Below are 72089 nucleotides of genomic sequence, written 5' to 3'. Positions count from 1 at the left end.
CTTTTACCAGTAACAATCATATACTAGTGTTAACTATAATATTCAAGCTTACAGTAATGACAACAGAGTGTAATGCATCCAAAACATAAGGAGAATGAGCAATGGGGTAGTTATAACAACCACTTCATGTCTTAAGGAGCTGAGCTACCAGACCCAAAAAAAAAAATATAACACAGCAATTTTTAAACAGGACAGTCCAAGCACTTCTTGACCGTGTGAGACTTTAGGAGACCTCCATATAGTCTAGCCCACAACTCAAGCCTTTAACATCCAGGGTCAGCCGTTTTTCACCGGCAACTGGTGCTAAATGTTAACCTGCCAGCACCCCCAGCCAGCTGGTGCTTCTTACAGCAACTGTGCCAGAGAGAAAGATTTATAGAGGAAGAAATAACGGGGCTCCTTTCTCATCAGCTCCAAAGTCCGTGTAGCCTCTCTGTATAGAGAAAATTAGGCAAGATTCTCCCGAGATTAACCAGCAACTGCTTATATACTGGCACCGTACAGAGCTGCCCCTTGGGAAGCAACCGAGTATTGTGGATCAGAGTCCCGGCGGCAACCCCAGCCTCAAACCAGCAGCCTGGATCCTTGTAATAAGAGTCTGCTTTGCGCCCTCCTCCGCTGCTATTTTTACTCAATGAAGCGTACCTCCAATTCTAAGGCCAGGTTCCAAGGAAAGAACGTATAGAGACAGAATCACAATTATTCTGTGCTTGGCAACCGCCTATTTTGCAAGATATTACTCCCATCATCTATTGCCCCTTCTGATAGCTGTTTATTCAGCTCACGGCAAAAAAGTTCACTTACAACCAGACAGCACTGTAGTAACTGGCGGACCCCCAGCCTCCAACCAGGCTCCTTATAACAGTTCTTTTAAAGATTGAGACCCAGACAGGGCATCTTACCTAAATGGCAAGTTCCAAATAGCTCAGCTACTCTCCAGGGAGCGCCAAGGATGCAGCCTGTTTGCTGCTGCGGGATCCCTGGATAACTCTGCTGATCACCAGGCAAGCCCAAAGTCGGCTTGTTGCTTCAGTAACACTGGATCACTCTGCGGCTCTCCAGGGAGCACCCAAGCAGCCAGACAACCTGTTACTGTATAGTCCGGCTCTGACTTTACCGCTCACCAGGGAGCAACCAAGAAAGTAAACCGGCTTACTGCCGAGCGTATGCCTCTGCTGCTCACCAGGGAGCGTCCAAGGATGAAGTCGGGCTTGCTGCTGTAATACCGCTGCTGGAGCTGTAAAGGCCCAATCACCGGGCCCTGGAACTTCGACAATCCCCTCAAGGTAAGCTTGTGAAATTAAAAAGAAAAGCTGACTGGCGTGCAGTCGCTGCCAAAAGGCTCGATAGACTCTATCTCCCGCGCGGGTCACAATCCCGCAGAGCGCCACACTCGAACCCTAGGCAAGCATCCTAGGTAAGTGGCGGAGAGCGGGGATCTGATGCAGACGGCGTCCTCTCACCACACTGGCCAGCAGGTGAACTGCAGGCTCCTCCCCTACCAGAGTCCAGTTTAGCGTGGTCATTCTAGATAAAGAACATTATATGGAAGAAGCTAACAGAATCCTAGGAGACTCAAATACATATATTATCTTAACAAAGAATCCTAAGAAAGAATACACCTCCACTCTTCAAAAACTACTTATAGAAGCATTTAACCAAAATATAATAACAGAAGAGGAATTTGATTTTCTTTATAAAACAGATTCCAAGACCGCAATCTTTTATTTTTTACCCAAATTACATAAGCATGCAACAAGGCCACCAGGGAGGCCGATTATTAGTAGGATAGATTCTTTAAGTTCAAACTTGTCAGCATTCATAGATTTTTTTTCTCCAGCCCTATGCACAGAAGGCAAAATCTCATTTAAAAGATACTAAACATGTTTTACAAATCATACAAAATATACCCTGGCAAGAAAATTACTTTTGGGTCACCATGGACGTGACTTCTCTGTATACCATAATTGATCACAAAAAAGGGATTGAGGCAGTAAAATGGAAACTATCAGAAGATAAAGATTTATCACCAAAATTACTAGATTTCATACTTAGAGCCATAGAATTTATTCTATATCACAACTTTTTTTGGTTCAATGGGAACTACTATTTACAGATTTGTGGGACTGCCATGGGCACCAGGTTTGCACCAAGTTATGCCAATATTTACATGGACTATTTTGAGACGACTCATATATGGCATAATCAAGAATTTGGTGCAGACCTGGTGTCCTGACATAGATATATAGATGACATTCTGTGCATATGGAAGGGGGGTGAGTCCAAACTCATGGAATTTGTACAAATACTTAACAACAACAATCAGCAAGTCACATTATCAGTAGAATATGACAAAAAAGAAATACAATTTTTAGATTTAACTCTTTACACTATAGATGAAAAAATCCACAGCAAAACATACTTTAAGAAGTGTGACACTAACACTTACATTAGACATGATAGCTGCCACCATCCTAACTGGCTAAAGTCAGTACCAAAAAGCCAATTCCTACGAATACGCAGGAACTGCAGCAATATAGATGATTACGAACAACAATCAAGAATACTTAAAGAAAGATTCATACAAAAGGGATATGACCAAAGAGCGTTAGAACAAGAAAGAAAAGAAGTTGGAAATAAAATAAGATCAACTCTGTTAGAAAACAAATATAAAAATCAGACCTCATTTAATAATAATTTCCCTAAATTTGTGACCACATTTAATGTAGAACATCATACAATCAAAAAAATTATAAAAAAGCACTGGCACATTATAAAGGAAGATGAATATCTAGGACCTATAATTCCAGCTAAGCCCACAGTTATCTTCAGAAAAGGACAACATTTGAAACAGAAATTAGCTCCCTCACTGATAAAAGGCATAGCCCCCAAAAAACCTTTACAAATAAGTAACATGACAGGCTTCTTCACTTGCGGCAAATGCAAAGGTTGTAACTACACCAGAAGAACACACAAAACATTTGACACAGTTACGGGAACATTTTTTGAAATAAAAGAATTCATTACTTGCAAAAGTAAAAATGTGATATCCTTATTGCAATGTGGCTGCAAAATCCAGTATTTAGGACAAACGTCCAGATTTTTAAAAACAAGAATCATGGAACATCAAAATAAAATAGAAAAGAATCATGATGACCACGGAGTGCCGCTACACTGCAACAATTGTGAACATTTCACAAAAGAATCCTTTCTATGGATAGGAATTGAGAAGGTTGAACTTCATTGGAGGGGTGGTAATCTGGCGAAACAACTAGATCAAAGAGAATTAAAATGGATGCATACACTTAGAACATATGCCCAATCGGGTCTAAATAAGGACACAAAAATTGCTGCCTTTGTCTAAATAACTCTTGACATATGAAAGGGGGCAAAATAAATGATAAATTCAAAATGTGAAAATATGGGGCCTAAATAAATCAGTAAAATTTTTTGCTCTTGTTGAGGTGAATACTTATATTCGTGAAAGGAATCTAATTTCACTCCGTTCACGAGTATAAGGACACAAAAAAATTTGCTGTTTTTGTCTTAAAAACCTTCAACATATGAAAGGGGGGCAAAACAGATGACAATTTATAATGTGTTCCTAAAAAAAATGGGGCCCAAATAAACCAGTAAAATTTTGGTAAAGTGAATATTGAAAAACATTAGTACATGAAAGGGGGCAAAATAAATATGTATTTATACAGACAGTTCATGTTATATCATCACACTTAATGCATATATATACACATATTGTACAAAAGAATATAATTCTCACACTTAATTTCAAGAAATTATACGCAACACACAAGTCGCTGTGTCAATATTTAACATTCAATAAGTATAGAAGTCTCTTTATAATATGGATGTTTAAATATACAAAGTATCTATTCTAACTTGTAACAAACTTCTAAGTGGCAATTTATTCTACCTTCTCTAAATATTTGGATAAGTAGAATTCATAAAAGAAACTTTGTATCTGTGAATAACACTTATGTCTCTTTATTTTGAAAAAAAAGGCAATCAACATCACTATATCAGAAACTGTTTTTCATTGGACATTCTATAACATGTGATCCTCACTGATATATCAGACCTGAATGGGAACTTAAAATAGAGAACTACCTGAAAGGGAACTACAAAACATCACTATACCAGAAACTGAATTTCATTGGATAACCTATAACATGTGATCTTCACCGGACCTGAAAGAGAACTTAAAACAGAGATCTACCTGAAAGGGAACTACAAAACCGGCGAACATGATGATATCTACAGAAATTTTATATTGTAAAACAAACCTATAGTTTCTAATATAATTAATATTGTTTTTTATGTTCTTTTAGATGTTTATTTTAAACTTACAATTGAAATTTTGAATCGGGTGTAAACCTGCTCTCCTCCAATGGGGAAGCAGGTAGCGTTACTGATATGTTTTTAAAGGCCGCCTGTGCAGCGGAAAGGTATGCTTTGGTTTGTAAAGCACTTTTATTGCTCTTGAGAAAGAAGGCTGGGACCGTTGAAACTCGTTGAGCCAAATAAAGACACACTTTTTTACTGTATCTGTGATATTGTCTTTTCATATTGGGAAGGAGCCGGTAACCTACAATATACACTGTGAGTAGATATTCACCTTTGTATGGTGTATTGCCCGATATTTCAGCACCACTATTTTGCACCTAGAGTTATACAACCGAGGAAGGAAAGGAAGACACCAACGACTGATACAAGTTTGCACTAAGCTGAACCAGCGCCTCCAGCTAGAATATCCTCTATCCTGTAGTCTTTTCTTTAGGGTTGTACTTTCCCTATCGCAAACCTCAGGGCTCGAGCAGTTTCTTTTAACCCTCATAAGTTGTCCCTTGGCTATTCCGCCAAAGACATGCTTCGGGTGATTACTTGCTGCATGCAATATAGTATTGCCTGAGATAGGCTTGCGATAAAGGAAAGTACTAACCTTTTCTTCTCCTTCATTACCTCTGTTACGGTACCAACTGTGTACCAAGGGTTAACCCCAGATGAACAATGTCCTGCATAGACAATCAGCAATTCACAACCCAGCCAGTTTCAGGTTTAAAACAGAATGACAACTTTATTTGAAGGCAGCACACAGATTTATACAGGTTTTTGACCCCCCCTCAGATGGGGGTTGAAAGAATGTTGTACATTAGATAAAAGGGAGAAGCGCCCTTGACATGATACAATAGAATTATATTACTTAAATACTTTACTTAGGCAGATAACAACTTAAACACATTTGGCTTGTCTTATCACCTAGCGTCTGTTCTCTGAGGGTGATTAAACAATGGCCTGTTTATTACTTAAATGTAATTATAGCACACAATAGCTGAGGCCAGAAAACCTGTCTTTAGAAATTAGATTCTTAAAGCTAAACACAGTTAACTCTTTCAGTCCTGACAGAAGGGTCTGTCACATAGCTCCCCCCTTGTGGAACACTCCGGCAGACCCGGCTTGACCCTTTTGCGGGTCAACCTGGGGATGACCGGACTAAGGGGTGGTAGGCATGTCAGTTTGCTGGGACAATCCATCTGTATTCCCGTTATGAGAGAGAATCCCTGTCTGTATAAATAAGGGTTCAACCTCTTCAGTGCCCCGACTAGGGCTAAACAGTCCTTCAAAATATCATCGGCTTCTTTACGTGGTTTTTGTACCTGCTCTTTATAGGTATCCACAATCCCTTCATACTGACATAGGGTGCCCTTGAGTTGCTGCACCTCACTATGAGCCAGCGTCAGCTTCTCCTCCAGTGTCACTAAGTTTGTCCTTAATGTTTCATGTTCCACTCTCAAGCTGGTGTTTTCTGCAGTCTGTCGGTGCAGCTTGTCTAGCAGAGATTCCTGTTCTAAACGTGCTTTTTCCTCTGCACTCCTCTTCTCTCCCGCTAGCACTGTTACATGATTATTTAACGTGACCATTTTATCCTCTACGTGACTCTTCTCCTTCATCAGCTCATTGTAACGTGACTCCCACATATCAATAGCGGATAGAGATTTACTGAGCTCAGCGTCCTGGGGCTTAGCAGCAGGGGGGTCAGTCTCTGCTGCACGGATCTGAGCACGGGTAGTCACAGGGTTAACATCAGCGGGACCCATGGGAGCATAGGCAGAAACAAGGGGGACCAAGGTATTTCCAAGGAGAACATCAGCTGGTAAATCCTTCATGACCCCCACATTCACAGGTCTAGCGCCCCCTCCCCAATCCAAATGCACCCTGGCAACAGGCAGGCGGAACACAGTGCCCCCTGCTACCCTCACAGCCACAGTGTCTCCTGTGTGCTGTTTCTCAGACACCAAGTTCTTTCGAAGCAAGGTCATGGTAGCACCAGTATCCCGTAGACCACTGACCTCCTTCCCATTCACTTTAACCAGTTGCCGGTTATTCCGGTGGGCAGCTTGCACAAGGTCTGCCTCATGTAGGATGCCCCAGCATTCTTGCGCCTCTACGTAGCGGGCCGCAGGCTGAGGGTTACGTGGGATTCTGCTGGCGGGTCTTCTCCAGGACTGTGCTTGGTTCGCTGCATTTAGGGGACACTCTGGTCTTTTGTGCCCTAGTTGCTTACATCTAAAGCACCGAATCGGTTGTGAGTAGCCCCGCAAATTGAACCGGGCTCTCTGAGGGTAGTTCGTGGCCGGAGGCCGTGTGGTATAGCGGTGCGCTGGGGGTTGGTAACTGGCAGCTGCTGGGGTGACTGGGGGTCTGTACTCCACTCTAGCAGGGGGCTTAGTGGTAGCAGTGTCCAGTTTGCGGGCATCCGTATACTCATCTGCCAAGCGAGCCGCTTCATGCAGGGTGGAGGGTTTACGGTCCCGAACCCACTCTCGAACTCCTGCGGGTAACTTGTCGAAGCAATGTTCCAACAGGAATAGCTGCAGCACCTCTTCCCCAGATACGGCTTGGCACCCCGCTATCCAGTGAGCTGCTGTGCGGTGCACCTTACATGCCCACTCAAGGTAGGAATCACCAGCTAATTTAACAGTGTCTCTGAACCGCCTCCGGTATGCCTCCGGTGTAACCGCATACCTGGAGAGCAGAGCCTCTTTTACAGTATTATAATCCCCGACTTCCTCATCTGGAATGGCCCGAAAAGCCTCACTGGCCCGGCCGGATAATTTTCCGGATAATATCGTGACCCAGTCCTCTGCGGGTACCTTGTGTAGTGCACATTGCCTCTCAAAATCCGCAAGGTACCCATCAATCTCTCCTTCTGTTTCCAGGAAGTTTTTAAAAGCTGCAAAATTCACTTTTCTCTTTTCCACTGGGTTTGCTGCAGCGCCGCTTTGGCGAAGTAGGTTGGCTTCCACAGCTGCTATGACCCGGTCGATAATTTCCGCAGATGGGTTGGGGCCATAATGTGCCAGTCTTATTTTGACAGCCCGGTCAAAACTTGCTTCTTCAGGGGTTCTGTCTGCTATGCTGGGCCCATTGGTTCCTTCTGTCCCTGGTACTCTTTCCATCTTAGTCAGTATTGTAATAATCCCCCTCTTCCTGAGGTTACTGGCTTGTGTAGTTGCTCTTCTGGGCGATAAGGATTCTCCCGTCGCTTGCCACCAATGTTACGGTACCAACTGTGTACCAAGGGTTAACCCCAGATGAACAATGTCCTGCATAGACAATCAGCAATTCACAACCCAGCCAGTTTCAGGTTTAAAACAGAATGACAACTTTATTTGAAGGCAGCACACAGATTTATACAGGTTTTTGACCCCCCCTCAGATGGGGGTTGAAAGAATGTTGTACATTAGATAAAAGGGAGAAGCGCCCTTGACATGATACAATAGAATTATATTACTTAAATACTTTACTTAGGCAGATAACAACTTAAACACATTTGGCTTGTCTTATCACCTAGCGTCTGTTCTCTGAGGGTGATTAAACAATGGCCTGTTTATTACTTAAATGTAATTATAGCACACAATAGCTGAGGCCAGAAAACCTGTCTTTAGAAATTAGATTCTTAAAGCTAAACACAGTTAACTCTTTCAGTCCTGACAGAAGGGTCTGTCACAACCTCTAAGAGTAATATCCAGAAAATTGATCTCTTTTTTGTTCCATTCATGTGTAAAAGTAATGCCACAGTCTGATTCATTTAAGTATTTTACAAACTCTTTAGCATCATTCTCAGTTGTGTTCCAAATTATAACCAGGTCGTCTATGAATCTTTTATATAGACTGATACCCTGTAGATAGGGGTTATTATCTCCATAGATTATAGCTCTTTCCCACCAACCTAAAAATAGGTTGGCGTATGATGGGGCAAAGCGTGCACCCATCGCCGTACCCAATCTTTGGAGATAATACTCTCCTTCGAACATAAAAAAGTTATGTTCTAGCAGAAATTTCGTTATTTCGAGGCTATACTCTATCATGCCTCCATCATAATCTGTATTATTTTCCAAGAAATATTTTACTGCTTTTAAGCCCAAATGATGGGGTATGGTAGAGTATAAAGACACCACGTCCACTGTAAGCCAACTATGGGTGTTGTTCCATTCAAAGTTATTCAACAATTTAATAATGTGTGTAGTATCTCTAACAAAGCTAGAAAGCCTACTCACAATGGGCTGTAATATATCATCTAACCATTCACATAGGGGTTCAAGAAGGGAGCCATTTCCAGACACTATGGGTCGACCTTTTATATTATCTAACCCTTTATGGGTCTTGGGCAAATGGTAGAATATAGGTGTATGTGGATATTCCACCATGAGATAGTCAAAAGTATTTCTATCAATATAATCATATTCTAAGCCAGTATCTAAAATATGTGATAACTTTTTCTTAAAGATCTGGGTTGGATTGCTTCTTAAATGTATGCATGTATTCGTGTCCAATATTTGACGTTTTGCTTCTGCTACGTACCAATCCCTATTACAGACCACAATATTCCCACCTTTATCTGATCTTTTTATGATCAGATCATCCTTCTTTTGTAGTTGAATAAGTGCTTCTCTTTCTTTGTATGTTAAATTGTGTCTTTTCTGTTCACATTTATATTATAATACTTCCAAATCTTCTACTACTCTCTTGTGGAATAATTCAAGGGATTTACCCCTGGTCTGCAATGGATAAAATTCAGACTTGCACTTTTACCCTACATGTTGTGTAATGCCTATATCTGTAGTGCTTGGATTGCTTTCTTGTTCTAAATTTTCTAAGAGGGTTAAAGTTTTTGCCTGTTCAAAATGTATTGTGTCGTTACTGCTTGTATTATGTTTATTTTCCTTCTCACTATATATAAAGTTGCTTTGAGAAGAATGTTTTTTACGAGTGAGCCCTCTAACAAATTTATTGAGGTCGAGGATGGTATGAAACATGTTAAAATTACTAGAGGGACAGAAGTTTAAACCATAGCTCAAGACCTTAATTTCAGTTTATGTTAGGGGATATGTAGATATATTAATGACTGTATGATCCGTCACTAATGAATTACTTTTCTCTTCCCTATTTTCTATAGTGTTTTTGCTGTTTTTGTTTCCCTTAATAGGTATCTGCTTTGCCTTCCTCCCCTCTGAGTAGTGCCCTTTTCGACTGATATTTCTTGTTGTTGCCCCCCTCCCTTCAGTTGCTGTGTGGCCTCTTGAAAAAAATGATGTTGATCTATTTCTGCTGCTTTCCTTGCATCTATTCTATTGGCTGTTATATAAGATTACTGTGATAACAAACATACAAAAATCACAGGAAAAGAGTCCAGCTTTCCAATAAGTTAAAACAAAGTCTTTATTAGATCCATTAAAAGTTGTGGAAAAACAGCAACAGCAAAATACTGAAGGTGTAGAAGGCGCAGCACTGTATGGCTTACATGTTTCGGATAAACTATGTAGTCATAGCCTACAGTGATGTGCCACACACCTGTTAAAAAAACCCTAAGAACAAATGTGATTGGCTTAAAAATAATAAACCCGCCCTCATACTTGAACAAATCAGTGTTTGGGTCAGCATTTCTCACCTGTGCAGAGAAAACACGTACAAACTATAGCATGATAAGATCTGTTGCAATTACAACCAATGAAATTGAAAATATATAGTAAACATATATATTGGAGAACTGTGGAACCTATAGACACCTGGGATAATAACATTATGTTAGATTAACAAAATCAAAAGAATTGATTTTATTAGAGACGCCAGATAGGACATGAAGACTGAGTATTGGACATAATAAAAAAGGGAATCTTAATAAGAAACTATTCATTACATCATCCAAGATAACTTATTGTGGGGATAAAAGTATAAAACCCTACTAGAAATAAACTAGTCTGATGGCAAGTAAATGGGCACATATTAATAAATGTCTATTAAGAGAAAAACAATATGGCACACATGAGTAAGTATTAGCTAAACCTGCTAAGTCTATAAACCTATTGGAAAATTAAATTAAAGATGCACCAATGGTTGGAAAAGCTAATGTGAACAATGTGATTACTATGTTTAATCTAAAGATACTTGGATATGGAAGATGAACTGTAGTAAGGGGATGGTGTTAGTACTGAATTGTTTACCCTATTGCAGAAATTGGAGTATTACTCCCATAAATTCATGACATCATATCTGGAATTCAGACCATTTGACAAACGTGTGCCCATGGTGAAGATCCAGTAAGCTTGACGCCTGGCAAGAAGTTGATTGACGTCACCTCCCCTAGTGGGTGTGATGACTTTCTCAATACCACACCATTTGAAACCTCTCAGATCATTATAATGATATGTTCCAAAATGTTGGACAATGGGTGTGGATGCCCTTTTAGTAGAAAAGGAAGATAAATGTTCCCTGATGCGGGAATTGAGATCACAGGAAGTGAGTCCTATATATTGAATTTTACATAAAGTACATTCAATTAAATATATAACTGACTCCGTTCTACAATTAATGCAAGCATTTATCATGTAAGTCTTTTTGGTCACTTCACTGGTGTAATCCTTTGTGATTCTTGCGTATTCACGTGGCTTACATTTGCGGTGCCCGCATTTATACATGCCAGTGTGTTTAAGCCAAGAACCTTCCTGCTTCTTTGCTGGTCTAAGTAAGGTAGGGGAGAGCATGGAGCCCAGTGTTGGACTTTTGCGATATGAACACCTAAGCCCCTTTTGAACAGTATCTACTAATTTGTCTTCTGCCAATAGTATCTTAAAGTGTTTACGCACTATATTACAAATTTGTGGGTACTGTGCGCTATGTGTTGTCACAAAGGTGACACTCTGTTGTGTACTTTTCTCCATTGTTTTGGTGGCCAGAAGATTTTGTCTGGGGATTTTCTGAACCTGATGTCTAGCTTTCTTGATAGCCTTTATAGGATACTGTCTATCTAAAAGTCTTTTCTCCAAGTATTGGGACTCTTTATCAAAATCAGATTGATCTGTGCAATTTCTCTTCAACCTAATATATTCCCCTTTGACAATGGCAAAGAGAACATGCATAGGATGACAACTTGTTCCCAATAAAAGAGAATTACCAGAGATAGGTTTCCTATATATTGTAGACTTGATCAACAAAAGGCAAAACAGTCTCAGGGTCACCGGTCCAAATGAAGAGAAGATCATCTATGTATCTCCTATAAAAGGAGATACATCGCAAAAATGGATTACTATCTCCAAAGATGTGGTAAAACTCCCACCATCCCAGGAACAGGTTCGTAAAGGATGGTTTGAATTTAGCTCCCATAACAAACATACATGCAGACAACTAAGCAAATTAAACTGAACAATCCAGGAGTCATTATTTAAGACGGGCTGAAATATCTGGAGAAGAGTAGCAATGCATTATCAACCCCCCAGGGCTTATCTGCTGACAGGGTAAGGTCTCTCTGGATATGTAAATGTCTCCTTGCAGTAGTTTAGCTAGCCTAATCAATAAAAGTGTGTCTCAGCTTTGCACAAAAAAGTGGGATCTTTGGGAAGTTCAAGAGCTGTATCATACTGTATGGAGGAATGAGACATTAATCTGTGAGCCAAAGTCATCATAAAAGCTGTATTGAGCTTTGTTGTCGTATAGAAAGCTCAATCTCACTGTGTTCTCTGTTATCCTTGGCTCCCCCAAGACCCCTCAGAAATATCAACAGCATCGAGTTCTGTCCTGCCCACAAGGACATGTTCGATGTTCTTGTAGTTACGGTAAGAGAGATGGACATCGTTCGTCCTGATGTAGTTGTGTGACGGGTGGGTTTGAAATGTCCGCTGGTATGGTGCTTGACATAGCAGGAGACCTCACTTTAAAACAAGGCTATCGTGGTAGAGAATCAAAAATACATTTTAAAGTATACTTACACTCATAATAACACTATCTAATAAAAATTATTTAAAGGGATATGGAACCCAAACTTTTTCTTTCATGATTCAGATGAGATTTTAAATTACTTTCTAATTTACTTCTATCATCAATTTGTCTTTGTTCTCTTGGTAAAAGGGAATGCAGTATTTAGGTAGAGTCTTGGGGGCTGATTTATCAAGTCCCGTATGCATTTAAATGCATCTGTTTCCGCGCAAGCCTTCAGGCTCGCCGGAAACAGGAGATAAGACCGCTGCTCCTTAACTCGTCCGCCACCTCTGAGGCGGCGGACAGCTATCAGTGCGATCGGATACGATCAGGTTGATTGACACCTCCTGCTAGATTGGCCGCAAATCTGCAGGTGGCGGCATTGCACAAGCATTTCACTAGAAATGCTTGTGCATTTATCTATGTGCGACAGACATTGTTAAACCGGCCCCTTACAGGGAATTTCATAATAATCAACACAAATTAAAATTGAATGTAATGTGTCCCTTCAACCCTGTTACAGTCTTCATCCCTGTCACACTATTCTCAACCATATCACGTTAATGTTTTTGGAAAGTAAAATAAGGAAGACAATAAAAGATGAAAGCATTTCTTGCTGAGTACCACCTGACATGTTAAGGGCTAACACAATAAAGTTGTGGTTTTAGTTAAACATCTAAAGTTATATTAAAAAAAATCAAACATAAGGAGACCACAGACACAAAATTTGTCTATTTGTAACTTTGATTACATAAAAAAAATATCAGAAATGTTACATTTGTAGTCATTCAATTGTTATGAGAGACACATGAGCAGTAGGTAGATGTTTTATCACAAGCTTTGTCCCTTTTTAAACAACATTCCAATTTACTTTTTTATGTTGTTATTTGAAAAATGTACAGGTTCATACATAAGACACCATTTTTGAATGTGCTTAAATACCTGGTTACCTATTCAATAATATTGAAATAACAAACATTTAACTTCAAAACTAATTTTTGTTCGCTCATTTGTTTGTATTCTTGTAAGTCCTTATTGCTTGTTGCTGGTCCATATAGTTCCAGTCCTCACGTTATCCATATAAAGGAATACAGCCAACAACATATGAATGTGATAAACCATATTTAGTTACAACAATAATGTATACGACTGTCATCTTGTCGAGATATTACATAAAAACATACTAATAAATCATAGGAGAAATGTTCTAAATGTTTTCTCCACATACTCTTTCCAAGTGGCTTTCATCAGGATATAAATGTCAACACATTTAGATCTCATAAAATGATACTCTTCCAGCCTAATCAGATGATTACATTCTTGTAACTAGTGTGTAAGTGAAGGTGCGGAAGAACTTTGTGAGCTAGTGACATTAGCATATGTGGATAGATTATCGTACATGGTGCTAAGAGAGTCCTGTGAATCTTCTACATATTCCATGCGATGTCCTAAATCCTTTATGTCTTTTTTCATATTAACAAGTTCAGATGTGATTAACGTTTTGAGGGCGTCAAAGTCAGCCTTTGTAGGTAGATTTGCTATATTGTCTCTGAGTTCCCTGACACACTCTTCTGACATAGTGGTGGCTATAGATGACTCTTCTGTAAGGGTCTTTGTTATTTGAGACTGAGGTGTTAGCGCCATCTGAGGAGATGTGGATTCCTGAAAGTAACTGCTGACAGGTTTAATGCCAGCCGTTTGAGCTTTCTGTGTCTTATCAGGCCTAGTAGACCTCCTGGACATGATAATTATGATATCTTGCTTTCTATAGATAGTGTATTCACCGGTATATCTGTTTTTATTGTAGTTATAGAGACCAGCTACACCTCCAGCATGTCTCACATCAATAGCTATGACCCCTCATAAAAGATGAGCTCTGACTGCACATTATGTATACGGCTAAGTCACTGTTGTGTATTATAGACCTTTATTCCCCAAATTTTGGGCCTGTCGTTTATGTGTGGCATAATTACTAACTTAGTGCAGCGTGGCAAACCTTGCACGTTTTAGGGGTGTTATTTATTGCAGGGGTGTCTTCTAAGTATCCCCTGAAAACCGTGGTTCTAACGGCCATGAGACTTTTTTAAACAAACATTGCGTGGCAGACCCATGTGTCCCAGTCCGAATAGGTCTCTGGTATAAGTCAGCAGGTAAATCCCCACATTGTAGTTATACAGCCTTCGGTAAGTAGCTCACCTCATTTATCCTGTGCAGTGCACACTCATGTGGAAGCAGGGCTTGGAATGCCTAGGGTGCTTGTTAGTAAAGCGGTCTGTTGCCAGCCAAGATGGCGACCGCGAGTGAGTCCTGCGGAGCAGTGCAGCAGTCACAACGCCCTGTTTGTTCAGTAGGGGCTGAGTGTAACTGATCCCAGTGATGTGGGGACCTTTATGCCTCAAATGGGTGCGAAGGAGATGACCCGCATCTTGTGTTCTAATCGGTGTAGTCTCACACTAGCACGGAGCTTCACTCTGCTTCTCAAAGAAGCACACATTTTTCAGCTAACACGCGATCTTGCGAGAAATACACACTGCTCTGTCATATTACGTATACCACATAATGCACAACAAAAACACACATCAAATGTACTAACAACAATCACGCAACATAGCACATACGCATTACACATTCACAATCGGAAAAGAACAACAATAAACATGATTTACACTAAACGAGGAATACAGAAATACATTACGATCTTGCAACACGGAACAAAACAACACGAAAAAAGAATTGCACACTCATACACAAACAAAACATTTGCATTCAAGATTACGGAATATTAGTACAAAGAAACATTTACACCACTTCACAAATACGACACCATCACAAATATTGATTTACATTTACTGATAATTTTTGTGGACAATGTTATGGAAAACGATCACTATGACATCATCACATTATACACATTCCACAAATACTAACTCAATATGAGCATGCGCATATTCACACAACTAATACACATTGCACACATACTAATTACTAACAAAGCACACCTGAACATACTTTACTCATCGTCCTGTGCATTTCCAGCTGTGGATTCAAGCATTGACTCTAAACGCATCATACGTTGTGTAGCAGAGAGGCAGTAGGATCTGTAATATATTTTGGGTAGGCAGGGACAAGCAAGTAACTACTCTTGGTAATTGTAGCAGATAGGCAGTAGGATCTGTAATATCTTTTGGGTAAGCAGAGACAAGCAAGTAACTACTCTTGGTAATTGTAATAATAACCCCTTTCCACCAAGAACTAGACGACACATAGCTTGGGAGTCAACAACAACTTTTTCTTCAACTGAAAAAGAAACAAACACTTTTTAAAAACAGTCTCCCCTACAAGGGGTTTCCCAACTGAAACAGCAGGGAGTTTAAACAGTAACATACAGTTTAACATACATTTTAACCATTAGCCTAAATAACAATTCCTGCATAGTTCATAAGTGGCGAGGTTTGCCACAATGCTCCCCCAGAACCAAGCCGGCATACCCAGTCTGATCCCAACGGATTGGCTTGGGGAGGTCCGGAGGAGTGTTCACAGATCAAGGTTCAAGTTCAGTTTGTCTGGACAACCCGTCGGCGTTGCCGTTTTGCTTCCCAGGTCGGTTAATGGATTGTTAAGTCAAACGGCTGCAGCACCATACTCCAGCGCAACAGCCGGGCATTGTCTCCGGATACCCTGTTCAGCCACACCAACGGGTTGTGATCTGTGAGCAGGGAAAATTGTTGTCCATATAGATATGGTTGAAGTTTCTTGAGGGCCCACACCACGGCCAGGCATTCCTTTTCGATGGCGGCGTAGCTAACTTCTCGGGGTAACAGTTTCCTGCTTAGGTAGGCCACAGGATGCTCGCTGCCATCAGCCCCGACTTGGCTCAGCACGGCTCCCAATCCAAACATAGAAGCGTCTGTATGGACGAGAAAGCGTTTCGTTGGATCCGGGGTAGCAAGGATAGGGGCATTTAAGAGAGCGTTTTTCAGTTCTTGGAATGCTTGTTCACACTCTGGGCTCCAGGTAACAATCTTAGGAAGGTTTTTACGGGTGAGGTCGGTGAGGGGTTTGGCTAGGGTACTATAATTAGGTACAAACTTCCTATAATAGCCTGCGGTACCTAGAAAGGCTAGCACTTGGGTCTTGGTACGGGGAGTGGGCCACTTGGCTACGGCCTCTACCTTGGCCGGTTCGGGCTTCTTCTGCCCGCTACCTACTCGGTGCCCTAGGTACTGGACCTCCGCCATCCCTATATGACATTTGCTAGGCTTAAGGGTTAATCCTGCCTCCCTAATGCGATCTAGGATCGCCCCTATATGGTTCAAATGCTCGTCCCAGGAGCTGCTAAATATAGCTATGTCGTCTAAATAGGCGCATGCGTACTCTTGGGACCCATCCAGTAGCCGATCTACCATTCGCTGAAAAGTAGCCGGAGCGTTCTTCATCCCGAATGGCATGACCTTGAATTGGTACAGGCCAAACGGGGTGACGAACGCTGATTTGGGGATGGCATCCTCAGCTAGTGGGATCTGCCAGTAACCCTTACACAGATCTATGGTGGTGAGGTAGTGGCCTCGAGCCATTTTATCCAGGAGCTCATCTATCCGGGGCATAGGGTAGGCGTCAGAGACGGTTTTATCATTAAGTTTCCGGTAGTCTATGCAGAAGCGGGTCGTGCCGTCCCTCTTCGCCACTAGAACTACCGGCGAGGCCCATGGGCTGTCCGAGTGTTCAATCACTCCTAACTGTAGCATCTCGTCAATCTCCTTCCGTATATATTCTATCACCGATTCTGGTATGCGGTAAGGAGGTTGACGCATGGGGAGGTGACCTGGGGTTTCTACCCTATGGGTGGCCAGTCGGGTATATCCAGGCACGTTGGAGAACGTGTCTCTCTTTTCCTGCAGTAGCTCTGCTATTTGAGCTCGTTCCCGAGGACTTAACCGCTCACCCAATTGTACCTCTCCCAGACCTTCGTTCCGGTTCTTCATTCCTAGGAGGTCGGGAAGAGGTAAACTGTCTGCGTCGTCCGCGGCAGGGGCGCAAATAGCATTCACCTCCTCTGCGCGTTCATGGTACAGCTTCAACATATTTACATGGAGCATGCGTCTACCGCCTTCTCCAGTACATGGGCCGATCACATAGGTGGTGTCACAGATTTGTTCCACTACCTTGTATGGGCCCTGCCAGGAGGCCTGCAGTTTATCATTTTTGACCGGTTTTAAGATTAGCACCTTCTGCCCAGTCTGAAAACTGCGGTCCCTGGCGCCCCTATCATACCAACGGCGCTGATGGGTTTGAGCCGCCTGAAGGTTGGAGTGGACGGTCCGAGTCAGGGCCTCCAGGCACTCCCTAAACTCCAGCATGTATGGTACGATAGGAGTACCGTCACTAGTGACTTCCCCCTCCCAATGCTCTCGGATTAAGTCTAGGGGACCCCGTACCCTCCTTCCGAATAATAATTCAAAGGGAGAGAACCCTGTGGACTCCTGAGGTACCTCCCGGTAGGCGAAAAGCAAATGGGGTAGAAACCGCTCCCAGTTCTTCTGGGTATCCATGAACGTGCGGAGCATCTGTTTCACCGCCACTCGACTAAAAGGCTTTGCCTTATATCGGTCTCCTCTTTTCCCTACTCGTTGGCAGGTGTCACACGTCTGGCAATACTGCCTAATATCTTTGGTGATCCCTGGCCAAAAGAAATTCTGAGTTAGGCGGTGCTTCGTCCGACTAACTCCTAGGTGGCCTGACAGCGGAATATTGTGGGCAACCCGTAGCAGTTCTCGTCTATACCTCTGAGGTACTATTAACTTCTGAACGGACAGGGGAATAGATCCAGCCACTATCTTCTCTGCATACCTGTACAATAACCCCTTGTCCCAACCGTACCTCTCTTCTTCCAACCACGCCTGATTCTGGTCTACCTTATCCCTATATACTTGCAACGAGGGGTCAGTGGCCACTACCAAACTCTAGTGGAGGGGCCCAAGAGACATTAGGGGGGTGATTGCTTACCTGAGTCTCAGAGTGATCAGCCAGTGCGTTGGTGCGGGCCTGTTGTCGGGTAACCACGGGCAGTGCTGCTTGTGGGGAGGTTCGGGGTGCAAACGCTGAAGTCAGCTCCCCTAAGTCGCTGCCCAAAATAACATCTGCGGGCAAATTTTGCATAAGGCCCACTTCTACGTTCCCCGACCCTGCTCCCCAATCCAAGTGTACTTTGGCCGTGGGAATCTTGTAAATGTCTCCCCCGGCCACCCGGACAGCTACACAGTCTCCGGTGAGTTGATTGGTGGAAACTAAATGTTGCCGGAGCAAGGTTATGGTGGCCCCAGAGTCACGCAGCCCTTGGACACGTCAGCCCTCTATTTAGACCACCTGGCGGTGGCTTTGTAGGTTGTCCGAAGCGGCCTGTACTGGGTTTACCTCGTGTAAGATGCCCAAGGGTTCCTCGTGGAAGACTGCAGAGGTGTGGGAGCTGCAGTGGGGGTTGGGGTGACCCCAATACTGGAGCGTTGCTGTGTTCGATGAGCTCTCCGAGCGTCTTGGTATTCTTCAGCCAAGGTCGCTGCAGTATGTACCGTGCACGGTTTTCGATCTCTCAGCCAGTTTTGCAATTCAGTGGACACCCCTTGGAAGAATTGCTCCATCAACAGGAGTTGTAAAAGGTCTTCCAACTGGGTGACTTGGGCTGCCTGCAACCAGCCTTTAGCGGCCTTGGTTAGCCGATGCGCCCACTCAGTGTGGGTATCTTTCTTCAGCTTGTTCTGGTCTCGGAACCGCTGTCGGTATGCCTCTGGGGTAATAGCATACCTAGTCAGGATGGCATGTTTTACCTTCTGGTAGTCCCTGCTGTCCTCATCTGGTATGGTGCGGTAGGCTTCAGCGGCCCACCCGGATAACTTGCCAGCCAGTAGGGGAACTTGGTCAGTGGTACTAATATTATGCAGTTGGCATAATCCCTCTAAGTCCTGTAGGTACCCATCAATATCCTCCGTGTCGGTATGATCCTTGAATGCATGGTAGGGAATCTTAGCTTTCCCTGTACCAGCACTGGAGTGTACTGGTAGCCCCTCTCCGGGTCTCGGGGTGGTTTGTCGGGTCACCATCAAGTACTCCTGTACGTCTGCTGGTGTCCGTGTCAGGAGCTCCTCCGAATGGGGTAGCGGAAAAAAAGCCAACCGGGTCTGCATCTCTTTTTGGAATTCAGTTTCGTTGTTCGCCATGGGTACGGCCGTACCTGCTACCCGGTCTCCCTCCATGAGCTCTGCAATCAGCCTTGCTTTGGTTTTATTGCTGGCAATAATTCCTCTCGCCTCCAGTAATTCCTTCAATGCAGTTCTCTTTAGTCTGGTATAATCTGTCCCCATTCACCATCTGTTCATATACATCAAATGTCCTACGACTTGCTGTGCGGTTTGAATCCCGTCGCTTGCCACCAATTGTAGCAGAGAGGCAGTAGGATCTGTAATATATTTTGGGTAGGCAGAGACAAGCAAGTAACTACTTTTGGTAATTGTAGCAGAGAGGCAGTAGGATCTGTAATATCTTTTTGGTAAGCAGAGACAAGCAAATAACTACTCTTGGTAATTGTAGCAGAGAGGTAGTAGGATCTGTAATATCTTTTGGGTAAGCAGAGACAAGCAAGTAACTACTCTTGGTAATTGTAATAATAACCCCTTTCCACCAAGAACTAGACAACACATAGCTTGGGAGTCAACAACAACTTTTTCTTCAACTGAAAAAGAAACAAACACTTTTTAAAAACAGTCTCCCCTACAAGGGGTTTCCCAGCTGAAACAGCAGGGAGTTTAAACAGTAACATACAGTTTAACATACATTTTAACCATTAGCCTAAATAACAATTCCTGCATAGTTCATAAGTGGCGAGGTTTGCCACACGTTGTAGAGTCAAGCGCTGAATCCGTAGCTGGGCATGCATGGTGTCATGCATCCTTCCCAGAAACAGACTGTTCCTCAGCATGGTCTGCTCTATCCGTGCTAGAGCCTCTAGCGTTAACCATGCTGAGTCACAACCTAAAATAAAGAAAATAATGAAAATTATTGATAATTACAGTACATAATAAAAAGAGAGCAAAGAGACATTGTAATAATAAAGACAACTCATTATTATAATTAAATATTCTATATAGAAGATTTTACACATTAAATATGTTCTTCAGACATAAACCATTAAAGGGACAGTTTACTCAAAAATGTTCTCCCCTTTAATTGGTTCACAATGATACACTTTACCTGCTTGAGTGTATTAAATTGTTTATAAGTATTTACATTGTCCTTACATTGGCATTGGAAATAGTTTATTTAGCCTGTGGTATCCACACCTATCCTTAAACCTTTTGGCCTCGAGACCAAGCTTTGTAAACACAGCAAGCAGAAGAAATTACACTCCCAGTGGGTTATAGAAGAGATAAGGTACTAAAAAGTTAATTTTCTATTGTTCTATCCAAGTAGTGGTGATTGATATATGGAGTGATATGAGATAGACTATGTTATAATGTGGATTTCGAATGATACTTACATCTGTGGCTGGGAAGGACAATCCGACTCCCAGGACAATGAAGGTGGGGACTGGGGAGAAAGTCTGGCTGGGGAGGGAAGGGGGGAGGGATGGGATTGGGCTGCCGCTCTGGGGTAGCCCGTACAGCTGGGGAGTCAGGGGCCTGGTGAGTTGGGGGCTGGGCAGGTGGGGGAGCTGTACAGGTGGAAATATGGGGAGAGTGGCGAGGGGGGGCAAAGGGGCATTTTTTGGGAGGGACAGGAGTAATGGGAAGGGCTGGGAGTGGCTTCTACCTGGGGAGGGGCCTGGGGAGGGGCTTCTGTCTGGGGAGGGGCCTGGGGAAGGGCGGGAGGCTGATGCCTAGAAGTCGAAGGTCCATCTGAACTATATAACAAAAATATATAGACATATATGATATCAAAAAATATTAGTATCTTTAAAGAAACAACGATTCAACATTAGTTAAAGTCTGGATTCTTGTTCTCATAAAATATTGATACAAGGTCACAATAATTACTATGTTTTAAGTTATTGATTGATTGGACTCAAATATAATTACTTTAAAGATTTCATTGATCCTTTCAACTCTGAATCTTCCCTGCTATTTTTCATGTAACATTTCATAAATACATTACAAATCATATTTATCAAAGGCAACTTTATGTGCTAATATTTAGGATTTGATAATATATTTATCTTTTGGATAATATTTCAGTATGCATGTATGCATTTGTTATTGAAATGCAATAGAGTTCTGTTAGACACATGCCCGTGGATTGATTTCTGAAAATTTTAAATTTGAATAATATGGTAGTGTGTAATATTCTGAAATTGAAATGTCCACTCCACCTAACCTTTTAAACCAGGTACACACTGATTGACATATATATTTTGGGCATTGCCTTTGTAATCTTTAATGTTCTAATTTAAAGCTTGGTGCTTCAATCAATTACACTTCAGAATATATACACAGTAGATATTACCATTCATATTATCTATTAATAATATAATCTTCTCTATCATATGATTCAATTTTCAGATTAATGTTGTGAATCTCTCTTTTACATTAGGATTAAATGTATGTCATCACAATATTAAGAGACATTTATCAATGCATGCTTTAATTTTGTGGAATATTAATGTTTCATGTATTGAAATGGACAGTCTACACATAAATATAATAAAAATATATTAACATCTCATACATCATGAAAGCAAATCAAGGCATTTAAACATGATTATGTTTTATGTATACTTAGAAGTGGTTTGGAATTTATAAACAATGATGACATAAGGATATGGTCTGCATATAGGCACTCAGATGAATAGCAATGACTGTCTGTACAATCAGAAGATGATTATTGTGGTTTTGCATGGAATATGCATGTGACATCATGATGTCATTAATGACAAATCATACATAAATGAAAGAAAAAGAAAAACATATGTTCATGCTGCATGATATAGAAAGGGGGGCAGTAGTGTATTGTAAAAATAATGGAATAATAATTAATAAAGTGCCAAAGCTTTAGACTTTGTTTTTCTTCCAGAGAATGTTTTAAAAACAATAATACATGTTTGATACATGTTATATATATTTCACATACCATCAGACTCCAAGGGAGCCACTTCCTCCATCCCACATGTTACATCAATCTCTGTAAAACATAATATGTTGTGTACACATTAAAAACAAATATTCTAACATATGCTACTGTTGCTCAAGGACACACATCAATGTTGCATTAAAGATATACTGAACCAAAGTTAGGAATTACATCATTTCGATGGAGCATACAAATTAAATTAGATTTGTAATTCTCGATAAGTAATAATTTTATTTTGCCTGTATTTTTAAAATTTTCTCAAAAGCTGAGTATATTGAACATTTAAGAGTTCTCGTGTGTATCACTTGATGATTGTTGTCTAAATTTATACTAAAAAGAAACATATGCTATCCATGTTCTGAAGCACAAAGGTGTAGACTAAGAAGCTTTGAGATCTTAATCTTAAAAATAAAAAATAAATAGATATATAATCAGAGGAGTAAATTATATGTTTTATTCAAATGGAATGCTTCATCAGAATCATGATCATAATATTTATTAAAAAAACACCTTCAATGACATATGAATGAGTCAATGGAACTACCCGAAGCCTGCAAAGGCAGGTCACCATTGGCGCAGGATCCCTCTGGGCTCCCCACAACAACTACATCTATTAATGATATAGATATATATATATATTAGGGAACACAGTTTGGACATCACTAAATCCCATCAGTATAGAATATTCAAAATAATATACTTAGAAATGTGAAGAATAGAGCACTAATATGAACAATAAATGCATGAGTTAATCAAGGTGATTCTAAAGAAAATGATGTCTTTCACATATGTTTAATTTCTTACTATATTAGACAGACAATTCATCTCATATGATTCTATGGCATATATAAATATACCTATTGATCAATGTTTTTAAAATAATACACACAAACAACACTTTGAATAACAACTGGTGACAAATCGAATCGAAGCCATGTGGCACATAGATCCATTTGTGCAATGTACAGTAATCTTTTTTAGGACACAACACATATTGATCACAATGCAAAACAGAAGTTATTAGTAAAAATATGTCATCATGGTGCTGTTAGAGTATGCTTATATCTATAAAGTAAGTCCAAGAGTGAATATGTGATTTAGATATCAATATTGTTTCATCAAAACAATGTAAGGATGAATGAAGATATTTATTATTAAAGGGACACTGACCACAATTTTTTAATTCATTGATTCAAATAGAACATCCAATTTTAAGCAAATGTAACATTTACTCCTATTATACATTTGTCTGCGTTCTCTTGCTTTATTTATTTAAAAAATAAGCAATATTTTGGTTCAGAAAATATTGGTCGGTGAATGTATTCACCAATTAGCAAGAACAACCAAGGTTGTTCCCAAAAAATGGACCTGCATTTAAACTTACATTCTTGCTTTTCAAATAAAGATACCAAGAGAATAACGAAAATATGATTATAGGAGTAAATGAGAAAGTTTATTAATATTGCATGCTCTATCTGAATGACAAAAGAAAATCTTGTGTTCAGTGTCCCTTTAATATTAAAATATCTTTATTTGACAATGTCGCTGTTAATGAATTGTCTAGTCCATATGTTGATGTAATGAATGGGATGGAGCATGCAATTACAATCAAATATGTAATTTAAGGATATCATCAAGATTCTTTAATTATCCTTCTCTCTTAAAGGGACATGAAGCTCAAAATGTGTAATTGTATTAATTTTCATTTTTCAAATCCATTATTTTTGTCTATTTTGCTTCATTGTCTTATAATCTTTTTTTAAAGGAGCAACTATGTACTACTGTTATCTGAACACATGAGTTGAACCAATGAAAATAGGCAATGTTCTGCATCAAACAATCAGCCGGTTACTCCCAGTAATGCATTGCTGATCCTGAGCCTACCTAGATATGATTTTCTAATAAGGATAACAATAGACTGAAGCAATTTATATAATCGAATAAAATTGGAAATTTGTGGTAAATCACATGTATCTAAATTCTAAAAGTGAAATGTTTGTTTTCATGTCCCTTTAATGATAAGAATAAAAAATCAAAACATATGAGATGTATATTTCTCTAATCTGCACATATGCAAAAATTTGTTAGTGTTGTCTAAATGTATCCAAAAAATGTCAAGCACTACACAGGGGGAGAATATAAAATGGCCAGGAACCTAAGATTACATTAAAATGAAGATATCAAGAATAGAAGGGATATCTTCAAATACTCATAATTTGAAATTTGTATTACAATGTAATCCCAACTTTGATTCATGATTCTTATTTTAAAATAACAAGAAAAGAGAATTAGAATATCCATATAAATATCGATCAATGTGAATGTATTATGTAATGTTATGTCCAGGTTTGTAAGACAAAGGTAAATTAAAATGAGACGTACCATGCTGTGACGAACCCTGGCTTGAGGTTCCAGCACCAACATCCATATCTGTAAAATATTCAATGAGGATTGGATATCATTAATACAAATCAGGCCACGGACACAAACAATCTGATTTTTAAATTCTAATTGACAAAATACAAATCTATTTGTATTCACATGAGTTCATTGTTTCCTCAGTTAATGTCTAAATAAAGAGATCCTGTATTCTTATTTTCAATCTTTTATGTAGTTGACTGTAGCTTTAATTCATTTTGAGTCTTCTTGCATTGTCATCAATTGATAGGGATAATTTATTTTTTAATTTTGATCTTGCTAGTATAGCTTTTACAATGTAGAAGATTGTAAATAAGGATACTGTATTCTTCCCATATATACTAATTAACGTATACATTTGACCAACATGTCTAAAGTGATGCCAGTTACAGCAAACACATGTTCACGTGTGTGCGCAATTATATCTTTCATGATCATTGCGCAATGATTCAAAGCGGAATTGCACATCCATGATTTGACCAACATGTCTAAAGCGATGCCAGTTACAGCAAACAAATGTTCAAGTGTGCGCAATTCTATTTTTCGTGATCATTGCGCAATGATTCAAATCAGAATTGTGCATCCATGATTTGACCAACATGTCTAAAGCGATGCCAGTTACAGCAAACACATGTTCACGTGTGTGCGTAATTCTATCTTTCGTAATCATTGCGCAATGATTCAAAGCAGAATTGCGCATCCGTGATTCAGAATTGATTTGGATATAGTAGTGTGATGAGTATAATTTATAAAGACTTCAAATATATTTGCAATTGGGTGTATTACGATATTCCAATCGAATATTTGTTAATTTTGAACAATAACAATTAATATTTAGAACTGGGGTATGATTCGATAGTCAATGTATGAAATGGCGGATGATAGGGATTTCACTGATGCGCAATACCATTTTCGCTCTGTGACGCATATTCTGGAGAGCGCAAGAAACATCATTCCTATTTCATGTGTGACGAATCTAAATTCAGATATCTAAACATCATATATAGCATATGTTGTGAGATCTATATAGGTTGAATATATGACTATATACACATTTCTTACAAATCTACTCAAATATTAATATATTATATGAAGTCGGATATTTATCTGGTTCAAATTCTCTATCTTCTTCTCCCAGGCCACCGGACGGAGAAGAAGCTGCACTGGCCCCCGGGTCAGGACTTTCAGATCCAGCAGCTGGGAGGGAAGAAGAAGAAGCCGAGGAGCGAGATGATCTAAATCTGCGGGGGACCCGGATATTGAGGAGGTCGCATAAAGTCACCTCATAAGTGAGTAGGTACAGTTTCCGTGGGGGTGGAATTTTCTTTCCATCCCTCCGACAGGCTTGTACCCACTCCCTTATGTGGTCGACTTTTTTGCTGAGATGCAACCTCATATCCCCGAACCTCTGCATGATTTGATCCATGATCCTCTGGATGCCACACACCAACTTAACATCATTGGTGATAGACCCCCAGAGGGCCTTCTTAATGCTCTGCTTCGTCAACCTCTTCTTGTTCCCAAAAAGCTGCGGATAGAAGTCCTCAACGGCGTTGACCAGTGCTGCACTCTCTGGGTTGGTGAACCTGGGAGACGTCATGCCTGCTAGTCCCAACAAAATATATAATATATATATAATATATAAACTGCCAGCAGGCATTAGAGAACTGACAAAAATAGCAACGTGTAATGGACTTTTATATGGTGAAGTAAACATGAGATGCACCATGGGACATGGTATCTGTACATCTGATTGGATAAAATATTGAAATGTTGTTATCATGTCTGTGAGACCATAATGACTCAAGTTATGTTTGTGTGATGAACTCCAATTGGCCATTCCTTAATGTTTCATACTTTAGTAACTTCCATACACATACCTCCTGGGGGTGCTGTTACTACATTTTTCATGTAGACTTATTTGTAATTCATGGGACTGTTATGCGGATATGTGTGACACAGATGTAATATACGTGATCCATTAAATATTAATATATTAAGTCGACATTTGCTTTTTTGGAAATATAATCCAGACACATTAGTAAATGTTTTACACATTTCGATGTTTAATATCGATCAGGTTCTTTAATACAAATAATTTTTAAATAATAAAAATTAAACATTGTATGTATTTATTGTTTATTAAATAAATTTTGTGACTTATTGTGAAGTATTGACATTGCTCTATTAAATGTATTTATAATGCACATCGATTGTGTGCTATTGCGTGACATTAGAATCTAATTTTTAAAGATGCGAATCTCGTGTTGCAAGATAGGTTTCCCACGCGATATTTCTGAAATGCGTAATTTCTGGTTATAATGGCCGGAACTTGGATAATCTGTTTATAAATGTTAAACTACACGTTTGTTCATTATTAGTAAATAAACCTCGAGCTTGTATTTGTCTGAACTGCTCACGCATTTTATTGTGTTTATTTTTAAAGGGACATTATACCCAAATATTTTCTTAAAATGATCCGGAGAGAGAATACATTTTTATAATTTAAAATGTAACTATCAATTTAGATTATTCTTTAGATATCCTTAACAGAAGAAATTGAAATTCACATGGTTGAGCCAATCACACAAGGCATCTCTGTGCATCCACCAATCTTCAGCTACTGAGCATATCTAGATATGGTTGTAAAGGAAATAATATCAAAAGAATGAATTAAAATCGATGATAGAATTAAATTTTAATGTTTAAAATTATATTTTATTTATGAATCCAGAAAGAAATGCTTTTGAATTACCGTCCCTTTCATGAGCTAATATGCAATGTTGAACTTGATCTAAATACATCTGTCTAAACATTGTAAATATGCATTGTTGGCCACCCACAAATAAGTAGATATTTCCCAGTAATGCTTTGCTGATCATAAACCTATGCACAAACCCGGCGTTAGCAACAAAAAAGTGAGCGAAGAGCAAAATTTAGCTCCACATCTCACCTCAATACCAGTGCTGCTTACGTTAGAGGTGAGCTGGTAAAACGTGCTCGTGCACGATTTCCCTATAGGGATCAATGGGGGAGAGCCGGCTGAAAAAAACCTAACACCTGCAAAAAAGCAACGTTCAGCTCCTAACGCAGCCCCATTGATTCCTATGGGGAAATACTTTTTATGTCTACACCTAACACCCTAACATGAATCCCGAGTCTAAACACCCCTAATCTTACACTTATTAACCCCTTATCTGCCTCCCCGACATCGCCGACACCTACATTATATTATTAACAACTAATCTGCCGATCCGGACACCGCCGCCACCTACATTATAGTTATGAACCCCTAATCTGCTGCCCCCAACATCGCCGACACCTACATTATATTTATTAACCCCTAATCTGCCGCCCCCCCGTGTCGCCGCAACCTAACTACATTTATTAACCCCTAATCTGCCGCCCACAACGTCGCCACCACTATAATAAAGTTATTAACCAATAAACCTAAGTCTACGCCTAACCCCCCTAACTTAAATATAATTACTAAAATTACCTAAATAATTCCTATTTAAAACTAAATACTTACCTATAAAATAAATCCTAAGATAGCTACAATATAACTAATAGTTACATTGTAGCTATCTTAGGGTTTATTTTAATTTTACAGGCAACTTTGTATTTATTTTAACTAGGGAGAATAGCTATTAAATAGTTATTAACTATTTAATAACTACCTAGTTAAAATAAAAACAAATTTACCTGTAAAATAAAACCTAACCTAAGTTACAATTACACCTAACACTACACTATAATTAAATTAATTACCTAAACTAAATACAATTAATTACAATTTAAAAAAAATATCTAAAGTGCGAAAAACAAACAAACACTAAATTACAGAAAATAATAAAATAATTACCAGATTTTTAAACTAATGACACCTACTCTAATCCCCCTAACAAAATAAAAAAGCCCCCCAAAATAAAAAAAAGCCCTACCCTACACTAAATTACAAATAGCCCTTAAAAAGGCCTTTTGCGGGGCATTGCCCCAAAGTAATCAGCTCTTTTACCTGTAAAAAAAGTACAATCCACACCAACATAAAAAACCCACCACCCACACAACCAACCCTACTCTAAACCCACCCAATCCCCCCTTAAAAAAACCTAACACTAACCCCTTGAAGATCACCCTACCGTGAGACATCTTCACCCAACCGGGCAGAAGTGGTCCTCCAGATGGGCAGAAGTCTTCATCCAAGCCGGGAAGAAGAGGTCCTCCAGACGGGCAGAAGTCTTCATCCAGACGGCATCTTCTATCTTCATCCATCCAGCGCGGAGCGGCTCCATCTTCAAGACATCTGACGCGGAGCATCCTCTTCATCCGGAGTCTTCTTCAACAATGACGGTTCCTTTAAGTGACGTCATCCAAGATGGCGTCCCTTCAATTCCGATTGGCTGATAGAATTCTATCAGCCAATCGGAATTAAGGTAGGAAAAATCCTATTGGCTGATGCAATCAGCCAATAGGATTGAAGTTCAATCCTATTGGCTGATGCAATCAGCCAATAGGATTGAGCTCACATTCTATTGGCTGTTCCAATCAAATATACCAATTTTGGTTAATGTATTAAATGTAAATTATCAACACAGCTTATTCCGATAATGTTAAAGTCAAGTATCTTGCAAAATTTAATTTGGATTTAAATACATCTATCTATGCTTCAATTGTGTGATTCATAGATGTTAAAATCATAAAATGTTTATGACAATTGTTTATGACAAATGTTTATGACAATTCACTACTTACCTATAAATTAAACCCTAATCTAGCTACAATATAACTAATAGTTACATTGTAGCTATCTTAACTACTGACTTTAAAATGCGGTACCAGGCTTGACAGGAGAGGGTCTACCGCTCACTTTTTGGCAGACTCGTAATACTGGCGCTATGCAAGTCCCATTGAAAAAAATAGGATACACAATTGACGTAAGTGGATTTGCGGTATTTCAGAATCTGGCCAAAAAAGTGAGCGGTACACCTGTACCTGCAAGGCTCGTAATACCAGCGGGCATTAAAAAGCAGCGTTGGGACCGGCCAACGCTGCTTTTTAACCCTAACACAAGACTCGTAATCTAGGCGGATATGTATTATCTCTGAATCACTAAATGAAATTTTTTATAAATGTCCCTTTAAGGACAAAACCATTAGGAATATGTGGAGTTAACATTGTAGAAATAAACTAAAGGGGAATGAAAATACCTATAGATATGTGATATCTATCCAACAGGTAAGGAGTATAATTGCTAGAAATTATCTTGGAATATATCTATAGTTAACTGACCCATCAAATGACTCCACTAGAGCTGAAAAGTAATCAATATGGCATACAATAACTAGCTTGGTATAAATGTGAAATTAACTTACTTTTTATTTACAGATAATTTCGAACATATTAAGTAAAAAAAAATTTAATCCGGATAACCTATATTTAGTGTAATAATGTTTTTGGATACCTAAGTAAGATTACAGAGATTAGAATGTAAATCTAACATTCAACTACACTGTCACTTTAATGTAAGTTAAACAGTTTCCTTTCTTAAAAGTGAAATGAACAAACTTGCTCTGTATAATTTAGACAACATATCCTCATCTTAAACATTTATGATTTTAACATCTATGAATCACACAATAGAAGCATAGATAGATGTATTTAACTACAAATTAAATTTTGTAAAATACTTTACTTTAACATTATCTGAATAAGCTGTGTTGATAATTTACATTCAATACATTAACCAAAATTAGTATATTTGATATCAGGCATGTGCTTGTCAAATAGATGACTTTAACAGTCATAGGACTAATATTTGGTTTACATGTCAGAATATTAGATGGATATATTTCTTCTTATCTTAATGTGATAGAGATATGTCTCAAAGAATATGTATTTTAAAAAATTAAATAGAAAAATATATAGTATGAAAATAAATTTATTGACAAAAAAAAATAAAAAATAATTCATCACAGATGAAACTCTGAAAAAGAAAGAAAAAAAATATTAAAAACATTATTCATTTAGGTTATTTAATGAACACATGTCTTAAAATATTCCTTAAATCTAATAATAGTTAAATCATATTCGCCTAGATTTAGAGTTCTGCGGTAGCCGTCAAAAGCAGCGTTAAGGGCTCCTAACTCTGCTTTTGGCCACCCGCTGGTATTTAGAGTCGTGTAGGTAAAGGTCTAACGCTCACTTTCAAGCCGCGACTTTTCCATACCGCAGATCCCCTTACGCCAATTGCGTATCCTATCTTTTCAATGGGATCTTCCTAACGCCGGTATTTAGAGTCTTGGCTGAAGTGAGCAGTAGACCCTTAACCGACAAGACTACAGCCGCAAAAAAAGTCAGTAGTTAAGAGGTTTCTGGGCTAACGCCAGTTTATAAAGCTCTTAACTACTGTGCTATAAAGTACACTAACACCCATAAACTACCTATGTACCCCTAAACCGAGGTCCCCCCACATCGCCGCCACTATAATAAAAAAATTTAACCCCTAATCTGCCGACCGCACACCGCCGCCACCTACATTATCCCTATGAACCCCTAATCTGCTGCCCCTAACATCGCCGACACCTACATAATATTTATTAACCCCTAATCTCCCCCCCCAATGTTTCCGCTACCTAACTACACTTATTAACCCCTAATCTGCCGACCGGACCTCGCCGCCACTATAATAAATGTATTAACCCCTAAACCGCCACACTCCCGCCTCGCAAACCCTATAATAAATAGTATTAACCCCTAATCTGCCCTCCCCAACGTCACTGCCACCTAACTTCAAGTATTAACCCCTAATCTGCCAACCGGACCTCGCCGCTACTCTAATAAATGTATTAACCCCTAAAGCTAAATCTAACCCTAACACCGCCCTAAATTAAATATAATTTTAATCTAACGAAATAAATTAAATATTATTAACTAAAGTATTCCTATTTAAAACTAAATACTTACCTGTAAAATAAACCCTAATATAGCTACAATATAACGAATAATTATATTGTAGCTATTTTAGGATTTATATTTATTTTACAGGCAACTTTGTATTTATTTTAACTAGGTACAATAGCTATTAAATAGTTATTTACTATTTAATAGCTACCTAGTTAAAATAATTACAAAATTACCTGTAAAATAAATCCTAACCTAAGTTACAATTAAACCTAACACTACACTATCAATAAATTAATTAAATAAATTACCTACAATTACATACAATTAAATAAACTAAACTAAATAAAAAAATAAAAAAACACTAAATTACAAAAAATAAAAAAAGATTACAAGAATATTAGGCTAATTACACCTACTCTAAGCCCCCTAATAAAATAAAAAAGCCCCCCAAAATAATAAAGGTCCCTACCCTATTCTAAATTAAAAAGTAACCAGCTCTTTTACCAGCCCTTAAAAGGGCTTCTTGCGGGGCATGCCCCAAAGTAATCAGCTCTTTTGCCTTTAAAAAAAATACAACCCCCCCAACATTAAAACCCACCACACACATACCCCTACTCTAACCCAAACCCCCCTTAAATAAACCTAACACTACCCCCCTGAAGATCACCCTACCTTGAGCCGTGTTCACCCAGCCAGGCACCGATGGACCAAAAGAGGACATCCGGAGCAGCAGAAGTCTTCATTCTATCCGGGCAGAAGAGGACATCCGGACCGGCAGACATCTTCATCCAAGCGGCATCTTCTATCTTCATCCATCCGACGAGGAGCGGCTCCATCTTCAAGACCTCCGGCGCGGAACATCCTTCTTCCCCGACGACTAGACGACGAATGGCGGTTCCTTTAAATGACGTCATCCAAGATGGCGTCCCTCGAATTCCGATTGGCTGATAGGATTCTATCAGCCAATCGGAATTAAGGTAGGAAAAATCTGATTGACTGATTGAATCAGCCAATCAGATTCAAGTTCAATCCTATTGGCTGATCCAATCAGCCAATTAGATTGAGCTTGCATTCTATTGGTTGTTCCGATCAGCCAATAGAATGCGTATTTCGCATAAACGAGACATTTGCTAAGACAGAAATGGGTAAATTGCATCCTAAAGTTGCACATTACACAAACACAACTGTTTTTGAATATTACAGTTGCAATTGTCTAACTAATTAACCATGTTGTGCACAAATACTCACCAACGAGCCACCCATGGGGAAACTGTCTGCCCTCAAACTGCCACCACAGGGATGACTGTCTGAGGATGCGGGCATCGTGACTAGCCCCGCCAAAATTTGCACACACATGCATAATCCGCACCCGTGTGTCGCAAACAAACTGCACGTTCAGACTATGGAAGTGTTTGCGATTTCGGAAGGGCAGGTCATTGGCTGGAGCACACAGCGCAATGTGGGTGTAATATATGGGCATTCGAGCTATTGCATAGAATTCCCTCTTCAGTCGCCTCCATCTTTTTGAGGGAATCCTATGTAATGCTTACTGACTTGTACCATGGCGTTGAGAAAGTTGTAAAAAACCACAGAGAAGGTACCCTGAGACAGCCCATGCATGTACCCCTCGCCGGATTGAAAACTTCCAGAGGCCAGGACGTGTATGCAAATTAGCATCTTGGTGATGCCAGGGACTGCAGTCTGCATACGTCTATTTGGCTCCATATGAGGTTTAAGAACATTGTAAAGGCTAATGAGCTGTTCGCGATTGAGCCTATACTTGTCATAAACCTCAAAGTCGCTCATGTTATCCAAGGTGGGCCTCACCCTGTGAACAGGAGGACCTCTAACCAGACGAGCCCTTTGTCCTCTTGGAGACGCCAAGCACGCCTGATTCGGTTGTACACAACTTGTGCAACAGCACCAGCAGCAACTAACTGCGGATTATCTATATTTGCCAAGCTAAGCAGCACAAAGCCAAACAGCAGAGCAAACACACAAGGAGTAACAAGGTATGCAAAAACAAAAAAGCGATTTGATACAATGTCGATCCCAAGGGACACTTTGGCCATGTTGTTTGGGGGATTTATAGTGCAAAATGTCCAATGGTAGCGTGTTCGTAATGATTGCTGATTGTATCCACTTGATTGTATGTGAGCCGCGCAAATGCTTTCAAAGTGGGTGTTTTTTTAGGTGTTTTCCCCCAATGAATCGTAATGTGAAAGTATAAAATGTAACATATACAGTGCATCTTTGTAATGTTTGTTCATATGCGTAACAAATACTTAAACGCGATGTTATAGTAAAAAGCACACGTCCACGTTAACATGAATGAAAGTGCATACTTGTGTATAATGTGTGCATAGACATGGCATAGAATCTGATCGATCAATGTTGCTGCAATATTGTTTTGAAACGATAAAGTAACGGCTGACATCTGTAATATTCTATATATAAGTGATTGGCGAGATGTCAATATTTTACTTGTCCCATTGAAATCATAACAATGAAGATCTTCCGGCTGACATCTATAATATTGTATATATAAGTGATTGGCGAGATGTCAATATTTTACGCGTCCCATTAAAATCGCAATAATAATGAAGATCTTCCAAACTCTCGTTTACGTATATGTAGTATTGAGTGAGAAACTTCTGAAAGGGGTGGTACAGTCCAAAAGCTGTAATTTGTATGGTTGAAGCTTAGAATGACGTCATCATATAAGCAACCTGCCTGTCTAGTTAGCAAATCTTCGTTCTGTTATTGTATTTTACAACATTGTTATTGTGTGCTGATTAAAAAGATAAATGTGTGCTTTGTTGCTGTGTGATGCGTGTTATGTACATCTATGTATGTATTGTGATTCTCTCCCACATATGTTGATTTATATGAAGCAGTATACCATTGTTGTTCATTACAAAAAAGTGACAGCTCTAATATTTTCTAATGATATATTATTGTACGTAATTCCCAATGGTATATTATAAATGAATCGTGATGTGAAAGGGACACTAAATCCATAATTGATGTTTCGTGATTCCGAGAGAGAATCCAATGTTAAGCAACCTTCCAATGTAGTTGTATGATGTAAATGTGTTCACTGTTTATATGTTTATGCACATGTATGAGTGAATGGCCAAAGCCATGTATGTGCATCCATTAATGATCATGTGTTGAGCCTATGTAGATATGCTGTTCATGCAAGCATATGAGTTGAATAAATTAAATGTTATAATAGAGGTAAATGAGATGTGTTTACAATTGGCTACTGTTTGTGAATAATGAAATTTAAAAATTAATTTTCTGTGCGTTTAAATATGATGTAATTTTTAAAACCAATTTCGTATTGGTGATGGTGATTTGTAGTTGATGTAATGTAATTTCCTTTAAGAATGTGATGTTGTAGTGATGTTCACACAAGTAAAAGCCATAACTCCATAGGGAAAAAGTAAATTCTGGATCTATTTGTCATAGCGGGACTAACGCAAAAAAGAATTAAAACAATTGTAACGCTGGTATTACGAGTTTTCAAGTCTAAGCATTTTGCATGCGTTAGGTAAATCTGCCGGTCGCGTGCACGAGCACGTCTTCCCCATAGAAGTCAATGGAGGAGAAAAATTTGTTGAGAAATAAAATCCAACACTTTTTTGGAGCATAAAGTGAGTGACGTCATGTTCTGGTGTGAAAAAGTAGCTAAATCGTGTTTATTTCATAATAAAAATCTGTTTTGTGTAGGTAATGTGCTGTATATTGTTTGTATGTATCGATTAGTGTATGTATGTGATAATATTTGTAGTTAGATGTAGCTATATGAGTGTATGTTCCCGTCTGTCTATGGAAGTCAATGTAAAATGGATTTGTGTGCCTTTTTTTTCAAACACCCGAGATCTCGTAACTTTGATACGTTCTATTTTGACATGAAAATTTAAAATCGTAAAAATAAATATTGTGTAGTGTTTGTATGAGTGTAAGTGTACTTTGTGTAATGTTTTTGAAGTGATTTGTGGATGTTTTTGTTAGCGGTATATGATTAACTACTGGGTCTGGGTTTACGTTATGGATTTGAGCGGAGATGGTTATTTTTGTTGCGTTACAGAAACTCGTAATACCAGCAGTAGGGATAAAGCAGCGTTATGAGGCTTTTTCACGCATAACGCACAACTCGTAATCTAGCCATTAGTAAACGCGGTTATAGTAAAAAAACACGCATCCACGCTAACATGATTGAAAGTGCATACTTGTGTATAATGTGTGCATTGACATGGCATAGAATCTGATCGATCAATGTTGCTGCAATATTGTTGCAAAACGATAAAGTAACGGCTGACATCTATAATATTATATATACAGTATAAGTGATTGTCGAGATTTCAATATTTTACGTGTCCCATTGAAATTGCAATAATAATGAAGATCTTCCAACCCTCTCGTCTACATATATGTAATATTGAGTGAGAAACTGATGAAAGGGGCGGTAAAGTCCTAATGCTGAAAACATTATGGTTGAAGCTTAGAATGATGTCATTATATTAGCTACATGTCTGTCTACTTTCCAAATCTTCGTTCTCTTGTTCTAGTTTGCAACATTCTTATTGTGTGATGATTAAAAAGATAAATGTGTGTTTTGTTGTTGTGTGATGTGTGTTATATACATATATGTATGTATTGTTATTCTCTCCCACATCTACTCATTTATATAAAGCAGTATAGCATTGTTGTTCCTTCCAAAAAAGCGACAACTTTAATATTTACTAAGGATATCTTATAATTATACGGAATTCCTAATGTTATATAATATTGAAATCCTGATGTTAAAGGGACACTGAAGCCATAATTAATCTTTCATGATTCAGAGAGAGAATCCAATTTTAAACAACCTTCCAATATACTTCTATGATGTAAATGTGTTCATTGTTTATATATCGTTTGTTGAATGAATAGCAATGCACATGGGTGAGGCAATCACAGAAGGCATCTATGTGCAGCCACCAATCATCATCTGCTGAGCCTATCTAGATATACTGTAAATCAAAGCATATGAAGAGAATAAATCAAATGATATAATAGACGTAAATGAGACAACTATTGGTGATGATAGAATTGATCGTGATTTATAGTTGATGTAATGTAATTTCATAAAAGATTTTTTTTTTTTTTTTTTGAAAATTGTTTTTATTGAGGCAATAAAATATCAAAGTACAAACATTGTAGGTAGGGCAATATCTCCAACAAAATTACATGACAACAGTCCTTCATTTGAACAATAATACAGTGAACAATAGAAGGAGCACGGTATTGACCCCATTGAAGCCCCGTTTTATATATTAATAAGAGGGAAAACATGTGTCAACAAAATGAAATAGATCCACTTATGGGATCTGGAATTCAGTATCTGTCTGAAGACATAACTCATACGGAGAAAGATTCTCAACATAGAACATAGAACAAGTAGAGCTAAGATCAAGTATTAGATAATAGTTACCGTGGTAATACGGGGTATGTGGATTATTCATTAGTATACGGGAATCAACTGGAAAAAAGTAATTGGTGTGGGGGGGGGGGGGAAGGGGGGAAACCCAGAGAATTGTTGCCAAGGGTGGACCAGGAAGGAAGGCAAGGTAAGTAGAGAGAGAAAAAAAAAAAAAAAAAGGGAGAGGGGGGGGGGAGAGAAAGGAGGGCACTAGGAGCTGCAGGAGGGCCCGGGCCGCCAGGTCCCCGATCCATATTAGAAGCTATTTACCCAACCGGTCGGCAATCGAGGCTGCAGCCATACCAAGCCTCTTGTATTCTTCCCATGCCGACCATATAGAGCAGTAGTAGTCATATCTGCCTTCAACTCGTAGTGCGTATTCCTCCATGTTTTGGATATAATCCAAAGATTCAAGAACTGGATTGAGCGAAACGGGGGCTTGTTTCATCCACCACCTGGCTATCACCAGTTTTGCCGACAAAAGTACAGCAACACCCAAGAGGCGGGATGGTCTCGGGAGATCCTGTAGTCCGAAATGGAATAGTGCCGTGCTCCCAGAGAGGTCGTCAATGAGGCCTAATCCCCGCAGCAACCCAGCCACCTGGTTCCAGAAATGTTTTAGTTTAGGGCATTCCCACCAGATGTGGAGGTGAGTACCTCGAAGGGCACATCCTCTCCAACAGTCCGCCGACCTGGAGGGGTACACTCTATGTAGCCTAGTGGGCACCCAGTGCCACCGAAGCAAAATTTTAAGATACAACTCAAACATATTGGAGCAGCGTACTGCTGCACTGACATCTCGAAGAGCGCCCTGCCATCTACTCTCCGGAGCCTCCACTCCCAGGTCTCTCCCCCAGTCCTCCGTGGAGCTGGTTTTTATGAAATGAGGGGAGTCCAAGAGGATCCTGTAGTGGAACGATAGAGAACCTCGTAGAGGCCTACCTGCCAGCCATCTCCTCTCCCATTTAGTAAGAGCTCTCATATTATCCTTCCGAAATCCCCAGGACAAGAGAAGTGAGACCAAACGAAGGTGTTCAAACTGCAACTCCCTAGGAAAGCAGTCCGTCGGATAATTTTGGGGTGGGATAGCCAGGGCATCCCCTCTGTACAAATCCGAGAGTAGTCTGAGCCCCAAGGCCTCCCACCTCCCAGGGTGAGAGTCAGGGAGACAATGTAGCAAAGCGTTGATGGAGTGTATGGGGGAGGGATGTGGGGCAACCGAGTCCAGGGGCCGGAGCCCTCTACATAGTTTTAGGCAGGTCTTTACTATGCGGCAGTGTATGCCGTTCAATACCTCTGCGTGATCAGGGATCCATATGAGGTTGGCTATGTCCACTCCAGTGGGCAGCGAGCCCTGCTCAAGTTGGAGCCACCTCGCGGAGCAGTCCTTCACTCCCCAAGCAGTTATATGTGAGAGCATGGCAGCTTTATAATATAGTGAAATATTCGGTATCGACATGCCTCCACATCTTTTCGGCTTTTGTAGTTGGGTCAGGGGGAGCCGTACATGTTGTCCCTTCCATATGTATTTCGTAAAGGTAGATTGGAAATGGTTAAGAAGGTATGCCGGGACCGGGAGGCAGCGGAACACGTAAATCAGTTTTGGTAGCAGAAGCATCTTTACAGCCGCGACCCTACCCGTCCATGAGACCTCAGAGACCTTCCAGCCAGAGACTGTCTGTTGGAACTCTTTGAGCAGGGACCCATAGTTTGTTGCTACTATTCTCTTAGGGTCATGGGAGAGTACTACTCCCAGGTGCTTCATTCCTTCCGTTGACCACTTAAATGGGTAGGAGCCTTTCAAAGTCTCAAGGGTGTTTTCCGGGAGGCCAATAGCATAGGCCTCTGTCTTAGAATAGTTGAGTTTGTAATATGTTAACTTGGCGAATTCAGATAGAATCTCGAACAGCTTAGGGAGCGATTCCTCTGGATCTGTCAGAAAGATCGTCAAGTCGTCAGCAAAAAGGGCTAGGACCTGAGGAATGTCATGTAAGATTAGTGGTTGAATTGAGGGAGTCGTCCGGAGTTTAATCGCTAGTGGTTCCATTATAAGAGCAAAAAGGAGGGGCGACAGGGGACACCCCTGCCTTGTGCCATTCCGGATCTCAAAGGGTCTAGAAACAAATCCCAGTCCTCTCACTCTAGCAGAGGGGCTTGAGTACAAAGCCATTACTGCTTTAGTAAAAGCGGGCGGAAATCCAAAGGAGTGCAGGACCTCGATCATATATTCCCACCGGACCCTGTCAAAGGCTTTCTCAGCGTCTAATGACAGGGTGACCATTGGGATCCCAAGTGCAGCAGTTTCGAAAAAAATATTCAGTAGACGTCTGGTGTTGTCCGAGCCCTGTCGTCCCGGGGTGAACCCCACCTGGTCATGGTGTATCAAGGCCGTTCATAAAAGATTTTGATGTTGTACTGATGTTCACACATGTAAAACACATAACTCTGGTGGCAAATAGTATATTTCGTGATCTATTTGTCATTGCAGGACCTACGCAAGAATTAAAGGGACAATATACACTCATTTTCATATAACTGCATGTAATAGACACTACTATAAAGGATAAGATGCACAGATACTAATATAAAAATCCAGTATAAAACTGTTTAAAAACTTACTTAGAAGCTCCCAGTTTAGCTCTGTTTAAAAGGTTTTTGGAAAGCCCACTGCAAGTGGTAAATATCAGAAACTCCCCCCTCCCCCTTCTTTTGCATATGAAAAGACCCTTTACACAAACAGGAGCAAGCTGGAGAAGGTAGCTGATGGTATTCACATAAAACTTTGGGGCTTGGTTAGGAGTCTGAAAATCAGAGCAATGTTATTTAAAAATAAGCTAAACTATACATTTTATAAAAAAAACAACTTTATGGGCAATATAAATAGATCATCTACAAAACATTTATGCAAAGAAAAAATGAGTGTATAATGGCCCTTTAATGAATTAGCGCAACAACTATAACGCTGCCATTACAAGTTTAAAAAGATAAAAATATTGCGTGCATTACGGAAAGAAGCCGGTCGCGTGCACGAACATGTATTCCCCATTGAAGTCAATGGAGGATAGAAATTGAAAGAAAAAAACTTCCAACACTTCTGTTGAGCGTAAAGTGAGTGACGTCATGTCATTCTGTGAAAAAGTACCTGAAATCGTGATAATTTCATATTTAAAAAATGTTTTGTGTACGTAATCTGCTGTATATTGTTTGTATGTATCGATTTCTGTATGTATGTGATGATATTTGTACGTAGATGTAGCTAAATGAGTGTAAGTTCATGTATGTATATGTAAGTCAATGTAAAATGGTTTTGTGTGCATTTTTTTTCTAACACTCGTATCTTTTATCCGTTATATTTTTGTGTAAAAAAAATAAAAAAAATAAGTGTAATTTGTATAATATTTTTGAAGTGATTTGTGAATGTTTTTGGTTGCGATATATCATTAACTACTGGTCTTGGAAAGCGTTATGGATTTGTGCGTAGATGGGGATTTTTGTGGGGCTATGGAGGTTTTTTGAAACTTGTAATGGCTGCGCTAGGGAAAATGATGTGTTATAGGCCATAGCGCTACAATTTGACTCATAACGATCAACTCGTAATCTAGCTGTTAGTTTTTTCGTTTTCTCTTCCTTCTGTAATTATATATTCTCAAAATAAGGTTATGTTATGTAGTATTTGCTATATGTTTTACATTGTTATTGTCATGTACTGTTCCTTTAAGGTTCCTTAATTACTTGAGGATTCAGCTGCCTTTAAAAGGAGGCAGGGTTTCCTTTCCAAATTGCTTGGAAATTTGTTTGTAACAGATCCTGGCCGTCTGCTTGTGATAACATTTAAATCTCCCCTTTTGATTATTAATCTTCTTCAGTTACTCACTTTGGCCCCTATTTAAGAAAGGTCTTGCGGACCTGATCCGACACTGTGGATCAGGTCCGCAAGACCTCGCTGAATACGGAGAGCAATACGCTCTCCAAATTCAGCATTGCACCAGCAGCTCACAAGAGCTGCTGGTGCAACGCCGCCCCCTGCAGACTCGGGTGTCAATCAACCCGATCGTACTCGATCGGGTTAATTTCTGGCGATTCCTGTCCGTCTGCTCAGAGCAGGCGGACAGGGTTATGGAGCAGCGGTCTTTAGACCGCAGCTCCATAACTTGTGTTTCTGGCGAGTCTGAAGACTCACCAGAAACACCTGCCCACAAGCTCCCTACGGAGCTTGTTAAATGAGCCCCTTTGTATTAACTGTTATTTTGTGGAAAATACCTTCTTTGCATTTAAAGCTTCTACTTCTTCAGCTGGATTATACTGATTGCTGTTTAAGTTTCCTTCTGATAAAAGTGTACTGCAGCTGACATCACAGCCTCTTTCCTGAGCTGGAGCAGTTCTGCCTGAGAGATCTTTGTTCCAGTTTGTTTACACGGACCACGCTGTGCTGCAAACCTACCTCTGTTACTCATTTCAGCTCCAGGAGATTCAGACCTCTCTGAACAATCCAGATTACCTTCCAAGCACAGATTGCAATCTCATAGTTGCCAACATTTAAAAAAAAAAAAAAATTCCAGGGACACTTTGCAGCAGAGCAAGCAAGCGGGTTACTGGAGTATTGACGACCTACTGTTCAATTGCTCCGCCCACTCAGTTCTGCAATCAAAACACACCCATTTGAAAGTAATAGTATACTTTAGACTTATCCATAGTTTATTATACAGATTACAGCTCCAAGCTCTTACACCTACCCAGTCTCTGGAACACATTCTGGGCATATGGTTATTTTTACAACACAGCATCAAAATTAGAAAGACAAATAATATGTGAACCCATTCAATAATACTAATATTCCATTAGGAGTGAATTATATTTAAATAATACACTATATCTATTTATCATCTATCTATCTGTATATATGTGTGTGTGTGTATATATATATATATATATATATATATATATATACACAAACAACAAATGTTGTGCAAAAGAGATTTTCAGGGACATTTCCAGGGACAAATAAAATCCAGGGACATACAACAAAATCCAGGGACTGTCCCTGGAAATCAGGGACTGTTGGTAACTATGCAATCTAACCAAGTAAGAACTAACGTACTGTGTCACCTGTTACTAATTTCTTTGGGGAATGTAATTTGAATCTAGTGGATATTCTGATTCTTCCCTGTTCCTTATAAAATATATGTACCAAAGTGAACTACAGTAATGAAATTCTCCTGAACATTCTCTTACTAACTTTATACTTTCTGGATGTAATGAGATTCTCACTCAGAATTTAAACTACTCTTGCTGTAATACTTTCAGTATCCTGTTAACCGGTTTTAGTTCTAAGAGCTTATGTTTATGTATACATATCAGTATAAACTTTAGCCTAGGGAAATAAGAGACTCTTTAGGTTGGTTGACTGTATATAGAATTGCAAACTGTAGAAAGCAACAATTAAAATATATTAATCTGTTGCACTACAGATGCTACAAATTGTCAGAAATGTATTAAAATTTGCTGCTATCCTCTCTACAAATAGATCCATACTGCAGTATCCTGACAGTTATATATTGTGGTCTTGCCATTTGGCAATGTTATTCCTTTGATTTATGTATATGTATATATGACAGTTCAGGCCATTTACTATTTCCCGTGTGTGATTTTTTTTTCTTTGATTTATGGAAGCAAATGATGCTTATACCTTTACTCTTCAAACCTCAATAAAAAAAAAAAAATGTTTAAAAAATCTACATTTTATATGTCAATACATATTTTATCACAGAGATGCGTTATAACGCTGGAGGACCGGTAAAACCTCCTAGGCCTATCCAGGCTCCTGGAATTCAGTGCTGGACCGGAATTGAGCCACGGGCTGCCGGCCATGGAGGTTTTTCTGGTGAAATGCCGCCGAGCAGTGATGTCGGTGATGTGGGCGGTAAGGTCATGCTCCCATTGACATCCCCGCTCGCCGGCATAGCTCAGACACGCCCCTTTTTTAACATTCCAACAAACTGTTGGACTGCAATGCCCACAAGGCAATCAATGCAGTTTCCTGATGGTCCAACAATGTTTAGAACATCAGGGCCTAAAAAGAGATTCCTGTAATTTTGGCAGCATAAAATCTCTTCAGTTCTTTTTCAGGTTATAAGGTGAATACCTCTAAATCAGAGTTTCTCTGGATCTTAAAGAATGAAAAGTGGAATTATAATATTCCTTTCAAGGACACACACAATCAAATAACATTCTTGGGTATAAAAATGTACATCAACTCTAACTTTTGGTATAAAGCGAATTAAGGAAATTAGAACAAGATTTAAGTAGGTGAGCATTGCTTCCTCTTTCTTTGACAACAAAGACTAATTTAATTAAAATAATCCTTTTTCCTAAAATACTGTACATTATGCAGAACTTTCCACTTTTTAGGAACAAAAAAATCTCTGTCATCTAAACAGATTATTTAGGAAGTTTTTATGTGGCAACAATAAACCGTGTATAGCATTACATATATTGATGCAACCCCAAAATATTGAAGTTCTTGCATTCCCCTCTCTTTAGTTGTATAATTTAACATGCTTAGGCAAGATCGCTATCAACTGGCTGAGGAGAACTATGCTGCTCTTGTTATGATTGAAAAAAATACGATTTCCCCATTCTCTCTGAAGGCTCTTTTATTCTGCCCACTTAAAGATATACCCAACAAATGTAAGATACTAATGGTCTTTACAAACGTTATTAAGGTATGGCAAAATATCTTAACTAGATTATAAATCAATCCTTATACTTTTTACCTTGTACCAATTATTGGACACCCAAGCTTTTTACCAGGGTTAAATAATACGGTATTTAAGAAATGGGCTGAAAATGGATTGCAATATCTATACCAAATTATTGAAGAGAATTCCATGAGAATTTGTCCTTTTGACAGATTAAAACAAGAATATAATCTTTCCAACAAAGATGTCTATGCTTATTTACAAATTCATCATTGGCTTTTTTATTTGATACAAGATTCTGATCCTTTTTGGGAAAATAGGGAAGTTAAAAAAAAAGCCTAAACACATATAAAAGAGGTAAACATTCAATAAGTTACTGGTAAAAATTGTTACTTAAACAAAAGGGAATTTTTTTCCTTCAGGATCTTGAAGTAAAGTGCCAACGAAAATTCAATAACAATGATGCTAGTATGATCCTGCAGATTATTAAAAGTTTAGAGATAGCTACTAACTAGTTCAGCGACCTGTAGAGAAATGCATATTAAATTAATTAATCTCATTTATATAGCCCCGTATAAAATTAAAAGATGCTATGGCAATATACAGATTTCCTGTCCCAAAACTAAGATGCTGATCTTCTTCACTATCTTTGGTATTGTCCAAAAATCCAAAAATGTTGGTGTAAGACGAGCTTTTGGTTGTCTAAAATACTCAAATTAAATTTGTAATACAAAAAATTGCTGTTGTTTTTCTAAATAGAGGAATAATTTTGCAAGGAAAAGATCAGCTAATTAATACTGTGATTTACATTTAGCCACCAATCAGCAAACGCTACCCAGGTGCTGAACCGAAAATGGGCTGGCTCCTAAGCTTACATTCCTGCTTTTCAAATAAAGATACCAAGAGATGGAAGAAAAATTGATAATAGGAGTAAATTAGAACATTAGTTAAAATGTCATACTCCTTCTGGATCATGAAGGAAAAAAAATTAGGTTTCATATCCCCTTAAAATTGTAATGTTTCAACACATCTGTAGTTGATGTTGATATATGTGGAATTGTTATGACCATGTATTCCCTTCTCTTTTTTGGCTGTTTCTCCCTGTGGCTGCAAAATATATCAAGCATTGTGAATAACTGTCCCTTTGCTTCTCTTGAAGTTACAGAGCACAATATAGCAATCAATAATTAACCCCTTAACGACCAAGGACGTACACCACACGTCCTCAAAAAAAAGACAGTTAATGACCGAGGACGTGTGGCGTACGTCCTTGGTCTGGAAAGCAGCTGGAAGCGATCCTGCTCGCTTCCAGCTGCTTTCCGGTTATTGCAGTGATGCCTCGATATCGAGGCATCCTGCAATAACCCCCCTTGGCCATCCGATGCAGAGAGAGCCACTCTGTGGCCCTCTCTGCACCGGACATCGGTGGCCGGTATCATTGGTGGGTGGGAGCAAGTCTGGGAGGCGGGTGGGCGGCCATCGATGTGCCGAGTGGACTGGAGGGGGGCGGGATCGGGGGCAGGAGGGGCGGGAGCGCGCACGGGAGCGCGCGCGTGCACGGGGGGCGGCGGGCGGGCGCGTGCACGGGGCGGGAGCGGGAGGGAACCGCTACACTACAGAAAAATAAACTTGCAAAAGTAAAAAAATAAAACATTTTTGAAAGCTGTAAATAAACAGCTAAGAGATCTGGAAGGGGTGGGGGGTTGATCTTGGGGGGGGGGGGAAGCTACACTACAGAAAAGTTTTTTTTTTTTAAAAAAGGCACATTTTTTCACTAAACTGGGTACTGGCAGACAGCTGCCAGTACCCAAGATGGCGCCCATTAAGGCAGAGGGGGAGGGTTAGAGAGCTCTTTGGTGGGGGATCAGTGAGGCTGGGGGCTAAGGGGTGATCCTACACAGCAGCATATGTAAATATGCTAAAAAAAACACACACAAAAAGCCCAAATATAGCTTTTATTTTAGTACTGGCAGAGTTTCTGCCAGTACTTAAGATGGCGGGGACAATTGTGGGGTGGGGGAGGGAAGAGAGCTGTTTGGGAGGGATCAGGGGGTCTCATGTTTCAGGTGGGAGGCTGAGCTCTACACTAAAGCTAAAATTAACCCTGCAAGCTCCCTACAAGCTACATAATTAACCCCTTCACTGCTAGCCATAATACACGTGTGAAATGCAGCGGCATTTGGCGGCCTTCTAATTACCAAAAAGCAACGCCAAAGCCATATATGTCTGCTATTTCTGAACAAAGGGGATCCCAGAGAAGCATTTACAACCATTTGTGCCATAATTGCACAAGCTGTTTGTAAATGATTTCAGTGAGAAACCTAAAATTGTGAAAAATTTAACATTTTTTTTAATTTGATCGCATTTGGCGGTGAAATGGTGGCATGAAATATACCAAAATTGGCCTAGATCAATACTTGGGGTTGTCTACTACACTACACTAAAGCTAAAATTATCCCTAAAAGCTCCCTACATGCTCCATAATTAACCCCTTCACTGCTGGGCATAATACACGTGTGGTGCGCAGTGGCATTTAGCAGCCTTCTAATTACTAAAAAGCAACGCCAAAGCCATATATGTCTGCTATTTCTGAACAAAGGGGATCCCAGAGAAGAATTTACAACCATTTAAGCCATAATTGCACAAGCTGTTTGTAAATAATTTCAGTGAGAAACCAAAAGTTTGTGAAAAAATTTGTAAAAAAGTGAACGATTTTTTGTATTTAATCGCATTTGGCGGTGAAATGGTGGCATGAAATATACCAAAATGGGCCTAGATGAATACTTTGGGATGTCTACTAAAAAAAAAATATATACATGTCAATGGATATTCAGAGATTCCTGAAAGATATTAGTGTTCTAATGTAACTAGCGCTAATTTTGAAAAATAATGGTTTGGAAATAGCAAAGTGCTACTTGTATTTATGGCCCTATAACTTACAAAAAAAGCAAAGAACATGTAAACATTGGGTATTTCTAAACTCAGGACAAAATTTAGAAACTATTTAGCACGGGTGTTTTTTGGTGGTTGTAGATGTGTAACAGATTTTGGGGGTCATAGTTAGAAAAAGTGTGTTTTTTTCAATTTTTTCCTCATATTTTATAATTTTTTTTATAGTAAATTATAAGATATGATGAAAATAATGGTATCTTTAGAAAGTCCATTTAATGGCGAGAAAAACGGTATATAATACAGTAAATGAGTAAGATGAAAATTACAGCTAAACACAAACACCGCAAAAATGTAAAAATAGCCTTGGTCCCAAACGGACAGAAAATGGAAAAGTGCTGTAGTCATTAAGGGGTTAATGAGTACCGGCACTTTTAAAAAAAAAATGTTTAACAATAAATACAATATATATATATATATATATATATATATATATATATATATATATATAAAGTTGCAGAGGTGAACGGCACTCACGAATAAGTCAGCTACCTGGTGCTCTCACTAAGGAGAAACAGACAGTAAAGCAGGTATGAATCCCACGGACGGGCTCCGTGTTGCAGCCAGGATCCAAATGAAGCAGGCACACAGGTTTTTTCAAATATTGCCAATAAACCGGAGTGTTTTTGAAAAAAACTGTGTGCCTGCTTCATTTGGATCCTGGCTGCAACACGGAGCCCGTCCGTGGGATTCATACCTGCTTTACTATATATATATATATATATATATATATACACACACACACACACACACACAGAGAGAAGCACACTCACAGGAACGAACAACTGGCTCAATACTATTGTTATTAGCCTGTTCTATGGCGATTTACCACCTGGGTGCAGATCTGTATATATATATATATATATATATATATATATAAAACCATACACTCTGTATATATATATAATTAAAGCCAGAAAAAGCAAGAAGTGATTAAGAAATAGATAGAATGAGGTTAGAGAAGGGGAATGGGAGAGACAGTCTTAGCAAGCACTAAACCATTAACCATATATATACACAAGATATATGAAGGCACTCACTGGTCTTTTCAAAAAGTATTTAATGAAATAAGAGTGACGTTTTGGGGGTCTGAGGAAGGGGAGTGTGTCCCCGAAACGTCACGCTTATTTCATTAAATACTTTTTGAAAAGACCAGTGAGTGCCTTCAAATATCTTGTATATGTAACCCGCTGGCACCCTGGCAGTTGTGGATTAGGTGAGAGTGCTCTTTTCTGGACTATATATATATATATATATATATATATATATATATAGTATACACACACTTAGATAATAAACACAACATATTTATTTTTGGTTCTATACTTTTCTATTGGAGATGTCTGCACAGCTTGCTGTTATACGAGACAGCAGAAAAAGATATTTTATTTCTCTCAGTCATTTCTCTCATTTCTCCAGCCTATTTTGTAACTCTTGTGTCACAGAGATGTTAGCTAGTCTCTTCCTTCCTGACTGTGACCTCAGATAATAAAAATTTCATGTGCTGAGCAGGCATTGCATGAAGCCTACCAGAAGTCTGTAATTTTGCTAGATAGGCATATGAATGTGCTATCCGAATAGGTGGAACCCGCAACTATTATTATTAGTATTATTATAATATAATATAAATATTATACTTTATTTACTAAGCACCAACATATTCTGCGGCGCTGTCCATGTGTACAATTAATATAAGTAAAACAATGATACAATACTTGTAAGAGACAAGACAAAATTTGACAAATACCTGAGGAGTTTAGGGACCTATTCCTGTGGAAACTACATATGTGTGCTTTATTTGTGCTCTTCATAACCACCTAGACAGTAATGGACAGAGACAAAGAAAGATAGACAGACAGACCGGCGGATAGACAGACAGATAGATGGATGATAGATGGATAGAGGGTCATGACATGGCATTACCTTGTGTATACTTGTTTTGGCTTTCTTACCAACAATATTCCAATCAAGGCAAATCATATATTTTAAAATGCCTGGATTGCACCTGTATAAAAGGGACATGAAATGTCAAATGTTTCTTTCATGATTCAGAAAGAGCGTACACTTTAAACAACTTCTCAGTTTTTACCTATTATCTAATTTGCTTTGTTCTCTTGTTAGGATATTTTCCTAAATGGGCCTAACTAGGATGCAATCCTGATTCAAATCAGTTTTTAAAACTATTACCCCAGTGGTCCTGTTAGTCCAGGTTTATTTCTGTCTCTGGAGGCAAAAGCTGTCACATTCCCCTTGCTTATGTCTTATTGTATTGGGGTTTCACTGAGGAGAGTAGGCATGCAACTCTCAAAACTCCACTCACATTGCCAACCACTAAGGAACAGACACACCTATGGGGTGTGGGACACAAAACCCAATCTTTTTTTCATGATTCAGATAGAGCATGCAATTTTAAGCAACTTTATACAGGTAGCCCTCAGTTTACGCCGGGGTTAGGTTCCAGAAGGAATGGTTGTAAATTGAAACCATTGTAAATTGAAACCCAGTTTATAATGTAAGTCAATGGGAAGTGAGGGAGTTAGGTTCCAGGCCTCTCTCAAAATTGTCATAAGTAACACCTAATACATTATTTTTTAAAGCTTTGAAATGAAGACTTTAAATGCTAAACAGCATTATAAAACTAATAAAATAATCACACAACACATAATATATAATTAAACTAAGTTAAATGAACAAAAACATTTGCTAAACAGCATTATAAACCTAATAAAATAATCACACAACACAGACTTCACTTGCATTTTTGTGCAAACAGTTCTTTCTATGCATTCCAATCTTGACTGATTTATAGACAGGACGATCTTGTTCCTTTGAAATCTGCTCGATAGCTCAGGTCTGGTTAAACTGATTAATTTTAGCTTGCTTGGCTTTGCTGCAACACAAGCGGACAGCTCACCTTCTGGCTATTTTAATAAATGCACTGCTTCTCAATGCTTTTCAATAGCAGTCACATGACTGGAAAAAAAGGTTGTTATTCTGAAACGGTTTAAATTGAACCGTTGTAAAATGAGGGCCACCTGTAATTTACTCCTAGTATCAATTTTTCTTCATTCTCTTCTTATCTTTATTTGAAAAAGCAGGAATGTAAGCATAAGAGCCAGCCAGGTGCAGAACAAAAAAATGGGCCTGATCCTATGCTTACATTCCTGCTTTTTCAAATAAAGATAGCAAGAGAACGGAACGAAGATTGTTTTTAAAACATTAGGAGTACATTAGAACGTTACTTACAATTGCATGCTCTCTCTGAATCATGAACGAAAAATTGTGTTTTGTTTCCATTGGTCACATAGGAACAACCTGATCTCAACACTTTTAAATTCACGCTCCAATTGCTCTTCCCTGCATTATATTATCTCAGGATTCGGCATAATCACATCGTATAGTTAGTACTACATTTACACATTTATGTAGACTCGTCTGCAATGAATGACAGACATTAAAGTATTACAATTTGACTATTCTGTTAAATTGTCCTTGGGTTTTCTTTATTTGACGACGATGACTACTATGGTGGTGTATATTATAATAGTTCTGTGAAAAGTAAGATAGACTGACAGATCATCTGTGCATCATTGACAGTTATCTCATCGTTGTGTGGTTGACAGGTAGCATGCAGAACCAAGCGAGATCTAGGTCTAGCCTAGCCTAATCCCTCCCACCTTGTTATGTTTTTGAACTACAGGAGACGTCAACACACGCGATAGTCCATTCGTCATGTGACCAGAAGATTGGCAGTTCGGTTATTTGCTGCCAGCCACGCGTGTTCTCGTGACACGCCCCTGAATCGCAAGCACCAACTATATCCCAGCATCCTTAGCGTCTGTCTCCCTCTTTCCGGGAACCAAGATGTCTAAGAGAGGTGAGGGCCTTAAATTGCTGAATGAAATCTGTTGCCATCCTAAATCTTTAACCGTCATTGAGCTCGGGGATCTGGGTTTACTGTATTCGTATACGTCTCTGGTACTTTCCCTGTTGTTATGGCAAACAACATATGTTTGTAGTGGCGGATAAAGAGACCTTTGTAGGATTTACGGAGCCATGTTTAGGAAATGTCGCGGACGTAAAGGCCGGCAAGCTGTAAGATGGTGTGCAGCAGGCGGTCGCTTGACCTGATAAGTCACTTAATACGAGACCACAGCTTTACCAGATTTGTAATGCAAAGGGAGTATGTTTGAGTACGTTTAGCGTGTTTTTCTTCTTTCTTTTATAAACCGATGTGTGTGTCACTGGAATCACTGTGTTCACAATTGTATTCTAAATATGCATATGTTCTAGCTTTGTGTAAACTATTGTACTTAAATAACGGCCTATGCTTTTTTGTGTCAGTATTTGTGAGTAAACATTTTTGATGTGTATGTATTTACACAAACGCGCGCATACATTAGCAGCATTATCATAATTTATAGCAAGATCAAGGTTTGGAGAGAAAAAAATATTCCATAAGAAATTGGCTTCTAATTTGATGCAGTTGTTTAGCAACGACTAGGGTGCTGCAGGATTTTTTTGTAACTATACATTTAGCTTGGTGGAGCAGTAGTTGCATATGCCTAACATACATTTCAGATCATACTGGATTTTTACTTGTCCTTTTTTAAAAGTAGTTTTATATTTTTATGTACTTGATCCTGTTATTTATAGGCCATAATAGTCATATGCTCCAATTGAATTAAAATCTAATTGTAACATTAGTGATCTCTGTACCCCCACAAGGGTTAAAACACTCAGAAGTACCACTCAGGACCTGCAGAGCACTGCTGGTTCTGAACGGACACTGATGCCAATATTATCGACAGTGCTAGACAGGTCAAACGACTATTTTTAATTGGATCATTGTCGGTTTCTGCTCTGCATCTGCAGTGATCTACAGGTCCTGAGTGGTTCTTTAATGTTTAAAGGTCCATAGTAGTCAAACAATTACAAGCTCTAATTCGTTAGAGCATGCAATTTTAAGTATGTTGACCCACGCTACACACTGTGCTTACTCTTTACACCTGTAAAAGGGTTAAAGACACCATAAAAGTACCTTTCAAGGCCCACTGGGCACTACTGGTCCTGAGTGGGAACCGCCACTGATCCAATCAAAAGTGATAGTTCCACATCTGAGTCGTGCGACTAGAGCTCTTGGTTGTATTAGCAGTGGTTTCCTCTCAGATCAGTAGTTGTCTGTGCAGGTTAAATACAGTATTGTGGGGTCGAAAGTCTTAAAGTTACTTGCGCTAACATATTAGAACATGTCACTTTTATTTTCACCATTATGGCCCTTTAACTACTATGCAGAGGGTTACTTAAACAAACTGGAGCATGCTATTATTCTACTGTAATGGCCCTTGAAGCTTAAAGTAAACTGCTTACTGATTATTATTTTTTTTTAAATAGGACGCGGAGGTTCGTCGGGTGCGAAATTTCGCATCTCCCTCGGTCTCCCCGTGGGGGCTGTGATAAACTGCGCAGACAACACAGGTATGTAACAAATCTCAATCACATGTATATAGTTGGAAACAGTGAAGGCATTCATTTTTAAACTCTGCTTCCTTGTGAGTTCTGTGCCTTTTTATAACCATTTGAGTAAATGATTGTAGAATTTAATGTTGCTGTAGCTTTGTTGCTGAGTTTTATTAAAGTGATTGTAAATCCAAGCATATAACAAACACTAGGCTTTGCCATCAATAAAATTAGTTTGTCATCATTTACTTAAACAGTGTTAAATTCACCTTATGTGTGCCTCAAGTATATCGCTAACTCAGTACTTCCGTCCACCGACACTGCTCTTCAATGGGGTAACGTTTGCACCTCTTAACCAATAGCTGTGCTTGTCAAGTGACATCCTAGCATGGCTATCTGGTTTAGAGGTGGAGATTTAACCTAATTGGAGAAGAGTGCTGTGGGCAGCCGTAGGTGCCGAGTTAGTGATATACTTGTCTCACATATAGGGTGTGTTTAACAGTTCTTATATAAAAAATTTTTAGTAAATGACAGTTTATTAGTGACGGTAAATGCTAGCGTTTGTTATACACTTGGATTTACTATCACTTTAACAATTGTGGATCACATACCTCTTCTTAAAGCACTTGTGGTGTCTTATCTGTGGCACAGTGAGTTGTCGTGGAAGAGGAAAGAAATACATTGCATTTGGGTGAAGAGGCAGCCACATGTGCTGTTCTACTTCAATCAGTGATGTGACATCTTTGCACTTTTTATATTAACATGTTTTGGGATCTCTGCTAACTGTTGGGAATTATGGATGCAGCTTACTACTTGCTGACTACTGTATGAACCAGATAAATAACTTTAAGCTAAAGGGATGGGACAAAATTGAAATGTGCATGAATTCATTTTTGGTTTTAAATAGTAGCATTTTTGCTATATACTATTAGCAAAAATGTTTCTAGTAAGTTAGTGGCATGCTCATTCTATGTGACTGAGGGTCAGGATTCAAACTCTATGCTTGTAGAGTTGTTGGTGTGTATTGGGTCACTAAAGACTTGGTGTCATACAAAGCACTGCTGACGTTCTTAGACGGTGTGATCTTTGAATGCTGGTGCACAGGATGGTCAGCATAAAACAGTAGTAACGTTTACAAAGTTTTTATTATTTTATTTTTTTTATGCACCATATACATTTTAGTTTTGACATTCCAATCCTTTTTAATTGTAGGTCCTTCAGTGAGCATAGCCAATTATTTTGAGAACCTAAGAAGGGCTTCAATAAATATATTTATCTTTTGGAATCGTGGTGTTTTGTTCTGGCTATAGTAGGGTAAAATCTTGACTATCTGAATATTTCACTCTTGGTCAACAAATATTTTTTTTCTTAAGGTGCCAAGAACCTATACATAATCTCCGTAAAAGGCATCAAGGGTCGCTTGAACAGGCTGCCAGCTGCTGGTGTTGGTGACATGGTAATGGCCACAGTAAAGAAAGGAAAGCCTGAACTCAGGAAGAAGGGTGAGTTGCTTGGAGAGTGATTGGTTCCAAACAACTTAAAGGGATATGAAACTCTATATCTCTATATATCTTTTCTTTTTTTTTTTTTTTTTTTTTTTAATGATTTAGAGCATGCAACTTTCTATTTTAACCGCCAATCAGCAAGTGCTACCCGAGTGCTGAACCAAATATGGGCCAGTCCTAAGCTTATATTCCAGCTTTAAAAAAAAAAATACCAAGAGGACAAAGGAGTAAATTACCGTATTTTTCGCTCCATAAGACGCACTTTTTCCCCCCCTCAAAAGTAAGGGGAAATGTCTGTGCGTCTTATGGAGCAAATGCAGGCCCTGCGCTTGCATATTTACACTACTTACCAATTTTGTTAGAGCAGCGGGGTTAACAGTGGCGATGGTGTCACATCTAGTTACAGCACTTACTCTCATTTACAGTACTGCTTCAATAAAATTGTGTCCATTGAAGTACCGGTAACTGCTTCAATAAAATTGTGTCCGGATCATTACCTCACATCCCCTAATTGAGTTACACTTCCTGTGCACCGGGCGCAGGTTATCTGAGACGGAAGCGCTATAGTACAACCCACACACAGTGTCTGCGGGAGCAGGGCAGAGCTGAGACTGGGGGCTGATCTGAGTGAAGCTGCTGTGTGAAGGCCCGGGGATCTGCTGCAGCTAGTGCTACTGGCAACAGGTGAGGGTTATTAGGGGTTACCGGTGCAGCAGCCTCCTCACCCACTCTTTCTCTCTGGAGTTTAGCACCAGCCGCTCTTGGACTGCGGCCGCATTGCCCGCCCCTTTAGGCCGCATTTGTATCACTATTGGCTACAAAAGATGCCAGTCAAGTTAGCCAACTCTGTAAGTGACACCTCCAACCTGACTCAGACTGTCAGTAGTATCAGTCCAATAGTTAGAGAGAATGCTGAGAGCAGTGAGAGGGGAACGTTAAGCAGCAGCAAGATGGGATAAACAAAATTGATAAGTTACTCTTATAAGCTGTGGTTTGTTGTGGGGTATATTTTTAAATACATAGCATAGCCATACAGATACAGGACCAGGATCTGCTATTACTTACACAAACATTTGTCTGTGGTTTGTTTGTATACTGCAGTACACAGTCAATTTCTAGCTGTAAGTCAGTATATATGGACTTTCTGCCTTAAAAGGGATTTGTGCACTAAAAAGAGGATTGCAGCATACGATATATATATATATATATATATATATATATATAAATATATATATATATATATATAGTATGCTGCAATCCTCCTTTTTAGTGCACAAATCCATTTTAAGGCAGAAAGTCCATATATACTGACTTACAGCTAGAAATTGACTGTGTACTGCAGTATACAAACAAACCAGATATATTATATACTATAGCCTTCCTCCATTTAAAAAAAATAAAATACATGGACATTGCATTTAACTGCTGCAGACATTTTTTCTTGTTTTCCTCCTCTAAAAACTAGGTGCGTCTTATGGTGCGAAAAATACGGTACCGGTAGAAAGTTAATTAAAATTGCATGCTTTGTCGGAATCTTGAGAATCAAGATTTGGTTTTCATATCCCTTTAATAATAGAATAAATAACATCCATTTAAAAGTGGGATTTGATTCCATGGTGGTTATTGGCTTATTACCATAGTAACAGTGATGCATGATGGAACAACTTTAGGTTGGGGGGGGGGGGTTTATCACCTATGTTGCACTCTGCAATATATAGACAAACTTGAGGCCACTTATTTTAAAGCAGCAATCCTCCTTTTAAATTAGTGGTCCTGTGTTTGTCTAGCTAATTGTCATAACCATGACCAATAACTTGGGCTATAAGTTCTATTTTGTGGATTCCAGTGATAATTAAGAAGCCTTTATTACCCTCTCACCATAAAAATATATCATGACACCACATTTGAAAGAGTGAGGTTCCACAGTTCTAATAAGGGGTTTAGTGTTATTGCTATCAGTAGTAATCCTCACCTGTGTGCCTCAAGTATATCGCTAACCCAGTACTTCCGTCCACCGACACCGCTCTTCAATGGGGTAACGTTTGCACCTCTTAACCAATAGCTGTGCTTGTCAAGTGACATCCTAGCATGGCTATCTGGTTTAGAGGTGAAGATTTAACCTAATTGGAGAAGAGTGCTGTGGGCAGCCGTAGGTGCCGAGTTAGTGATATACTTGTCTCACATATAGGGTGTGTTTAACAGTTCTTATATAATTTTTTTTTTTAGTAAATGACAGTTTATTAGTGACGGTAAATGCTAGCGTTTGTTATACACTTGGATTTACTATCACTTTAACAATTGTGGATCACATACCTCTTCTTAAAGCACTTGTGGTGTCTTATCTGTGGCACAGTGAGTTGTCGTGGAAGAGGAAAGAAATACATTGCATTTGGGTGAAGAGGCAGCCACATGTGCTGTTCTACTTCAATCAGTGATGTGACATCTTTGTACTTTTTATATTAACATGTTTTGGGATCTCTGCTAACTGTTGGGAATTATGGATGCAGCTTACTACTTGCTGACTATTCTGTATGAACCAGATAAATAACTTTAAGCTAAAGGGATGGGACAAAATTGAAATGTGCATGAATTCATTTTTGGTTTTAAATAGTAGCATTTTTGCTATATACTATTAGCAAAAATGTTTCTAGTAAGTTAGTGGCATGCTCATTCTAGGTGACTGAGGGTCAGGATTCAAACTCTATGCTTGTAGAGTTGGTGGTGGTGTGTATTGGGTCACTAAAGACTGTCATACAAGGCACTGCTGACTTTCTTAGACGGTGTGATCTTTGAATGCCGGTGCACAGGATGGTCAACATAAAACAGTAGTAACGTTTACAAAGTTTTTTTTTTTTAATTTTTTTTTTTTTTTATGCACCATATACATTTTAGTTTTGACATTCCAATCCTTTTTAATTGTAGGTCCTTCAGTGAGCATGACATCTTTTAGAGACAGTAAACCTCTTATAATTACAAAACATTTCAGTTGTGTTGCTAAATAACATCAGCCATGTCTTAAGGTTTTTAAAACAAAGTAAAATCTTTTTTTTCCAGCAATTATGTTTCAATAGCCAAAATCCATCCACTATTTTCCTTATCTGGAGGAGCCAATCTGGGTTTTAGTTAGCTGTCTACCAGGCTAGCCACAGTCATAAAGTTAGTATAAAATGCATTTATTTGCAGTTATCTGATTCAATTAGAGACAGATATCTAGAAAAGTTGGCCTTGAGGTAAGCAGGGTTCAGTTCTGTGTGTTAGAAATAGCTAAATATTGTGAGAAGGGGCAAAATGAAATATTTTGAAGTATTTTCATTATGTATAAACCTGGTTTATACAAGTCAAGTTTCCTGTCCCCCAAAGTTAAAGCAAAGCCTATGCTCTGCTCCAAAAAAAAATATATTTAACAAGGATATATCCATATTTCATTTGACAGGGCAGCACATTTATGAGGAGAATTTTAGGACATAATTAAAATGTTCCTTTTGTGAAAAATGTATTTTGCTTTTTAGGTTCAAATCAAATAGCTCTCAAGCAATTTGTAGTATTTTGAAAATCTGGTTAGTCTTTGCTTTTTCTCTTCTCTGGGGGACAAAGCACAATTTCGACACAAGTTGTTTCATGTATCAGACTGCACTAGTCTTTCCCACACAAGACACCAAAAATTTGTACTTTACAGTAGTTCTTTAAAATAATAAAATAGAGCATGAGAATTTTTTTTTTACTACTATTGCCCTTTTAGGAAAATGTGAAGTGAAAGCTCTGATGGCTTATTTGTGTAATTTTACTGTTCTGACATACTTATTTTGTGTAATTCTTCAGTGCATCCGGCAGTGGTTATACGGCAGCGGAAATCGTATAGGAGAAAAGACGGGGTGTTCTTATACTTTGAGGACAATGCGGGAGTGATAGTAAACAATAAAGGAGAAATGAAAGGTATCAATGACAAGTGTTGATAAAAGCTTTTATATATACTCATTTGTTATGTTGCTATTCTTTTTTTTTTTTTTTTTTTTTTTTTGCTGTAGGTAATACATTTTAGAAAATAGTAATAAAAAATCAAAATAGTAGAGACGGTTTAACATGATTTACTGTGAAATCCCTCTTCTTTAAAGCACTTGTGGTGTCTTCTCAGTGGCACCGTGAGTTGTCGTGGAAGAGGATAGAAAAACATTGCTCTTGGGTGAAGAGGCAGCTACATGTGCTGTTCTACTTCAATCCGTGATGTGACAGTAAATATGTATCAAGTACTGTTCTCTACATTACTGTGTGTAATAGGAGATCGGAATATTAAATACTGAGTAAAATCTAGCTCTTTACATACATTATAATCTAAAGGTTATTATTCATCCTCAAATAAGGATTAGTTTTTAATTGTGTAGCATGAGGCTGTATATTAATGTTTATTTTTAATTTTTTTTGTTAATATTTAATCCATTCACAATGTCATGCTCTCACAGAGGTTTCTTTTTTTTTTTTCTTTTTTGGGGGGGGGGGCCATTTTCTCTACCTCTACTCATTCATTGTTTTGTAGTTCTCAAAAATAGTTTTAAACAACTTTCTAATTTACTTCTATTTAACTTATTTGCTTTTTTCTTTTGGCATCCTTTGTTGGAAAGATTACCTAGGTAGGCTCAGGAGCAGCAATGCACTACTGGGAGCTAGCTGCTGATTGGTGGTTACGCATATGCCTATTGTCATTGGGTTCAATTAGCTCCCAGTAGTAAACTGATACTCCAAAGGTTACCAAGAGAATAAAAGAAATTAAATAGCAGTAAAGCTGAAAGTTGTTTAAAATGTTATATGCTCGACCTGAATCATAAAATAAAGAGTTTGAGGCTTTATGTCCCTTTTAGGATCTCTTCCTCAACTTTGTATGTTTTTTTTTTAACAACATTTGATGTGAAGATGCAAGTTATTTCTGCAGACCCAAATCGAGATTCTATCGGCATCATGAAAGTTTAACCAGTTAGTGCCATTAGGACGTTCCATGCCATCCTAACATTGCTGGGCTTTAACGCTGTTAACACAGCATGGATCTTCCTACCTTTTATATGGCGTACTCTAGTCCATTTATTCTCAAGTCTTGCTTAACCAACAGTTATAATAGTAATTTATTTATATATTTTTTTTTAAACCTCCTGATTAACTTGTATATAAGCCTCTGCAGACTTCCCGCTTATCTCAGTGCTTTTTACAAACTCGCACTTAAGCCAATTGGTGCTCGCTCATAAATAATTCCACGGGAGTAAGCAGTTATCTATAGGCGCACTAGCAGTATCTAGCTACTCAGCCTATGAGCCTACCTAGGTTTAGTCTTCAACAAAGAATATCAAGAGAGCAAAGCAAATTTGATAAAAGTAAATTGGAAAGTTGTTTAAAATTAAATGCCCTATCTGAATCATTAAAAATGTAATATTCACTTTACTTGTTTTTTACATTTTAATGGGTTTTTTTTTTTTTTTTTTTTTTTTTATAGAAGCGTTCTAAAAACGTCTAATTTCTTTCTTCCTCAGGTTCAGCTATCACAGGCCCTGTGGCAAAGGAATGTGCGGACTTGTGGCCCAGAATTGCATCCAATGCTGGAAGTATTGCGTGATCATGTCATCCCTTTGTAAAATAAATTGTGGTTGTAACAAAGTAAATGTCTTCCTTAGTGTTCTTTACTTCACTATGGATTTTTTTTTTTCTGATGGAAGCATAATTAACTTATGGTACAGTATGAAGCCCATTTACTTTTTGTTCTAGTACCCCATGGAAATCGACTGGTATGGCCGGCAACTGGAAGCTACATGCTTGATGCGCCAATCCCATTTCCCCACATAACAGTGGATCAGATCAGTATGTCTGGGTTCTTTGGTTTTTTTAAAAACAAATCGGCCCCTTCTACTTGTGCCAGCTACTAAAACTCCTTCCATGTGTGTGCATTTATTTTGTATGTATGTTGTTACCCCCCCCCCCCCCATACTGTTCACTTTGTGCTATGTTCAGCTGTTAATATACAGTTATACTTTGCCCTAATTACACAGACCTCTGCATGCAATTAATTATAGAATGCAACGGTCATGCAGGTTTCTTATCTTTAAAAAAAAAAAAAAAAAGTACATAAGCAAAGTATTCTGGGCAATCTAGTTAAAGGGTCAGTAAACCTCAAAAATGTTATATAATTCTGCACATAGTGCAGAATTATATAACATTATATTATCCTTATCTGTATAAAACTTAATATTCCCTTTTTAATTTAAAAAAAAAAACCCGGCTGTTTAACAGACCCGCTCTCTGCTGAGTGGGTCTGTTTTATTCACACAGCGCATCGGGCCAGCTGTATAGTCACTGCCCGGCCCGACTGCGCCATAACACAAAGTGCAGCTCGCTCCTGCTGTCTGAGAGCGGGTCTGTTAAACAGCCTGTTTTTTTTTTTTGTTTTTTTTTAAATTAAAAGTGAGTATTAAGTTTTATACAGATAAGGATAATGTTATATAATTCTGCACTATGTGCAGAATTATATAACATTTTTGAGGTTTACTGACACTTTAAACAAAATGTCCATTTGAACTTTCTGAATTATTTACTGACATTTCTAAACATCAAGCATTAATTACTAAAATAATGCTCATTTTCTATATACTTTTTTGCAAAATGCTTCTAGTTAGTTGCTGATTTATCTTCACCGGCGCTATCCACACCACCCCCAGCTCTCTAAACAGGAATGGCATTTACAATCTGAGGCTCTAGTCATACGTAGCATATGTATATATAATTTTTGCTTGAAACATTTTTGCTAATTAAAGTATATTGCAAAATGTTGCTATTAAATACATTTATGCACTTTTCAATGCTGACCTTTCAATCCCTTTAACATGAGTTTATTGCCTAGAACAGGATACATGCATGTTCTGTAGCCCTAAATTAAAGGGATAGTCAACACCAGAATTTTTGTTGTTTAAAAAGATAATCTCTTTATTACCCATTCCTTAGTTTTGCAAAACCAACACTTATTTTATTACACTTTTTACTTCTGTGACTAACTTGTATCTAAGCATCTTCTGACTGCCCCTAATCACATGACTTTTAGTTATTATCTATTGACTTGCATTTTAGCCAATTAGTGCAGTGTCTGCCACTAGCCACGGGCGTGATCACAATGCTATCTATATGGCCTACAAGAGCTAGCTCTCCCCTGCTGTGAAAAGTAAATAAAATAGAGGCGGCCTTCAAGGGCTTATAAATTATCATATGTGCCTTCCTAGGTTTGCTTTCAACTAGAATACCAAGAGAACAAAGCAAAATTGATAAAAGTAAATTGGAAAGTTGTTTAAAATTACATCTCCAATTTGAAAAATGAATTTTTTTTTTTCTTTTTTTGGACTTGACTGTCCCTTTTATTCTAGACTTCATAAGTAAATTTGGAATTTGCTTGAGTTTTACAAAATTGTCATGCCTACAAGGCTAATGCAGAAAAAAAATGGCAAAATAGATGTGCATTAGTTGTTCTTTTAACAGATATATACATAGAGAGAATTTCTCTTAGCATGGTTAATGTAAAATGTACTACTCTACAAGAGGCATCAAAATAGTAGAGACTTAATACGATTTACTGTGAAATCCCTCTTCTTTAAAGCACTTGTGGTGTCTTCTCAGTGGCACCGTGAGTTGTCGTGGAAGAGGATAAAAAAAAACATTGCTCTTGGGTGAAGAGGCAGCTACATGTGCTGTTCTACTTCAATCAGTGATGTGACAGTAAATATGTATCAAGTACTGTCCTCTACACTGTATCATGGGACTGCTATAGGACATTGAAATATTTGACTTTTACTATTTAAGGCAGTGGATAAAAAAATCCAATTTTTATATTTTTTTTTTAACCTAAAATCAGATTTTGTTTGATTTTAAATAGGATATATATTTTATTAATAAAATACTTTTTTGAGGGGAAAAAATCTAAAGCTCTTCTACTTTTTAACAAATTAATCAAATTATCTAAGTTATTAATCCTGAAATAAGGCTTCAATTTTAATTGTGTACCTTGAGGCTGTCATGCTCTCATTATTTTTTTTGGGGGGGGCGCATTTTTTTTCTTTCCTTCTACCTAGAAGATAGCACACTATTTTGTAGTTCTCAAAACTGTGGCTTTTTGTCTGCAGAAATAACTTGCATCTTCACAGCAAAAATGTAATCAAATAAACATAAACTATGTATAACCATACAACTGCATAGGCAGTCCCCCATTATCCAATCTGGCCTTGAAATCATGTTTGCATCAACGATTGTGTGGTTTTCATTAGAACACTGAGGATTGTATCAGTTTAAATTTAGTCCTTTTTTTTTTTTTGTGCCAGATACTGTAACTCCCATGTGTGTATTTATTTTGTAAACCCCCCCCCCCCCCCATATACTATTGTAAACTTTCTGTGATCAGTTGTTAAAGTGATTGTAAACGTTGATGAATTAAAGCCCAGTATAAAAAATTTTTATCTTTAACAGGGGTGTTTAAATTCATTAAAATTTACAATGATGCTTATTTTTGAAAATACTTAACGTTGTGTTATGGTGAACATAACGCCAATCCTCCACCTGCATCTCCTGCTTTCTTTAGCAGATGACTAATTTGGCTTCCTCCCATCGTTGCATGCCCCCTTTGGTGTCCAGCTCGTGGGACATGCAACGATTGAAGGAAGCTGGATTCATCATCTATCTGCAAAAGAAAGCAGGAGATGTGGTCTGAGGATTGGCGTTGTTTGCCATAATGCAATGATGTAAGTATTTTTAAAATTAAGCATCTTTGTAAAGTGCCCTGTTAAGATTTGTTTTTACTGGGCTTTAATTCATTAACGTTTATAATCACTTTAATATACAGCTATACATTCTCATCCTAATTTTACAGATATCTACATGCAATTATGCAGATTTTTTAACAAATTGAGGTTATACAGCCAAAAAATACAGACAATACAAAGCATATGTTCACCATGATACAAGAGAGAGTCTGCACAATATCCATATTTATACAAGAAAATATAGAAGCAACAAGTTCTTCAGTAGTCGTGCCATAAATAGTTCAGCTATTGAGGATGATTGTAATATAAAAGGCTTTGTAAGAGTAGTACAGTGTTATTACATATCGTATGGAAGCTGTCCACAGCCAATAAACTGCACTAGTATAGTGATATGCAGAACTACACAACTTTTGTAGCAAGTGCCTGTGAACCCCCTGAAATAAGCAAATAATTAGAAGTAAAACATACCCCAAATAAATGTAGTGGCCACTTTTGGGTCTAATACAGGAAATATAAAACAAAGAGAAAAAAATAACAGTTGATAATCATAGATATAACTTACATTATCTCACAAAAGTAAGTACTCCCCCCTCACATGTTTGTAAGTATTTTATTATATCTTTTCATGTGATAACTGGAAAAAAGACACTGCTGCAATGTAAAGTAGTGAGTGTACAGCCTGTATAACAGTGTAAATTTGCTGTCCCCTCAAAATAACTCAACACAGCCATTGATGTCTAAACCGTTGGCAACAAAAATGAGTACACCCCCCCCCCCCCAAAGTGGAAATGTCAAAATTAGGCCCAATTTGCTGGTTTCCCTCCCCTGTGTCATGTGACTTGTTAGTGTTATAAGGTCTCAGGTGTTAATGGGGAGCAGGTGTGCTAAATTTGGTGTTATCGCTCTCATAATGGTCACTGGAAGTTCAACATGGCACCTCATGGCAAAGAATAATATGTAAAAATGTCCCTGATAAATTCATTTCTTTGATATTGGCAAGAGTCCATGAGCTAGTGACGTATGGGATATACAATCCTACCAGGAGGGGCAAAGTTTCCCAAACCTCAAAATGCCTATACACCCCCTCAACACACCCACAATTCAGTTTAACGTATAGCCAAGAAGTGGGGTGATAAAGGAGTAAAAAGCATCAACAATGGAATTTGGAAATAATTGTGCTTTATACAAAAAATCATAACCGCCATAAAAAAGGGTGGGCCTCATGGACTCTTGCTAATATGAAAGAAATGAATTTATCAGGTAAATTCTTACATGAATTGTGTTTTCTTTCATGTAATTGGCAAGAGTCCATGAGTTAGTGATGTATGGGATATCAATACCCAAGATGTGGAACTCCACTCAAGAGCCACTACAGAGGGAGGGATAAAAATAACAGCCATTTTCTGCTGAAAAAATAATCCACAACCCAAAATAAGTTAAAAGAAGAATCAAACTGAAACAGCTGCCTGAAGAACTTTTCTACCTAAGACTACTTCTGAAGAAGCAAAAACATCAAACTGGTAGAATTTAGTAAATTTTTGCAAATCTGATCAACTGAAGCTTCATTCTTAAAAGCCCACGAAGTGGAGACTGATCTAGTAGAATGAGCTGTAATTCTCTGAGGCGGGGCCTGACCCGACTCCAAATAAGCTTGATAAATCAAAAGCTTTAACCAAGAAGCCAAGGAAATAGCAGAGGCCTTCTGACCTTTCCTAGGACCGGAAAATATAACAAATAGACTAGAAGTCTTCCTGAAATCTTTAGTAGCTTCAATATAATATTTCAAAGCTCTCACCACATCCAAAGAAAGTAAGGATCTTTCCAAAGAATTCTTAAGATTAGGACACAAGGAAGGGACAACAATTTCTCAAATAATGTTAGCATTCACAACTTTAGGTAAAAATTTAAATGAAGTCCGCAAAAAGGCCTTATCCTGATGAAAAATCTGGAAAGGAGATTCACAAGAAAGAGCAGATAGCTCAGAAACTCTTCTAGCAGAAGAGATGGCCAAAAGGAACAACACTTTCCAAGAAAGTTTAATGTCCAAAGAATGCATAGGCTCAAATGGAGGAGCCCGTAACGCCTTCAAAACCAAATTAAGAATCCAAGGAGAAGAAATTGATTTAATGACGGGCTTAATATGAACTAAAGCCTGTACAAAACAGTGAATAACAGGAAGTTTAGCAATCTTTCTGTGAAATAAAACTGAAAGAGCAGAGATTTGTCCCTTCGAGGAACTTGCAGACAAACCCTTATCCAAACCATCCTGAAGAAACTGTAAAATTCTAGGAATTCTAAAAGAATGCCAAGAGAATTTATGAAAAGAACACCATGAAATGTAGGTCTTCCAAACTCGATAAGTCTTTCTAGAGACAGATTTACGAGCTTGTAATATAGGATTAATCACTGAGTCAGAGAAACCTCTATGACTTAGTACTAAGCGTTCAATTTCCATACCTTCAAATTTAATGATTTGAGATCCTGATGGAAAAACAGACCTTGAGACAGTAGGTCCGGCCTTAACGGAAGTGGCCAAGGTTGGCAACTGGACATCCGAACAAGATACGCATACCAAAACCTATTTGGCCATGCTGGAGCCACCAGCAACATAAACGATTGTTCTATGATGATTTTGGATATCACTCTTGGAAGAACTAGAGGTGGGAAAATGTAAGCAGGATGATAACACCAAGGCAGTCTCAGCGCATCCACTGCTTCCGCCTGGACAGGTATCTGGGAAGTTTCTTGTTCAGATGAGAGGTCATGAGATCTATCTCTGGAAGACCCCACATCTGAACAATCTGAGAAAACACATCTGGATGGTGAGGCTACTCCCCTGGATGTAAAGTCTGATGGCTGAGATAATCCGCCTCCCAATTGTCTACACCTGGGATATGCACTGCAGAGATTAGACAGGAGCTGGATTCCGCCCAAGCAAGTATCCGAGATATTTCTTTCATAGCTTGGGGACGGTGAGTTCCACCCTGATGATTGACATATGCTACAGTTGTGATATTGTCTGTCTGAAAGCAAATGAACGGTTCTCTCTTCAACAGAGGCCAAAACTGAAGAGCTCTGAGAATTGCACGGAGTTCTAAAATATTGATTTGTAATCTCGCCTCTTGAGATTTCCAAACCCCTTGTGCTGTCAGAGATCCCCAACAGCTCCCCAACCTGAAAGACTTGCGTCTGTAGTGATTACAGTCCAGGTTGGCCGAACAAAGGAAGCCCCTTTAACTATAAACGCTGGTGATTTAACCACCATGTCAGAGAGTGTCGAACATTGGGATTTAAGGATATTAACTGATATCTTTGTATAATCCCTGCATCATTGATTCAGCATACAAAGCTGGAGAGGTCTCGTGAAAACGAGCAAAAGGAATCGTGTCTGATGCTGCAGTCATGAGGCCTAAAACTTCCATGCACATAGCCACTGAAGGGAATGACAGACTGAAGGTGCCAACAGGCTGCAACCAATTTCAAACGTCTCTTGTCTGTTAGAGACAGAGTCATGGACACTGAATCTATCTGGAAACCTAAAAAGGTAACCCTTGTCTGAGGAATCGAGAAACTTTTTGGTAAATTGATCCTCCAACCATGTTTTTGAAGAAACACTAGTTGATTTGTGTGAGATTCTGCAGAACGTAAAGACTGAGCTAGTACCAAGATATCGTCCAAATAAGGAAACCCCGCAATACCCTGCTCTCTGATTACAGAGAGTAGGGCACCTGGAACCTTTGAAAAGATTATTGGAGCTGTTGCTAGGCCAAATGGAAGAGCAACAAAATTGGTAATTCTTGTCTAGAAAAGAGAATCTCAGGAACTGATAATGTTCTGGATGAATCGGAATATGAAGGTATGCATCCTGCAAGTCTATTGTAGACATATAATGTCCTTGCTGAACAAAAGGCAGAATAGTCCTTAAAGTCACCATCTTGAAAGTTGGTACTCTTACATAATGATTCAAAATTTTCAGATCCAGAACTGGTCTTAATGAATTTTCCTTCTTTGGGACAATGAATAGATTTGAATAAAACCCCAGACCTTGTTTTTATCTCCTGGTATGTTCCTTTAAACCCCTCTGTATTTGCTGAATTTATTACACTGTTTTTAACTCTTGTGAACCAACTGTCTACTCCATTAATCTGCTCTTTCCTGTCCCCAGCATGTGCATCTCTCTATTATCAAACTTTGCTTAATGTATTAATTAATCCCCACCCAATTTCCTTTCTTGAACCTATCCCTCTGATCTTGTAGCAATTCTTAGTCTTTTCACCTGGGTGTAACTTATCCCCCTGTCTCCAATCAATTAAACTCGGCTGTCTGCTGTAGCCTTATAAATTTAAGACCAGTAAGGGGAGAGCGTTTGCTGGGGCCTGAGCGTTTGCAGAGTATTCCATCTCTAAGCTCCCATCTGTCTAAGTGACCATCTTTAAGTGGCAACACTGAGAAATAGACAAGAATTGAACAAGATTTAAGGCAAGCTAAATATTTTCATTAAAAAAAAAAAAAATCTTTTGCATTTAACATTCTGCTATGTTTTCAGGACTGCTTTCCCTTTTAACAGTCTCATGTCTATTCCACAAGCATGCTCATACCTTACCCTTCACACACAGTTTTTATAGGCCCCTCTCTCCTTTCCTCTCCTTACCTTAGCTCTCATGAACTACTTTCTATTTTAAAATCTATGTCACTAAACTGCACCACCTCCCAGAAATACCCCCACTGCTATAAATCTCATTCTCGCCTACTCTTACTTTCCATCTTGCTGCTATTAGCATCAGGCGACATCTCTCCAAATCCTTGGCCCACCCTCATTCCCACCATTACCCAATCACGCACTCCTTATAGAAACTTTAATAAAAGCAACACACATAACCTAATTTCCATCAAATGCATCCCACACGCACACACTCCTTTCACTTGCGCACTATGGAACTCTCGCTCTGTCTGCGACAAACACAGCCATTTATGACCTGTTTATATCAAATGCTTTCACCCTTTTAGCAATTACAGAAACCTGGTTATCTCCTGACACAGTTTCCATTGCTGTTCTCGCACATGGTGGCTTTCACTTTAGCCATAACCCTAGGCCAGGTGAGAAACGTGGCGGCGGTGTTGGCATCCTGCTCTCCCCCTCCTGCACTTATCAACATCTACCTCCAATCCCTCTCCTCCTTTGAAGTCCACTGTATTCGCCTGTTCTCCCCTCTCCCTCAAAGTGGCAGTCATCTATCGCCCTCCTGGACCAACCTCCCAATTCTTTGACAACTTCGCCGCCTGGCTTCCTCACTTTGTCTCTTCAAATATACCAACCCTAATTCTTGGGGACTTCAACATTCCCATTGACAACCCATCTGCCCCTGCTGCCTCTAAATGTCTTTCACTCACATCCTCCTTCGGTCTCTCACAATCCACCTGACTCACCATGATGGACACTCCATCGATCTGGTATTTTCCTACCTCTGCTCTATATCTGACACCACCTGTCGCCCTTTTCCCATTTCAGACCATCACCTGGTCACCTATAATATTAATGCAAAAGCTAAACCCACTTCTCCATCCCTCACCTGCAGAAATACACATGTTGTGGACCCGCTCCAATTTTCAAAAATCATTCAAAATCTCCCTTACACTTCCACTATAACACCTTTAACTCTCTCCTCTACCCACCTGCTCCACCACCCCCGTCTGTCTTTAGTGCTCCATCCCTGGCAGACTACTTTTTAAACACATACTATCCGAAGCAACATCCCAACAACAAACCGGCAATATTCCAACAGGCCCAATTACTCCCTCTGCCACCCTCTCTATCTTCCATCCAGCCACTGAGAATGAAGTTTCTTCCCTACTATCTTCCTCACGCCTCACTACCTGCCCACTCGACCCTATCCCTTCCCATCTAATACCCTCCCTATCTTCCACCCTCGCTCCTGCTCTTACCCACATCTTCAACATATCTCATTCCCATCTTCTTTCAAACACGCAAAAGTCACTCCCATACTCAAAAAAACCCTCCCTCGCCCCTAATTCTCCTGAAAGCTACCGCCCCATATCACTGCTTCCACTAACATCAAAACTCCTTGAAAAACTAGTTTACAATCGCCTAACCCACTTCCTATCCACCAACTCCTTGCTTGGCCCACTGCAATCCGGATTCTGCCCAAAACACTCAACTGAGACTGCCCTTACCAAGGTTACAAACTACTCTCTGCAAAAAATATTTGCCACTACTCTATACTCCTCTTACTCGACCTCTCAGCTGCCTTCGACACAGTTGACCACCCCCTCCTCCTACAGACCCTTAGCTCTTTTGGCCTCTGTGACACTGCTCTTTCCTGGATTCACTCCTATCTTTCCCACAGGTCTTTTTCTGTGTCATTTGCTGGCGACTCCTCTCTTATGCCTCTGTCTGTTAGAGTACCTCAAGGATCTGTTCTGGGTCCTCTACTCTTCTCCATCTATACTTCTTCGCTGGGTAAACTTATCAACAGTTATGGCTTCAAATATCACCTCTATGCTGATGACACCCAGATCTACTTCTCCACCCTTGCTCTCTCTCCCTCTGTCCTTTCTCATGTCAGCGACTGCTTATCTGGTATTTCTTCCTGGATAGCCTCTAACCACCTAAAGATTAACATGTCCAAGACTGAGCTCCTTCTTATCCCCCCCCCCCCCTCAAGCTCTATACCGACTTCTGACTTCTCTATCCCTGTTGATTGCATCACCATTTCCCCATCGCCCCAAGTCCGCTGCCTCTGTGTCACACTTGACTCAAATCTATCCTTCGTCCCCCATATCCAATCGCTTTCTACATCCTGCCGCAACCATCTACGCAATATTTCCAAAATTCACCCTTTTCTGAGCGCTGACACCACAAAGCAAATAATCAACTCCCTTGTTATCTCCCGACTTGACTACTGCAATAACCTACTCGCTGGCCTTCCTCTTTCCTGCCTCTCCCCCCTTCAATCCATCCTAAATGCCTCTGCCAGGCTGATCCACCTTTCCCGTCGATCTGTATCTGCTGCACCTCTCTGCGAGTCCCTTCATTAGCTACCCATTCACAGCAGAATTAAATTAAAAATTCTCACCCTTACATACAAACCTCTCACCAACGCTGCTCCCCTTTACCTATCCTCTCTAATACACAAGTATACTCCAGCCCGTCCACTAAGATCCAACAAGGATCTGCTCCTTACATCCGCAACTATCACCTCCTGTCATGCTAGACTGCAGGACTTCTGTCTTGCAGCACCTACCCTCTGGAACACTCCCTCGTGTTGTCAGGCTTTGCCCTAATCTGTCTTCCTTTAAATGTTCCCTAAGGACTTTTCTGTTCAGGGAAGCCTACCACCAAACTCAATAATAAATTAACTTCACTTAACATTTCCCTCATCTAACTCTGTATTAACATTATTCCAAATCTTGCAGTCCTCACCTCCTGTTTCTCAACCTCCTACCCTTCTAGATTGTAAGTTCCCACGGGAATAGGGTCCTCATTCCCTCCTGTATGTGTTTGTAAATTTTGTCCTGTCTCTTACAAGTCTTGTATTGTTTTATTTAATTGAATTGTATCCATGGACAGCGCTGCAGAATATGTTGGCGCTTCATAAATAAAGTATAATAATAGTAAAGACCTTGTTCCTGAAAAGTAACCGACATGATTACCCCTGAAGACTCCAGGTCTGAAACACACTTCAGGAAAGCCTGAGCATTTACTGGGATACATGAGAGAAAAATCTCACAGGAGGTCTTACTCTGAATACTATTCGATACCCTTGAGAGACAGTGCTCTGAATCCATTGATTTTGGACAGAATTTATCCAAAAATCCTTGTAAAACCTTAATCTGTTCCCTACCAGCTGAGCTGGAATGAGGGCTGCACCTTCATGCGGACATAGGGGCTGACTTTGTTTTTTTTTTTTTTATTTAAGGCTTGGATTTATTCCAATTTGAGGAAGGCTTCCAATTGGAAACATATTCCTTGGGGGAAGGATTCGATTTTTGTTCCTTATTTTGACGAAAGGAACGAAAACGGTTAGAAGCCTTTGATTTACCCTTAGGTTTTTAATCCTGAGGCAGAAAAAAACCCCTTTCCTCCAGTAACAGTTGAAATAATAGAATCCAACTGAGAACCAAATAAATTATTACCTTGGAAAGAAAGAGATAATAATCTAGATGTCATATCAGCATTCCAAGATTTAATCCACAAAGCTCTTCTAGCTAAAATAGCTAAAGACGTGGATCTAATATCAATTTTGATAATATAAAAAATGGCATCACAAATAAAATGATTAGCATGTTGCAGTAAGCGAACAATGCTAGATATGTCAGAATCCAATTCTTGTTGTGCTAAGTTCTCCAACCAAAAAGTTGATGCAGCTGCAACATCAGCCAAAGAAATTGCAGGCCTGAGAAGATGACCTGAATATAAATAGGCTTTCTTTAGATAGGATTCAAGTTTCCTATCTAAAGAATCTTTAAAAGAAGTACTATCTTCCATAGCAATACTGGTACGTTTAGCAAGAGTAGAAATAGCCCCATCAACTTTGGGGATCTTTTCCCAAAACTCTATAGAAATTGCTGTTAAAGGATACAATTTTTTAAATGTTGAAGAAGGAATAAAAGGAGTACCTGGCTTATGCCATTCCTTAGAAATCAGAAATAGCATCAGGAATAGGAAAAACCTCTGGAGTAACCACAGGAGGTTTAAAAACAGCATTTAAACGTTTACTAGTCTTAATGTCAAGAGGACTAGCTTCCTCAATATCCAAAGTAATTAACACTTCTTTTAACAAAGAACGAATATACTCCATTTTAAATAAATAAGTAGATTTGTCAGTGTCAATATCTGAGGAGGGATCTTCTGAATCAGATAGATCCTCATCAGAGGAGGAGAAATCATTATGTTGTCGGTCATTTGAAATTTCATTAACTTTATGAGAAGTTTTAAAAGACCTATTACGTTTAATAGAAGGCGGAAATGCAGACAAAGCCTTCTGAATAGAATAGGTAACAAATTCTTTAAAATTCATAGGTATATCATGTACATTAGAAGTTGAAGGAACTGCAACTGGCAATGTACTATTACTGATGGATACATTCTCTGCATGTAAAAGTTTATCATGACAACTATTACAAATGACATTTTGAGATATAATTTCCACAATCTTACAACAAATGCACTTAGTTAACAGGGTTTGTCTAGGATCCTGGTTTCAGCAGCACTTAGCACACCCACTAATGTTACACCTCTCTCCAAAGAGAAGTAACCATTAGTACAAGATAAAAAGGGGGAGATTGTGGGTGGCGCTCAAAAGAGCAGTCTGCTTTCATATATGTCCTTATATATATTTATAAATTGAAAGACAAATGTCACAGGCAAATAGTTAAAATTCCTTAATAAAATCTCATAATATAATCTGTGTGCTGAAAATTTCAAAGTTCCTCTAGAAAGTTACTCACAAACTATAAAACAACCTCATTCGAGTCTATAATTTTATTAAAGGGTCACTGTAACCAA

At 38.9% G+C, this 72089-nt stretch overlaps 1 protein-coding gene and 4 non-coding genes across 5 annotated transcripts; all 5 read left to right on the top strand.

The window, feature by feature from the left end:
* The first annotated feature begins 50629 nt into the window (after positions 1-50629).
* Positions 50630-59431, top strand: RPL23 (ribosomal protein L23). The gene is made up of 5 exons (XM_053697842.1): positions 50630-50701; positions 52219-52302; positions 53658-53786; positions 57609-57722; positions 59303-59431. Exons 1-5 carry the CDS (start codon positions 50689-50691, stop codon positions 59383-59385), a joined length of 423 nt encoding a protein of 140 aa, XP_053553817.1. The 5' UTR covers positions 50630-50688; the 3' UTR covers positions 59386-59431.
* LOC128646434 (small nucleolar RNA SNORA21) lies at positions 52895-53027 on the top strand. Its single transcript, XR_008400355.1, has one exon. It is a non-coding gene; the product is annotated as a small nucleolar RNA SNORA21 (small nucleolar RNA).
* On the top strand, positions 56102-56234 carry LOC128646433 (small nucleolar RNA SNORA21). Its single transcript, XR_008400354.1, has one exon. It is a non-coding gene; the product is annotated as a small nucleolar RNA SNORA21 (small nucleolar RNA).
* LOC128646431 (small nucleolar RNA SNORA21) lies at positions 57888-58021 on the top strand. The gene has a single exon (XR_008400352.1). It is a non-coding gene; the product is annotated as a small nucleolar RNA SNORA21 (small nucleolar RNA).
* A 1962-nt stretch (positions 59432-61393) lies between the features above and the next one.
* Positions 61394-61529, top strand: LOC128646432 (small nucleolar RNA SNORA21). The gene has a single exon (XR_008400353.1). It is a non-coding gene; the product is annotated as a small nucleolar RNA SNORA21 (small nucleolar RNA).
* Positions 61530-72089: the final 10560 nt, after the last annotated feature.

Source organism: Bombina bombina, chromosome 1 (genome assembly GCF_027579735.1).
Source record: "Bombina bombina isolate aBomBom1 chromosome 1, aBomBom1.pri, whole genome shotgun sequence".
NCBI lineage: Eukaryota > Metazoa > Chordata > Amphibia > Anura > Bombinatoridae > Bombina > Bombina bombina.
This window is presented reverse-complemented; position numbering and strand designations above follow the sequence as displayed.

Bases quoted from the DNA above. Each gene is read 5' to 3' on its own strand.
- RPL23 (XM_053697842.1), top strand. The intron at 52,303-53,657 runs GTATGTAACAAA...TTTTTTCTTAAG, and splicing joins AAACTGCGCAGACAACACAG to GTGCCAAGAACCTATACATA. The intron at 53,787-57,608 runs GTGAGTTGCTTG...GTAATTCTTCAG, and splicing joins GCCTGAACTCAGGAAGAAGG to TGCATCCGGCAGTGGTTATA.